The 70,442-nt window shown below is 48.5% G+C and overlaps 2 protein-coding genes across 6 annotated transcripts in view; both read right to left on the bottom strand.

Annotated features, from left to right (window-relative positions):
• Positions 1 to 3,769: 3,769 nt before the first annotated feature.
• Positions 3,770 to 32,453, bottom strand: CTSH (cathepsin H). Of its 2 annotated transcripts, XM_023193393.1 has the most exons (13): positions 32,256 to 32,453; positions 27,948 to 27,979; positions 26,106 to 26,211; positions 24,791 to 24,861; positions 23,785 to 23,889; positions 21,263 to 21,349; positions 20,342 to 20,397; positions 18,298 to 18,379; positions 16,651 to 16,719; positions 14,221 to 14,327; positions 11,902 to 12,027; positions 5,126 to 5,191; positions 3,770 to 3,905 (listed from the first exon to the last, which is right to left on the bottom strand). In XM_023193393.1, exons 1-13 carry the CDS (start codon positions 32,344 to 32,346, stop codon positions 3,854 to 3,856), a joined length of 1,050 nt encoding a protein of 349 aa, XP_023049161.1. In that variant the 5' UTR covers positions 32,347 to 32,453; the 3' UTR covers positions 3,770 to 3,853. The 2 variants fall into 2 exon arrangements, with proteins under 2 accessions (XP_023049161.1, XP_023049162.1); XM_023193394.2 differs by lacking the exons at positions 3,770 to 3,905; positions 5,126 to 5,191 and adding an exon at positions 10,671 to 11,110.
• Positions 32,454 to 51,068: 18,615 nt separating this feature from the next.
• The window catches only part of RASGRF1 (Ras protein specific guanine nucleotide releasing factor 1), a 128,726-nt gene continuing 109,352 nt past the window's right edge, over positions 51,069 to 70,442 (bottom strand). For 3 of the 4 annotated variants that reach the window (XM_023193410.2, XM_023193409.2, XM_023193413.1), the window contains 3 exons: positions 64,516 to 64,633; positions 63,089 to 63,157; positions 51,069 to 53,353 (listed from right to left, as the gene is read on the bottom strand). In XM_023193410.2, coding sequence (XP_023049178.1) covers positions 53,261 to 53,353; positions 63,089 to 63,157; positions 64,516 to 64,633 — 280 coding nt within the window. In that variant the 3' untranslated portion in view covers positions 51,069 to 53,260. Of the gene's footprint in view, positions 53,354 to 63,088; positions 63,158 to 64,515; positions 64,634 to 69,550; positions 70,356 to 70,442 lie in introns of those variants that run through there. The other variant, XM_023193412.1, reaches the window with a different exon arrangement.

Here is a 70,442-nt window from a genome sequence, read left to right on the forward strand (position 1 = left end):
GAGCCACTGCGCCCGGCCTAGACCTCTTAATTACAAAAGATGTATGTGCTTTTTTGAAAGAAAGTAAAATTATCCAGAAGTCTATTGATTCTTCTTCCTCACACTTATTCTTGGTTAAATACTGTTTAAAAATGTGGTGTAGATCCTTCCAGACTTTCCCCTGTGACCAACAGCTGAATTTTAGTAGGGCCAGGGCAGAGGTGAGAAACCCAGCCCTGGGGGACTCAGAGGAGGGAGGACAACAATCGCTAGGAATGATGGAAACATTCAGCTGTCCTCGCAATTGATAAAACCAATAGTCACACAGTGGGATGGAACTCTCTGCCCTTGGGTTTGCTGGGCTGGGTGGTCCCCATGCCCTCTGGGGAGAATCTGGTTAGGGGAAGCTGTGAAAATGAAACCCAAGGGAAAGTAGCCCCCCCCCCCCGCCTTTTTTTTTTTGAGAAGGAGTCATGCTTTTGTTTCCCAGGCTGGAGTGCAATGGCGCGATCTTGGCTCACTGCAACTTCCGCCTCCGTGGTTCAAGTGATTCTTGTGCCTCAGCCTCCCGAGTAGCTGGGATTACAGGCACTCACCACCATGCCTGGCTAATTTTTGGAATTTTAGTAGAGACAGGGTTTCACCATGTTGCCCAGGCTGGTCTCAAACTCCTGACCTCAGGTGATGCCCCTGCCCTGGCCTCCCACAGTGCTGGGTTTACAGGCATGAGCCACCATGCCTGACCAGTAGTCTTTATTTTCTAAATTAAAAAATATATATTTTTTTGAAGACAGGGTCTTGCTCTGTCTATTCAACCAGGTCTTGCAGGGTCTATTCAACCAGGTTAGAGTGCAGTGGCATGGTCATAGCTCACTGCAGCCTCAAATTCCTGGGCTTACATGATCCTCCCGAGCAGCTGGCACTACAGGTGCAAGTCACCATGCCCGTCAGGAAAGTAGTCTTTACACTTACTTATTTCTTGACATTTAGAATATTGGGAACCATTAGGAAATGACGAAGAAGAAATGTGAGATGAATGGTTGGTGTCAGAAAAGCAGAAGCATGTGTGTTTGTGATACAAACTTAGGGGAGAGAGAAAGGGCAGCCGAGCCTAGGATATGCTTCCAGTCCTGGGGAGGGGTTTGGGTGGTTGCTGGTGGTGTGTCTAGAGGTGATTAAGTTTAGACAAACCTTTGAGTGTGTGTGCGTGTGTGTGTGTGTGAAGAAGGAAGTTTGGTATGTCCTTGACCTGGTGCTCTCTGGCATGAAGTTACCATGGGCAGAGCTAATGGCAGATTGTCCTGGGCCTAGGAATGGTCTCAGCATTGCAAAGCCCCCTGGTGAACCTGAGCAATAAAGGTAGCCGGTTTCCTCTATGCTTGTGACATATGTGAGGGCTACATGGTTTCCTTCAGGAACTAAGTCAACCTGCCCTTTCTGATCCCAGAGCCGGAGACACAAGGATACTCACTGTAGGTGAACTGATCTGGGACCCTGGAGGTTCCTGGTACAACCTGTGTCAACTTGGGACACATTCTTGCACTTTTACTTTTCCAGAGGATTGTGCAAGCCTTTACTTCCATAGGCAGAGAATCTCATTCTTCCCCCTTGATCACCCTTCCCGTCATTATCCAAGAATTCCAGTCTTTCCAAAGCCATACTGGGAGACCAGAAAATTAGATGTGTGCACTATGTTACCATAGTGGCCATAAGGTGTCGCTGTTGTAAGGGTTTCCCCACAATCCATGGGCTCAGCCATTCTGCCCACCTGCACTGCCCACCTGCACAGGGCCGAGGTGGCATTCTACTCCAGTGCCCTAAAGCTGCTCCTTTCTCGGCCACCTCATGTTCAGCCATCATCCCTCACAATAGGGCACCCACCAGAGTTTCCAAGCCCGCAGTATCTTCACTCAGCCCTACCCACTGTGGGAACCTGGCCTCTGTGAAATTTTAGATCCTGAACTGGGGCCAGCCCCCTCTCTTCCCCTCCCTTCTGAGGGAGTCCCCTTAAGATCTTTTCCTGCCATGAGCCTGCTTCAGCGCATCCCAGACCACCCGAATGGCTGTCCCCAACTTCATCTCTGGGTTCCTGTGCAAATTGGTCCACCTTGCACCCTGGAATTCCAGGAGAGATCGTCTTTGCTGAACTACACACAGCAAACCAGAGATCTTATGTATAGCCTTCCCCTAGAACAACACACACTGACTTTGCATTCACATAACCACAGGAAGTTGGTCAAATGATTTTTCCCATAATAATGAAAATCTGTTCTCTGTCTCTAGCCTAGACTTACTCTATCGCTCTATATTTGCATAATTCCTTAAAATGTTTTAAAAAATGCCTAGAACTATTTTTTAAAAAGCATCCCATAATATTATCTTTCAGCTACTCCCTTGTATCAGCTAGGCTTTCTGAGAAAGAGCACAGTCTACTGGGTACTGTGAGGACAGCTTGATAAAGGACTTGTTTATCAAGGTGGACAGGAGGAGGGAACCCACCAGGCCTTAGATGGGGCAGTGCCATAGATGGAGTTATGTAGACGGACCTCAGCTATCACCCCTGGCCTGGCGGGCAGGGCCAGGTCTCCTCCGAGCATAGTCATTTTGAATCACTTTCAGACTTTTTAAGAATCCTAAGGACTCTGCATCCTCTTTGGAGAGGAAGCAGAGAGGGAAGCTGAGAACAGAGACTGGAGCTGGAGGGCTCGGGTATAAACCCTGATTCTGCCACTAACTGATTTTGTGGTTTGGGGCAAGTTACTTAACCAATCTGTGCCTTGGCTTCCTCATGTGAAAGTGGGAATCATGATAGTATCTACCTCACAGGGTTGCTGTGGAGAGTGAGTGTGCTGTGTATTTCTTAGTGCAGTGCCTGGCAAATAAAAAGTGTGTGTTAAATGAAACTAAGAAAACGCCAGTGTTTGAGCTGAGCTGATTAACCTGCTTCACTTGCAAGAAGGAAGGGCTTCTCTCTTGCCCTTTGATAGAGATCAAAAGACCAGCATGTCCGTAGGCTCTCAGAGCCCCTCAGGAGCATCGGGGAAATTACTCTGTCAGTTTTCTTTTTTGAGATGGAATCTCACTCTGTCACCCAGGCTGGAGTGCAATGGCGAAATTTCGGCTCACTGCAACCTCCACCTCCCGGGTTCAAGCAATTCTCTCCTGAGTAGCTGGGATTACAGGTACCCGTCATCATGCCTGGCTAATTTTTGTATTTCTGTAGAGATAGCCTCCTGAGTAGCTGGGATTACAGGTACCCGTCATCATGCCTGGCTAATTTTTGTATTTCTGTAGAGATAGGGTTTCACCATGTTGGCCAGGCTGGTCTTGAACTCCTGACCTCATGATCCGCCCACCTCGGCCTCCCACAGTGCTTGGATTACAGGTGTGAGTCACCGCACCCGGCCTACTCTGTCAGTTTTACCATCTTCTCCTTAGGTTTCTGGTGCAGGGGCTTTGACTTGACAGGCCAGGAGTGCCCTTGGGCAAGGTCACCACAAGGGCTGCAGCCCTGATTCAGTATTCTTAACCAGCTGGTGGGATGCTTCCTCCTCTGTCCCCCATGGTGGCTGTTTCCCAGGGGGCCCTGTGGTCCTTCATGCAAGTTGCCTCTGGCCCCGCTCTCCAAGTCAGTCCAGGCTAACACAGCTTCATGCTGAAATTCTTGTGTTTACTTAAACTCTGAGTGCTGTTTGGATGCTAAGAACAATTACTAAAGAAAATGTATATATACACAGTGGAATACTATACAATCTTTAAAAAGGAAATCCTGCCATCCTGATAACATGGATGAACCTGAAGGATTTTATGCTAAGTGAAATAAGCCAGACACAGAAAAACAAGTACCGCACGATCTTCACTTATATGTGGAATCTTAAAAAGTTGAACTCATAGAAGCAGAGAGTAGAATGTTGATTAGCAGAGGCCTGGAGGGGGAGACATAGAGAAAGGGAGATGTTGGTCAAAGATGTTGGTTTCAGTTAGACGTTTTAGAGATCTGTTGCATAGCATGGTGACCATATATTTCAAAATAGCCAGAAGACTAGATTTTTTTTTTTTTTTTTTAGACGGGGGCGACGGAGTCTCGCCCTGTCGCCCGGGCGGGGGTGCAGTGGCCGGATCTCAGCTCACTGCAAGCTCCGCCTCCCGGGTTTACGCCATTCTCCTGCCTCAGCCTCCCGAGTAGCTGGGACTACAAGCGCCCGCCACCTCGCCCGGCTAGATTTTTGTATTTTTTAGTAGAGACGGGGTTTCACCGTGTTAGCCAGGATGGTCTTGATCTCCTGACCTCGTGATCCGCCCGTCTCGGCCTCCCAAAGTGCTGGGATTACAGGTTGAGCCACCGCGCCCGGCCAGAAGACTAGATTTTAAACATTTTCACTGCAAAAAAGGGTAAGTAGGTGAGGTGTTGGATATGTAAGTTTGATCTTTCTCCAATGTGTACATGTATCAAAACATCACACTGTACCCTATAAATATATATAATGATTCTTTGTCAGTTTACAAAAGTTTATATTTCATCCTGAGTTCAAAACCCGTAACTGAAGTGACTGCTGGTGGGAACCAGGTAAACCTTCCATTCAGCTTAACTTTTGAGATGAGCTTGGCATTTCTTGATGTTGCTAGGGGAAAAAACCTCAGGAGTTTTGTTGTAATGGGAAGTTAAGAGTAAGATTGCTGATTTCATTCATTAGTTCAGTGAGTTTCTGTAATGAAGAATATATGTGTACCCATAAGAGTCAATATGCATATTTACTTTATTATCTGTAAAGAAAAAAACATCTGATAAGGAATGAATGGAATTAGGCCTCTTGGTTTTTTGTGTAATTACATGTAATGGGGACTGGGTTTATCGCTGACTGTGGGGTCTTCGTGGTTCATTGTAGTGGTACCTGTGGGCTGGGGTTTTATCCTAATGTCACTCTACCATGGGAAACGTAATGATCTGTTTATTTGGAGCCTTAGAACAATGCTACATCTCTAAAAAATACTTTGACCATGAGTTTTCAGGTCATACGTCCATTATGTCAAGTAGATGCTGTAGTCCTGTGAGGAAGGTGGTAGTCTCGCTTCCATTTTTGAGGCTCAGAGCAGGGGTTGGGAAGTAGGAAAGAAGAGCAGTAAAGATTTTAGGAGTTAGACTGACCTGGGTTTGAATTCCAGCTCTCTTGCATTAGCTGTAGGGCCTTGGGAAAGTGACTCTTTCTCCCATCTGTAAAATGACAATATTAATAAATCCTACCTTACAAGTCATTGTAAGGATTGGAAGTAATAAATGTGAAATAGCATAGTCCAGCATAATACAGCAAGGACACTGGAGTAGGTTTTTACTGATTTTTGCTCAAGGTGATAAAGTGAATGGCTGAGCTGGAATTTGAGCCCAGGCAACCAGAGGCCACCACCATGTTGTACCTTCTTTGTGTTCGGGTGATGATTAATTCCCACGAATGATGGCATGGCTCCCGCTGGAACTGTGAATGCTTTCTGCTCCTGGAAGCCAGTGAGGATTCCTGCATGGGTTTCTGGGCCTCCACCTGGCACATGTTCTGGATGAGAGGTCTGGCACAGGTGGCCACCAAGAGCAGGGCTAGTGACCCCAAGAGCAGATGAAGGCTTTATGTACACCAGAGCACTTACAAGGCAGGTGGACCCAAATAGGGTGACCACTTTCTCTTGGTACAGCTGGCTGCATCAAAGTGAAAATGCGGGGCCCCTTGTTCAAAAAGCAGGAAACCAGGCCGGGCACAGTGGCTCATGCTTGTAATCCCAGCACTTTGGGAGGCTGAGGTGGGTGGATCGCATGAGGCCAGGAGTTTGAGAACAGCCTGGCCAATGTGGCAAAACTCCATCTCTACTAAAAATACAAAAATTAGCCAGGAATGATGGTGTGCACCTGTAATCCCTGCTACTGGGGAGGCTGAAGCATAAGAATCACTTGAACCTGGGAGGTAGAGGTTGCAGTGAGCTGAGATCATGCTACTGCACTGCAGCTTGGGCAAGAGAGCGAGACTCTGGCTCAAAAAACAAAAAACAACAACAAAAACCAACAAAGCAGGAAACCAGTGCCATTAAAGGTATGAGAAAACACAAAATGTTTTCTCCTGCGGCCTCTCTCTTGACCTCTCATAGTGTTCTCCACGTGTTATTTAATGTTGCGCTCCCTTGGGCATAGGGAGAATTGCCTGGCACGTACGTACAGGCTGTCATAGGCATCTGGGGTCCTGCTGTGCGACTCCATGCACACATGGCCCATCAGCCTCTGAACAAATGCCTGGACCCAGCGGGGGCAGGAAGTCAGTCACCCCCTTCCATGGACATGCTGCTCCTAACCACGCAGACAGGTGGCCCACAGGGATTGCAGCCTCTGTGCTGGAACATGTTTTATATCTGGATCAGGGGTGGGTGAGAGGCTCACCCCCACTGAACTGCCTGCCTGGTGTGCCATAGAGCTGCCAGCCTGGGTCAGGGGTAGCCACCGCCATGCCCCATCCTGAGCTGCTATGAAGCGTGTGTGCCTCGCTCCAAATCCTCCTGATCTCTCATTCAGGCCTCTGTCATGTGTTAAGAGAAGTGAGTGGCTCAGAAACTGGCCAGGAGAGGCAGGAAGGTGGTGGGAAGTGGTAACATGTCTCAGCTGAGGCTCCACGCCCCCTGGCATGTGCTCCAGTTGTCCCCTTGGACTTCACTTACAAAACACATATTCAAAGAGAAAATAATTACGCATGTTAAGATGATGATGGCAGAGTATTAAAACCCCAGCCCTGTATGACTTCACTGCTCACATGCCCTTGGAGCCAGCCCTGCCTGGCCATTTTCCTGAGACTTTTTGCAGTTTTAATAGCACTAAAAGTTCCAGGTCCCAGAAGTACCCTCAGTCCCAAGCAAATCGGGCTGGTTGGTCACCACACACCCAAAACAAGGCTACTCCCAGCCTAAATTCTTCTTCAGTGACCTTAGCTAGAATTTGAAAACCTAGAAGGAAGCTATTAATTTTTGCATGCATGTACATTTGTGACATTTCTTTCTTTTTCTTTCTTTTTTTTCTCTTTTTGAGACGGAGGTTTGCTCTTGTTGCCCAAGCTGGAGTGCAATGGCGAGATCTTGACTCACTGCAAACTTCACCTCCCGGGTTCAAGCGATTCTCCAGCCTCAGCCTCCCAAGTAGCTGGGACTACAGGCATGCGCCATCGTGCCAGGCTAATTTTGTATGTTTAGTAGAAACGGGGTTTTTCCATGTTGCTCAGGCTGGTCTTGAACTCTCGACCTCAGGTGATCCACCCGCCTCAGCCTCCCAAAGGGCTGGGATTACAGGCACGAGCCACCATGCCCGGCCCATTTGTGACATTTCAAGCAATATACATTTATTCTACATTTTATTCACACACACACACATCTGAGTAGGAGAAGGGGCTTAATCATCCCAGATCTTAGGACTGCTGAAGGTCTTCAGCCTGGTCCCCAGCAGGGTAGCTTCTGTGCCCTCCAGTGGTGGCTGAATTCACAAAAGGGGGCGAATCAACTCACACCCAGCTCTGCAGGAGGGGACATTTTTGCACACGCCCCTGAATCACTCCCAGAGGCCAGGAGCAATTGTACCAAAGAGAAAGTTCCCGTACTGATAAATCCAGCCCTTCTCACAGGCGTCTGGTTGGGTGGAGCATGTTGGCTAGGGCTCAGGCCACCCCAGGTTCCTCTCCTATGGCTTGTAACCATGGGCAAGCCACGTCATCTCACTGAGCCTCTGCTTCCTCTTCTATAAATGGGACTATCTTGCCTCATAGGCCAGAGGGAGGACTAAAGGAAGTCAGATGACTGGAGTGCCAGGACAGAGCCTGGCCTGCACTAGGTGCTTAATGAATACGAGCTTGATCTACGCAGATGGAACTTTTACAATAGTCCCACATTAAACCTGGCTGGCAGGATGGCTCTTGGCTGTCTCCAGGGCAAAGTGAAAAGACTCACTTTGGTGAGGAAGCTCATGAGTTTGTAGGTGCAGCTAGTAGACCTGACTTGCCCCCGCTGTGTGCCTCCTCTGCCTCCTAGGGCAGGGCTGGGCATGTGTCGGGGTTTAATACACGAATGTTGGACAAATGAGTGAAAGATAACTCTCTTTTATGAGTGCTTCCTAAGAGCCAGATGTGGCGCTGAGCAGTTCCTTAAATCATCTCAGTTCTGTCCACAAAATCGTGAAGAAGGCTGGGCGCGGTGGCTCATGCCTGTGATCCCAGCACTTTGGGAGGCTGAGTCGGTATGATCACTTGAGTCCAGGAGCTTGAGACCAGCCTGGGCAACATAGTGAAACTCCAACTCTACAAAAATTAAAAAACTTTTAAAAATCGTGAAGAAAATATGATTATATCAATTTATAGACAATGAAATGGAGGCTCAGAGAGGGTAGCTAACACCCCCCTACCGCCTAGGTCACACAGAAAATTCAAGGGAGAACTGAGATTGGAATCTAGGTGTGTCTGCTTCCAAAAAGCTGTGTTCCATTAACATTCTTTCCAGTGGATATTCTGGCAGGAGCTGGGCTTCCTGTCATGGACGCTATGGTTTTGGGAGGAGATGCTTAGTTCACTCACACTAACAATGACCATGGCAGGCACATGCCCTGATCTTCCACAATTAATGTGTCTTGAAATTCTGAAGTCTTGAGTACACAGGCTTCTGCTTTGTTTTCTTCTTCTTCTTTTCCTTCTCCTTCTTCTTTCTCTTTCTTCCTCCTTCTCCTTCCTCCTTCCTCCTCCTCCTCCTCCTTCTTTTCTTCTTCTTCTTTCTTCTCCTTCTTCTCCTCCTTCTTCTTCTCATTTTTTTTTCTTTGAGACAGTATTGCTCTTTACTCAGGATGAAGTGCAGCGACACAATCATGCCTCACTGGAGCCTTGACCTCCTGGGCTCAAGTGATCCTCCCACCTCTCAGCCTTCCTGAGTAGCTGGGACTACAGGCTCTTCCACCATGCCTGGCTAATTTTTTGTTTGTCTGGTATTTTTTTTGGAGAGATGGAGTTTCGCCATGTTGCCCAGGCTGGTCTTCAACTCCTGGCCTCAACAAATTCTCCTGTCTTGGCCTCCAAAAGTGCCGTGATTACAGGCGTGAGCCCACTGTGCCTGGCTCATAGAATTATATAACGTGTAGTCTTTTGTGTCTGACTTCTTTCACTTGGCCTGGGGTTTCCAATGTTCATCCATGGTGTAGCCTGTGTCAGCACTGCTTCTTATGCTGGATATTTCTTTGTATAGATGTATCGTATTTTATCTGTCAGTTGACAGATGTCTGGGTTGTTTCCACATTTTGGCCATTATGTATAATGTTGTTAGGAATATTCATGTACAAGTTTCTGTGTGTACATGTTTTCACTTCTCTTAGAAGTGGAATTGTTGGGTCATATAGTATTGCTTTTTTTTTTTTTTTTTCATTTTGAGATGGAGTCTCGCTCTGTCACCCAGGCTGGAGTGCAGTGGCACAATCTTGGCTCACTGCAGCCTCCACCTCCTGGGTTCAAGCAATTCTCCTGCCTCAGCCTCTGGAGCAGCTGGGATTATGGGTGCACACCACCACGCCTGGCTAATTTTTGTATTTTTAGTAGAGATGGTGTATAATTCTTTTTCTATGTTGCTGGATTTGGTCTGCTAGTATTTTATTGAGGATTTTGGCATCGGTATTGATAAGGAACATTACTCTGTAGTTTTCTTTTCTTGTGATGTCTTTATTTTTAACCTTTGGACTTTAACTGTTTTTCGTTTTTTAAAAACTCTGCTATCTTTCCCCTAAGTGTGGGAGCACCTTAGTGTCAAAGACATAGTCCATGGGCCTGAGATTCCTAGAGGTCCGCACGGGGCCCATCATGGAGTAGGGGCAGGGGTGATGACTGAGACCAATTAGGCAGCACCTGCTCTTTACCAGGCTCTGTAGCATCCTCAGGGTTCAAGTGCATTTGAAATTTGTTTATCCCAGTTGGAAGTAGCCATGCCTGCCGATCTCTTTAACTCCAAACAGCACCAAGGCACAGGCCATTCTGCTTATTTCACAACAGTCTTGCCAACACTGGATGCTAGAAACATCCTTGTGTGCTCCCCAGTGCCTGGTACAGGAGAGGACTGCACACAGTGGACACTCTGTAGGTGTTTGATAAATGGCTGAAAAGGAGGGAACTGACCCCTGCAGCCCCCCTGCTCCTCTCCCCCCCACTTTCTTTTTGAGATGGAATCTTACTCTCTTGCCAGGCTGGAGTGTAGTGGCGCAATCTTGGCTCACTACAACCTCCGCCTCCCGGGTTCAAGCGATTTTCCTGCCTCAGCCTCCCAAGTAGCTGGGACTACAGGAGTGTGCCGCCATGCTAAGGTAATTTTTTGTATTTTTAGTATATACAGGGTTTCACCATGTTGGCCAGGATGGTCTCGATCTCTTGACCTTGTGATCCACCCACCTTGGCCTCCCAAAATGCTAGGATTACAGGCATGAGCCACTGCGCCTGGCTGCCCCTTTTATTTTATTCTTTTGAGACAGAGTCTCGCTGTCACCTAGGCTGGAGTGCAGTGGCGCCATCTCAGCTCACTGCAACCTCCCAATCCCGGGTTCAAACAATTCTCCTGCCTCGGTCTCTTGAGTAGCTGGGACTACAGGCACACACCACCACGCCTGGCTAATTTTTGTATTTTCAGTAGAGATGGGCAACTGATGACCAGCATGCTCCATCCAGGGAGGTGCTCACTCAATGTTTATTGAACAACGAATACAGAAAAGAGAGTCCCTGGAGCTCTATGTGTGGAAAGTAGCCCTTCTGGACAGAAAGAATGTTCGTGGTCCATGTGGTTTGAGTCTGTTAGGAAGGACACTAAGGCACATGGCTGGTGATCTTTGCGTCACAGACGTAGGTGAGCTCGTGGTGGAACTCCTCCTTCTCTGTAGATTTCTAGGCTGGGCACAGAGGTGAGGGCAGAATGCTGGGGATCCCGGCGGATCTCCCCACAACTTCCTCCAGGGCAGGATTTCCACCCAGGCCCAGCTGCTCGTTTCTCTCCTTCTCCGCCAGTCTGCACTGCGGCAGCCATGGCTCACACCAGAGGGATGGGGTAGGAGGCACAGGCAGCCAGGCCACACATGTTCTTTCCGCGCTCGATGAGGAAGTACCTGGGCAAAGAGAGGAGCTGAGGCCCAGCCGGCGGTCTCCTGACCACAGGCCTTTCTAGAATGTTTTGCTGCTCACCAAGAGCTGACTTTAGGGATGAGACCCTCTGAATTTATTCATAAAACAGTAGCATTCAGCTTATTTGATCACCAGCAAATCACTGACCTGACTTTATGAAGAATTCATTCTTCCTTCTCCTTGGCTGCCAAATGAACATTCCATATCCCACTTCTCCCGAAAATTTACCAAGGGCCCCCCCCTCTTAGCCCTGGCCAGGCCCTCACACAGCTATTTAATCAACAGGACCCTGAGGGAACATGAAAGCTCTCCTTTTCAGATGAAGACATGGAGTCTGGGAGGAGGACAGAACAAAGCCACAGCAGCACGTACAAAGGCCGCCCCATGCCAGCCTTTTCTCCCCAAAGGAGGGGCTGTCAGTGATCAGGGGTACATTTGTTGCCTTGATTTCTCAGAGACGGACCCTCCCAGACACTGATTTCGTGCCAGCAGAGTTCCGAGTTCTGAGCTGTTTTCCTAGCAGTCCTTCTGAGCCAGCTGGTCTCCTGCTCTCCCTGCAGCATCCTGAAGACCTGGGGCCCTGTGAGGGCTGCTAATGGGGGCTTGGAGATGTGGAGGCTACATTCTCATGCTCCCTTTCCCCTTGGCCTGGGCTAGGGCTTGGCTGACCAGCTCATTTGTGGAAGCCGTAACTCTGAGGTGGAAGTGATGCCCCCAGGGCCTCCAGGCCCCAGCAACATCCCCCTCCCAGCAGTGAGACCTGGGAGCTGCTTACCCGTTCATTCCCCACTGGGGACCCCAAGAGTTTTTCACGATCCAATAAGGGGTCCCATTTTCTTCTCCATACCCAACAGCCAGTACTGCATGGTTTACTTTATCTGGAGTTTTATGGCAGGAAGTACTGGAAAACAAAATTTAAAAAGAGGTGATCACATGGGAAGGATAAAAGCAATGACAGTCCCATCCAGCAACGCCTCTTTGAGTACTTTAGAGCAATGTTCCCCACAGGGGACTAGGGAGGTATGTAAGGTGGTGATTTAATCACATTTAGTCACCGCGAGAGAACTCCTTTCAGTTCTTTTTATATTTTGAGATGGAGTCTCACTCTGTTGCCCAGGCTGGAGTGCAGTGGTGCTGTCTCTGCTCACTGCAACATCCACCTCCAGGGTTCAAACAACTCTCCTGCCTCGAACTCCTGAGTAGCTGGGATTACAGGCATGCGCCACCACACCTGGCTAATTTTTGTATTTTGGGTAGAGACGGGGTTTCATCATGTTGGCTAGGTTGGTCTTGAGCTCCTGACCTTGGGTGATCCACCCGCCAAGGCCTCCCAAAGTGCTGGGATTACAGGTGTGAGCAACCACACCCGGCCCTTTTAGTTCTTTTGGTTCTTCTGCTCCTGTTGGGAGACTCTCCATATGGTGCTGGCCCATGTCTCACCCCTGACACTTTCTACTCCCTCTTTCCTAGCAAGGAGAGAGCCGCCTTCCTACTGCACCTTCTTCAGGCAACAGCGTCTGGCAGAATTTAACACAGCTTTGCCTTGTTGCCACTGCATTTATTAAATATTACTTTACACCTATGGCAAAAATACAACTTCTTCTGTTTACAAAAGTGAACTAGCTTCCATAAGGAAATTCCAAGAAATTCAAGAGAACAAACTGCAGTGGTCAGGTGTGAATTCAGCTGATGTGTAAGTGGGCCATGGGCTCGCGCCAGGCCCAGGGCCAGGTGCTGGGATCCAGGCAGCATGCATAACTGTCCCTTGGAAGCCCTGTCTGGCAGGGAGCAGGTTGGCAAAGAAGCTGCTTCTCTACAGTGGCCTGAGGGCTGTGACAGTGGGAGGGTGACAGAGCCCGCAGGAGGGGGATCAAACCTACCAGGGCGGGGGTGGGCAGGGTGGGTTAGGGAAGGCTCCCTGAGGAGGCAGGGAATGCCCATGGAACTATGAACCCTTCTGTGTGCCTGGGCTGAGGGCTGCAGGGTGGAAGAGAGGAGACAGGGGTTTGATGGCAGATCATTGTGGAAAAAGAGGGAGGACCAGATCATGAGGGTCCCCCCGAGGGTAGGACCCTGGGAAAGCAGGGACACTGGTGTATTCAAAGGTTGGTGTGTCAAGAGGAGTGTTTCAGAAGGCAGAGAGCTCCCAGTGGAGGCTGGAACAGCGTGTGGGGGGTTACGGGGTCCAAGGACAATGATGGCCAGGGCAGAGCCTCAGGGAGGGAGAGGAGAGCACAGACGTGAGTGACGTTAAAGGGCAGCAACTGATGAAGGGAGGGAAGTGAGGCTGCAAGCCAGGCAGGCGAAGAGGTGCTGATGAGAGAAACCCCGTAGTAAAGAGGCTAAAGCTTGGTTTTTCTGAAGAAGCCTGGGTGACTCCTCCAGCACAGGATCCTGGTGTGTGAGGGCAGCTACTCTCGTCTCCCTATTTTATGTCTTCAAATTTTTAAACATGGGTTTTCTTTATCTGAGACAGAGCTTCGCTCTGTCACCAAGGTTGGAGTGCAGCGGCACAATCTTGGCTCAGTGCTACCGCCACCTGCCGGGTTCAAGCAATTCTTGTGTTTCAGCCTCCCGAGTAGCAGGGATTACAGGTGCGCACCACCATGCCTGGCTCTTTTTTCATTTTTGTATTTTTACTAGAGATAGGGTTTCACCATGTTGGCCAGGCTGGTCTCTAACTCCTGGCCTCAAGTGATCCGCCCACTTTGGCCTCCCAAAGTGCTGGGAGTACAGGCGTGAGCCACCACGCCTGGCCTGAACATGGGTTTTTCAAACTGGAGGCAGCTCTTCTGTTAAGGAACACAGAACTCTCACATTTTGGCCCTAGCTCTCACTAGCCAGGTGGCCTGTGTCTGCTGTATCCTTTCTGACCTTCTCTCCTTTGCTATGAGAAGAGGCCGTGGCTCCTAGCCCTTGGGGCTGTGTGAGGATTACCTGAGGGATGTGTAAAATGCCCAGCACCTGGCAGGTGTCATGAAGGGTCTGACACACAGGAGTCTGGGCTGCGAGCCCAAGTCCCATGAGTGGGGTGTGAGGAGGCCCACCAAGGCCCTCCCCACTGTCCCTCCTGGTTCCTGGGACCCCGACTCACCTGGAGTAGATGCCCGTTTTATACATCATGAAGTCCTCAGTCACCTCGAAGGCAAAGCTCACAGGGTTGTAGAGCGCCACAGCCTCTACCATCGCTTCCTCATCATACTGTAGAAACAGGACCGAGACGGACACACATGGCCTGTCACCTCCCTACGCCTTTCACAGTACAGCCTTTTGCCTCAAGCTAGGGGCTAGAGGCCCAGAGCAGCATCATGGCCAGAACTAGCTCCCCTGTGGCCTCTCTCCTTTCCCGTCTCTGGCTGGGTCTGTCTGGCCATCTCTCATTCCTCTCCCCAACTCTGCTCCTAGGAAACCCTGCACCCTCTGGGATAGGGACCTTGGGGTACAGCGTGGACCTACTCATTCAGTCATTCACACCCATTCCCTGAGGTCCTCTCCTGGGCCAGCAGCTCTCAGGGCTGCAGAGATGGGTATGATGTCCCACTACCCCAGGACGCCCTACACCCATAAACCCAGTCCACAAAGCTTTGCTGCTAGAACACAGGGATTATAAACCATGCACGGGTAGGTCTCAGATGGCGGTGGAAACAAGAGAAGACCCAGCTGAGGGCTGTGTGCCTTCTGAGTAGAACCTGTCCCGTCCAAGGGGGAAGGCAGGTGGGGGAAGTCAGGGTGGCTTCCTGGAGGCTGCAGCTTTGGAACAGAGCTGCAGAGACCAGGTGACAGCAGCAGGTAGAACCTCATGTGGAACTTTAAAAAAACCCCAAGTCCAGGCTGTGCCCCAGACCAACTACAACAGTATCTGCAGGGTGGGGCTCAGGCATCAGCACTTTTTGGAGCTTTTGGGTTGGGGGTGGCTGGGTTCAAGTGCGCTAACGAAGAGACCTCTGGGAGTTGAAATGGGGGTGAAAGTTACCTGCGCTGAGGCCAGGGCCCTGCTGAAGGGAAGCAAGTGCAGGAGGGACGGGGCGCCCAGCCTCCCTCCATCCTGCCTCCCTGGAGGGGTGGACAGAGACCCAGCGGTGAAAAGCAAACAGCTGCCTGGCGAGGGAGTGCCTTCCTTCCTGGTATGTGGACGAGGCCTTGTGAGCCCGACAAGTCGGGGCATATCTGAGACACGGAGGCACAGAGGCCGGCCCAGCACAGGGGTGATGACTTCTGTAGGTGGCACAATTTCCACCCCATGGGCCTGCCCAAGAGGGCTGAATGCCAGTTCTGGCCTGGTCGTCAGGGCCCTGCAGGTGTCACCAATGAGGCTCTTCTGGGGACCACGCAAAGGATACCTTTGAGGCCCCAATTCACCTGTCTGTGGGATATCACGGCCCAGAGCAGCCAGCTTGAGTGACAGCAGCAACATTCTGAAGAGGGTGATATCCTGAGTACAGGGTGTGGGCTGTACGCTGTCAAGGCAATGAGCCCTGGTTCTGGAATGACATATTCTTAGTTTAAATCCAGCGTCCATTTCCTAGCTCTGTGGCCTTGGGCATGTTACTTAACCACTTGGAGCTCGTTTCCTCATCTGTCACATGAGGTAATAAGGATGCTCATCTCCTAGGGCCAGTTCGGGTCTAGAGGGGATAGTGTGTGTTGAGGGTTGGTACATCGCCTAGAAGTACTCCATCAAGTTAAGGATGTTACTGCTGAGAGCTTGGCATATGCTTCAACTAAATGGTTGTCATTACATTTAATGTAATGCTGCTGTCATTACACAGACATCACGTTTGTGAACTGTACATATATTCGTGGGCACACACACAACCTGAGGGATATTCCTCCACTCCTCACACACACCCTCCCACACTTGTACGCATGCACACTGGAGTCACGAGGGCATTCACTCACGTTCCAGTTCTCTGGGAGAAGCAGGGTAAGACCACACATCCCTATTCACTTGAGGTCAACTGTGACTGGGCGACTTGCTTTGGCTTTAGAGCTAGGGCATCATTTACCACCCTCTTTCCCTCTAGTCCTGGCATGAGGCCAATGACACCAAGCACACAGCACCCTCCCTAAGCTGTGCATGGGCGCAGGAGTGCCACATACCCTTTGACTGTTGTCAGCCATGCAGATTGGGCACAGTTGTTATTACAACAGAACCTGGCTCATCCTGAGTGACACTCACCCTCCTCAGTCTCACACACGCTGTGTCAAGCACATGCTCATACCCGCTTCTGTGGGATGTGGACAATTGCTTGCATTTTACAGGCAAGAAAATAGAACCACAAGAATGAAGGCATGGGTGGATCTGGAGTTCAGAACCAAAGAGCCTGCTTGCCAGTTTGCACTTTCCCTCCCATCTCCCACCTCGTCACTGTCACAGCAACTGAGACCCAGTGATAATCGGAACTCATCAAAGGGATGTGCTGCCAGAAAGGCTGCCCTGCTGGGCCCGTTGGCTATCGGACAGCGTGAGAGAGGTCTTCTCATCAGGACACATTCCCCATCCCAGAGGGGGATCGGCACTCACGATTGTGATGTTGGCTACATCCTTGACAAAGCCGATGGCCTTTCCAGGCTGGAACTTGCAGTCACCATCCTGTTGAGGATGCAAAGGGCATGAAATACAGGTTAGGGACCTGAAGTCTCAGCCTCCCCATCCAGTTCAATAACATTTACTAAACAAAACAAGATGTGCCAGGGCCTGGCATCCTTGTCTTCAAGGAGCTTACGGTCTGGTAGCAGATGGTCCTGTCCTGGCTTTGGCAGAGGTGGGCACACATGGTGTGTGGTGGGAGCCTGGGGAGGGGCCTGACCCAGCCTGAGGAAACTTGCTGAGAAGTGGAGGCTGAGTCAGAGCCTGTGTGGCAGGGGAGTGGGGACAGTCTCAGCCCAGGAAACAATGCTGGCAAGAGGCAGGTGCAGGGGTAAGGTCACAAGGAGGGAAGCACAGCCCTTTCAAGGCAGGAGAGAAGGCAGCAGGACAACGGACAGGACTGGAGGGAGGGCAGGACCTGGCATTTAGGAACCAGCATGGGGCTGGGCCTGGGCGTGAGGTTAAGAAGGGAGAGTTGGCCAGGTGCAGTGGCTCACGCCTGTAATCGCAGCACTTTGGGAGGCCGAGGCGGGTAGATCACGAGGCCAGGAGTTCAATACCAGTCTGGCCAAGATGGTGAAACCTTGTCTCTACTAAAAACATAAAAAACTAGCTGGGCATGGGGGCGGGTGCCTATAATCCCAGCTACTCAGGAGGCTGAGGCAGATAATTGCTTGAACTCGGGAGGTGGAGGTTGAAGTGAACCGAGATTGTGCCATTGCACTCCAGCCTGGGCAACAAAGCAAGACTCCATCTCAAAAAAAAAAAAAAAAAAAAAATGAAGGGAGAGTAAAAGAGACAGGGACAGGGAGACTGAGTTGGAGTCTGGGCTTTCTCCTGAAGGCCTCATGGAGCCTCTGCGGCTTTCTGATTCAGGCAGGCGTGGGGTCTGACCTCAGGGGTCTGGATGGAGGCCCCAGTCTGAGCGGTCAGTGACACAGATGGGCAAAGGGAGTCGTGTGAGGTCTATGGTGGTCAGCAGGCTGGCGGCAGGGCAGGGTAGGGAGGGGGACCAGCCTGACAGGACTATGGACACCCAGGAAATTCTGAGGGAGGCCAGTGCCACTCGTCACCGCGAGGGGAAATACAGGAGGAGCAACAGGTCTTGGGGAAAGACAAGTCACTTGGCTGTGGCCAGGCTGGGCGGAGGTGATGGTGGGGAGAACCAGCAGCCTTGATAGCGTGGGGGTGGGGGTGGGCCCCCAAAGGTCCTTGGCACAAGAGGCCAACTGCATGGACAGAGGCTAGAGGCGAGAGGATGGCACTCGTGGCAGGAGGGAGAGGAGCCAGGAAGATGGGGCAGGTAGGGGGAAGGAGGGGTCCTGAGAAGGCTGGCTCAGGAAGGAGAGATATGGTACTGCAGAGCGGGTATGGGGTGAGAATAAGAGGCCCCTGGACTAGTGAGAGCAGTGGGCTCAGGTGGGTGGAGGAGGGGAAGGAAGAATTTGGAGAGCACAGACAATTGTGAGAATTCCAGTGGGAGGGAGGTGGAGGGAGAAGGGATGTCTTCCAAGGCTGGGGAGGGAGTGAAACTAGGCGTGCTGTACACCAAGGAGACAGAGCGGAGGCTGTTGGAGTTACCTTGCCCTGGTAGGGGTAGGTGTCTTCACCCATGATCCCCTTGTTGTACAGGATGTACTCGAAAGCCTGGCTGGGGAGACCCCTGCAAGAAGTACACACAGGTGAGCCCACCTGGGGCTGTCCTGATAGAGGCGGGACCCTCGGGGGCTAGCGCAGCAAGATGTCTGGCCTGGCAGGCTGGGGACTTGGTTGGGCATGTCCCAGTGGCAGAGGGGGTCTCTGAGAGGCCTTGAGATAAGACTCAGCAAACTCAGGTGAGGCCACCGGAGTCCAAGGACCAGTCCAAACGTGCCTCAGTGGGACAGAGACCCTTCAAGGCCAGCCGCCCTGTCAGGAGCACACAGCCCCACACCACAGTCAACAGCATCAGCCCAGAGCAGTCATCAGCACGGTCGTGCCCCTGAGCAGGTGCTTCCCAGGCATGACTCCCTGACCCCTCGTGTCGACCCTGTGTGGTAGATGCTGTAATTTGCTGAGGCAAAGAGGCTGAATAACCTGGCCAGGGCCACACAGCTAAAGCTGGGAAGTGGTTCAAAAGTGGGTCTTTTTCTACATCACATGGCCTCCCAGAATAAACAAAAACTCAGCAGCTGCCCAGCAATCCCCATCCCTTCTCTATTTCTCTCCATAGAATTCCGTACCACCTGACCTAGTCTAGCCTTGACCATGGTCTGTCTGAGCCTGTCAGAACGCCCGCTCCTCCAGTTCTGCTGAGCGCTGTATCCCCAGGGCCTACACACAGTGGGTGCTCCATGATATTTGTTGTATGAATGAGAAAAGGAAGTACCATCCCGAACCAAAGCAAACAGACTCCTTTGAAAAACAGGCTGGATGTGGTGGCTCACGTCTATAATTCCAGTACTTTGGGAGGCCAAGGCAGGCAGATCACCTGAAGTCAGGGGTACGAGACTAGCCTGGCCAACATGGTGAAACCCCGTCTCTACTAAAAATACAAAAATTAGCTGGGTGTGGTGGCACACACCTGTAATGCCATGTACCACCGCCAGGAAGCTGAGGCAAAAGAATCGCTTGAACACAGGCAGCGGAGGTTGCAGCGAGCCGAGACTGCATCACTGCACTCCAGCCTGGGCGACAAGAGCAAGACTCTGTCTCAAAAATAAATAAATAAATAAATAAATAAAGAAAGAAAGAAAGAAAGAAATAAAAATAAAAACAGTGAGACCCCAGAGTGCCCAAATGTCAGACTCTTGTTATGGGTCAGATTTCTAAGCTGTGGAACGGAAACAGACCAGAAGTGAGGGGACACTGAGCAGGATGGTGGATCTGACAGCAGGCTGTGACTTCACCCCTGGGTCCCCAGGACTCGGCCGCAGCACGGCTCCCTGCAGGAGGAAGAGCCAGCTCAAAGGGGCTGGGGCCTGGGAGAGGGATGTGCCCCAGGGAGGTGGAGGGGAGCTGAGGCAGGGCACCCCAAGGGCCTGGCTTTATGCACACAATGTGCCAGGTGAGCAAAGGCCACCGAAATGTCTCAGAGCACTGCATGAAGGGAGGGCCACAGTCACTTTAGAAATGTCAGCAAATTCCTGGCAACCTGCTTTAGAGTGGGCCAGGAAAGCAGGTCCAGGCAAGGTACAGCCCTTACGCACGGCCACCTCACCCTCACAGGGCGCAACGAGCTTGGGAGGCTGGGACTTTAGCAAGTTCATCTAAAGGCCAACCCTGTATCTGTGTGTGGATCTCGGGTTTGGAGGATGATGTGTAATGGTGTGTTGCTCACTCTATTAAATTCTTTTAGCCACACTCCCAGAGGCCTTGGTGGCGGGTGGGGTCAACTGTGCTGTGGAGAGCCAGGTGATACAGTGGAGAGAGGACAGAGGCCTGGGCTCGGATTCTAGCTCTGCCCTGTCCTGGCTATGAGACATGGCCATGTGAGGTGACCACCCTTGTATGACAGAGACCATTTAGCCATCACCCAGGGCAGTGGTGGGATTATATCTGTGGCACAGCCAGCACACACTGGATCCTGTCAAAGCGGTCAGTGGGAAATGAGGAGGTTTTGGGCCCCTCCTGGTCAGGGACATACCCTTGGCAGCCGTGATTGTTGAAGTCCTGGGCACAGTCCACCAGCTGCTGTTCAGCCTGGAAGAAGGACACAACCCAGTAAGCTGCGAACTGAGAAGCCATCAAGGGTTTGGCACGAGGCGCTGAGCCTCCCTGGCTGGGCCACATCTGGGGCCCCATCAGTGCTGTGTCCAGGTGACCAAATTATAAACTCCCCAAGGGCAGGAACAGTTGCTGTATGTCCTGCAGTGCCAGTTCAGCAGCTGGCATATGTCGGGAGGGACTCAGTAAGCAGGGGCAGCCAGGGAAGGTGAAAGGCGGCGAGGGCTGCTGGGTCCAAGCCCTTACCCTGTAGGTGTGCCCATACGATGCAGAGCATGGGGTCCCACAGCGGTGTATAGGATGGGGGAAACAGGCCTAGCCAGAAACCCTACCCCCACCTGTCTTCAACCTAGGGCCCTCATGGCCTCACCAGGCCTGCTGTGTACACTCCCTCCTTCCTACACAGAGGCAGGGGCTAGGACAGTTCCTGCAGGGGCATCATCCTTCTCATGTGGGCGAGGGGATGGAGGCATAGGTCCCAGCTCTTCCCTCATGAAGACAACTAAGGCTGCTGGGAAGGGCGTAGCTCCTAGTTGGTTACCCACCAGGCAGGCTCCGCCTTTCTGAACCCCTCCACGGGGAAGGCTCCAGGCTGTCAAGCTAAGGACCACCCAGATCCACCTGGGAATGAACCCTTGGGCCAGTTCCTTAATAAACTCAGATCCTTCCCAGGAAAAGCATCAGTTAAGATTCTCATGCTACATGTCCACAAGGCTGGGGCATCTGGGTCCACCTGAAACAGCACCCTTAGCCAGTGCTCCAGGGAGACCAAAGGCTCAGGCCTGGCCCACATCAGGCTGGGGTGTCCTCTGCAGGGGGTGGCCTGTGGCTGATTTCTTACCAAGGACAGCATCTTCCCGGTTGCGATGGCGATCGCAGACTCCAGGGCCCCTGTGGTGGAGAAAGTCCAACAACTGCCACAGCCACCCTGGAAAGGCCAGCGGAGGGCAGAGGACATCAGTGATGGGGACACCGTGAGACAGCCCTGCCTTCTGCCTTCCTCTGCTGATCCTGCCAGAGCTCCCGAGTCCTCAAGTGCCTTGACAGTTTACAAAGCCCTATTCCAGATCCATTCATTGTGAGCCTCACAAGTCCTGAGAGGCTTGCAAAGGAGCAGGAGCAGCAGGTGGCCCATCCCAATCCCCACCTCTTGGTGGCCAATCCCCACCATCCTGCCAGGGCCTAGAGTCCCCCACCCCATTCTACAGTCTTCTGGCTCTCTTCCTTCTCGATCTTCAGCTGGCTCCTCTTTTCCCCACTGGTTCCCTGTAGAAGGATGCCCCAAAGTTCTGTTTTTAGAACCTTCTCTCACCTTTCCACCTCCAGTCTCATTCTGCCCACAGTCCTGTTAAACTAACAGCTCCCCAAACCCTAGCCCAGTGCTGACCTCCACTCAGGCTCAGACATCCAACTAACTGCCAGACAACCCCACCCAGACACCCCTGACACCCCAGACTCTGGGGGACCCGCCCCATCCACCCATCTCCCCACCTTCTGACAGTTCATTGCTGCGGCCTGGCCCCCTTATTCACAACACCTCCAGAGTAACATGAGGGTTAGGTGTGGGGGGCTGCAGCCTGCCTGCCTGGTTCACATCCCAGCTCTGCCACACACCAGGTGGGTGACCTGGGCAAGTCACTTCCCCTCTCGAAGCCTTGGCTTCATTGCTTGTAAAGTGGGAATGGCGAGGGTTCCTGCTTGCAGGGCACTAGCAGGGTTAGGTCAGATCCTGCTGGTCAGGCGTCGCCCCCATGGGCACAATGCTGGTGGCTGCTGTAAGGATTTCTCTTGGGCTCATCCTTGTTTCTTTGCCTCACTGGTTCAGTCTTTCATCTTCGGCTTCTGAAATATCTCTAAGTCCCCTTCCTGCCTTCCATGTCATCATCCCAGGTTCACACTGGCCTCCCCCAATCTCTTCCCTTTACATATCTCTCTCAGCTGGGGGAGGGAGGGACGGCCTGGTGAGACAGTCCCTGAGACAGTCAATGAGGCAGGCGTGGCCACTTCCGGGGAGACTATGCTCACTGCTGAAGGAGGCGGAGCTGGGCTGAGCCTTGGGTGCTAGACTTGGGGCAGGGGCCCGGTTTTGAGTCCCCTCTGTCACTTACTTACCTTGGACCTCAGGCAAACCACCCTCCCTCTCAGGCTCCCCCCCGTAAAGTGAGAAACTCTCAAAGGGGGTGCTGAGCTGATGGACGCTGGGGCTGCTGTCCATCTCTATCCCCACACAGCGGCCACAGTAAGAGATAGCACGCATTTATGACAGGAAGTACTTCATTCTGCTCCCTTAGCCCAGCTGGCTGCGTTCTGCCTGATAGCCCAGGATCAGTTAACAGGAGGACTTGGAAAATTCTTGGTGGGCCTCCCTTTCCTACCTGTCCAAGTGGTGAGCAGGTTTAGGTTTCCACACTTACTATGTGTTGCCCTGAATTGTCATGTAATTCTCAGAGGGTCTAAAAAGGTCACAGGGGCAAAGGTAGGCTTCTGCTCCACTCCCTGCAGCAAGGAGAGGTTTGCTTTGGCTCCTGGGTGCTAGTTAAACATCCAACACTTGGCAGGCTCCATGAACACTGTGAGCCCGGGAGGATTTAAAGCTGTGCTGCATGGCTTTTTGGAAAGTGAAAAAACATTTCTCATGAAGAATTTTGATGGAAAGCCAGGAGTTTCCAGGAAGGAAACCTTCACTTGATATTTCTTAGAGACCAGAGGTCAGCGTCTTTCTGAAGAAGGCCACAGCAGGTTCACTGCTAGGGGAGGGGCCACAGCAGGCTGGGAGAACAGCGGGGGCTGGGTCCAGACTCTGGGACAGGGTCTGTGTTGAGACCCCCCCACTGCTCCCCCATGGAGGAAGGCGGGGCCTCTCACCTTGCCAAGCCCTCTGTGCCCCACAACGAGGGCCACAGAGGCCAGCCCCCGCCATGAGAAGCTTGCTGATGCATGACACATGGACTAACCAGAGGGATGCGGCCAGCCAGGGCAGGGGCTGGACCCTGGTGGCTTGGAGAGGAAGGAGCGGGGAAGAGGAGATGCATGGCATTCTGGTGTCCAGATGGGCACAGGGAACATAATGTTTTGGATGGCTCTGTAGGAGAGATCTGGGACCATTGGGAAAATGTGAGGCGTGGAGAAGGAAGGCAGTGAACTTTAGCCCAATAAAGAGGAACTTTGGATCCTCCAGAGCAGCCTAGAAAAGTGCTGACCTCCCCGGCCCCTCAAAGGAAGAGGGCTGGAGAGATGCTGAGAGGAAACAGAGGCAGGGATGTGCTTAAGGTGGTTTTGTGGACCTTTTGAGTTGTTCTTCCTGGTGTATTGTCTGGGAGTGTGGCTGTTTTGCAGGGAGAGGATGGAGATTGCCAAGCATACCTGATTTTTCACAGGTGAGACAAAATTTCCTTTTTTCCGCCAGTCCATGGAAGGTGGGTAGGGACCAGTACCTCGAAGGTAGTTACTTTTGGTGGCTGAGCAATTCTGGAACAACCAAATACATTATTTTCAGGAAAATAAACAAAACCAAACACCTTTCTGACAACAAGAAGAAGACAGGTATAAAAATGGAATCACCAAGAGAGAATGAGAAAGACTGCAGCTGTCAGAACCTTCCCTCTCCTGTCTACTGCTCCCAAATGCTAAATTACATGTCCCCTTGAGAGTCCAGAGCATTAGGATAGCGCAGACAGATGTAGCAAATAAAAATACAGCTCAGGCCGGGCGCCGTGGCTCAAGCCTGTAATCCCAGCACTTTGGGAGGCCGAGACGGGCGGATCACGAGGTCAGGAGATCGAGATCATCCTGGCGAACACGGTGAAACCCCGTCTCTACTAAAAAATACAAAAAACTAGCCGGGCGAGGTGGCGGGCGCCTGTAGTTCCAGCTACTCGGGAGGCTGAGGCAGGAGAATGGCGTAAACCCAGGAGGCGGAGCTTGCAGTGAGCTAAGATCCGGCCACTGCACTCCAGCCTGGGCGACAGAGCGAGACTCCGTCTCAAAAAAAAAAAAAAAAAAAAATACAGCTCACCTAGTTAAATTTGAATTTCAGGTAAACAACAAATAACTTTGTAGTGTAAGTATATCCTGTGCAATATTTAGAATATACTTATGCTAAAGAATTACTTGTTGTTGATCTGAAATTCATTTTTAACTGAGCATCTATATTTTAATCTGGGAGCCCGAAGTTAAGGGTCCACATTGCTAAGGCCATGGGCCTGGACTGCTGAGAGCTGACTACTCTGGTTCCCCCAAAGAATCTGGGGACACCCTCAGCTGCATCTGGGGATGGGACTGAATCTGCCTAGAAGCAGAGCAGGCTCCAAATTTATTCCAAAGGTTTCACTAAAAGGATTCAGGTTTGGTTGCAATGAATTATACCTACCTGAGGCTCTGACCAAAGATACTTGTGCTTTATTTCAGCAAAGCTCATGTCTGAAAATTGGTTCAGTGCCACTACAAAGAGGAAGGAAAAAACCAAAATAAAACAGGTGGCTAGTGAATCATTAATGAAGAGACAAGAAAAAATGATAAAACCTCCTGTTTACCTGTATCCTGTTTAGAACGACTGCAACTCATCTCCTTTAAGTTTCTGTATTTAATATAATTCAGTATGCTAAGGTCAGCCCTTATAGTGCTGCCAAAATACCTGGGGAACTTTTTCAATGGTATAGATATCCGGGCCACACTCCAGAGATGCTAATGCAGTTGGTCTGGGGTGGAGCCTGGGCACTTACTTTTTTAGATACTCCCCTCATCAATCTGATGGATGGCTAGGTAAAGAACCACTCCACTGGTGCCAGGGGCCTTCCCACCTGCTGCCTAATTTGGTCTCTACACAGCCCCAGGAGGGATGCGTGATCATTTCCGCTTTTTCTTTCTTTTTTTTTTTTTTGAGATGGGGTCTCGCTCTGTTGCCCAGGCTGGAGGCAGTGGCACAATCTCGGCTCACTGCAACCTCCGCCTCCCAGGTTCAAGCGATTCTCCTGCCTCAGCTTCCCTAGTCGCTGGGACTACAGGCGCCTGCCACCATGCCTGGCTAATGTTTGTATTTTTAGTAGAGATGGGGTTTCGCCATGTTGGCCAGGCTGGTCTCGAATTCCTGACCTCATCTTCAGGGATTACAGGCGTGGGCCACTACACCTGGCCTCATTTCCTCTTTACTGCCCATGTTAGCATCCCTGAAGGTCACAGGCTAGGACTGGGCAGAAATGAGTTTCAAGCCCAAGTTTCCTTCCAGTTCATGCTTGATGCCTTTATTACCAATTTAGTCAACTACCAATATTTCTCAGAGTCCTTAGCAAATATGCTGGACGTGTGTGTGAGTTTCTAGTGAAATTAATCTGGAGTGAAGGCAGATGTTCCCAGGGGCTGCTCTGAGCCCTTGAGCAACCCCTACCCCCCACAACAATCCAAAGACAGAGCTTGGCTTCTAGGCTAGACCCTCAGACGGCAGGAATGGGGCAGGGGCTTCTACAGTCTCTTGTAAACTTCACAACCACCCAGAGGGGTACCGGCTTTGTCCCAAATTTACGATCCCACATTACACAGAGAGTAACAGCGGAGCCACAATCTGAGGTCAGCCAAACACAACTTCAGAGCCCGGGCTTCTGCTCCCCCCACCCACCAGCACCCAGTGGGCCCTTTCATGGGCTGGTTCACTAACTGACTGCCTTCCAGGAAGGAAAGTGTCCACATACTTTTAAATGTGTGGTTCCCATTGTTGTGGGCATTTATCTTCCTCCAGTTGCTGGCAAACGTCTGCATCCTGTGGTGGTACTCCTCCGTGCTGTATGTCTTATGGTGCTAAAACAAAACACGCCAACAGCAAGTCATGGAAACAGGATACAGCTCCCCAGAGGGAGACTTTTTTGTTTTCGTAAGAGGAAAGATGAAGGTTTTCTTTCTGCTATCATTCACAGGCCAAATCTGTGTTAATGGGCGGGGCACTGCCCTTAGTCTCTGTTGAGAAATTTGGGAAATTACAAAACAACCCCATCTTCAGGGTCCTGTGGCCAGAATGAAAACCATGCAGCTGCTTAAAAGTCAGCTTGCGGTCCAAGAGGCACTGGTGAACAGACCTGCCACATGCGGGGCACTCCTGGACGCCACTGCTGGTGCTGGGTCAAGTTTAGGGCAAAAATCACCATTTTTCAAAAGCACAAGCACTGGTGTTCCTCAACTGATTTTACAACCAGTACACAGTGTGCTTTGGTTTTCTAAAAACAAATGTGTATAATTTTTTATTGATATATAGCTGATGTACTTTTTTTGATACATGTAATATTTTGATATAGTCATATCATCTGTAATAATTCAAGGTAACTGGGATATCCATTACTTTAAACATTTATTTATGCTGGGAACATTCAACTTATTCTCTTATAGCTATTTGGAAATTCACAATAAATTATTGCTTACTACAGTCCAATCTACTTATTTGCTAAACACTTGGTTTCATTTCTTCTATCTAATTATTTTTGGGCCAGGTGTGGTGGCTCACGCCTGTAATCCCAGCACTTTGGGAGGCTGAGGCGGGTGGATCACCTGAGGTCAGGAGTTCAAGACCCACCCGGCCAACATAGCAAAACCCCATCTCTACTAAAAATAAAAAAATTAGTTGGGCGTGGTGGCAGGCACCTGTAATCGCAGCTACTCAGGAGGTTGAAGCATGAGAATCGCTTGAACCCTGGAGCTGGAGGTTGCAGTGAGCCAAGAGTGCCCTACTGCACTCCAGCCTGGGTGACAAAATGAGACTCTGTCTCAAAAAAAAAATTTCTTTGTATTCATGAATCAATTTATCTTCATCCCTGCTTCCCTACCCTTCCTAGCCTCTGGTAGTCACCATTCTACTGTCTTTCCTCATGAGATCCACCTTTTTATCTCTCACATATGAGTGAGAACGTGCAATATTTGCCTTTCTATGCCTGGTTTATTTCACTCAACATATTGGCCTCCAGTTCCATCCACGTTGCTGCAGATGACAGAATCTCATATTTTTACGGCTGAATAATATTCCATTGTGTATATACACCATGTTTGCTTTCCCCATTGATAGGCACTTAGGTTGATTCCGTATCTTGGCTATTGTGACTAGTTCTGCAATAAATATGAGGGTGCAGTTATCTCCCTATTATACAATTTTCCTTTCTTTTGGATATATACTCAGTAGTAGGCTTGCTGGATCATATGGTAGTTTTGTTTTGAGTTTTTGGTGGAACCCCTATACTGTTTTTTTGTTTTTTTTTTTTACAATGGTTGTACTAATTTACATTCTCCACAATATGCTTTGAATACAAAATACAGAAACGAATCCCAGGGCTTGGAAGGCTGTCAGCCAAGTTCATCACTTGGGACCACTATTTGGAAGGAATTTACTTAACTGCATCTTTCCCAGTGTTTGGCCAATTCAACGTCTGGAAAGACCCCATTAGGCAAAGTTGGAAATTCCCTCTTTCATTGTCTCAAATCTGGGACAGTTTGGTTTGATAACAGGAAACTGTGAAATGAAAAACTTCAGAAAGAAGAAGTTGGGCACTGACCTTAGACATCCATGACTTGAAGTGAAACTTCTCTGTAAAAAGAAAAAAAAAAATTAGGTCTGGGCACATCACACTAATGTTGAGTCTATAGTAAAGTAGGGCACTTTAGAACTGATTTGCATTTTAGAAAACTGGGCTAAATTTAAAACATCAAAAATGGTGTGATATAATGCAGAATGCAAAAAGAAACTCTGACTCTTCCTGGTTTTATACCCCAAATTAACGTGAAAAAGTATGTACTGTTAATCAATGGTGTTAAAAGTCAGGATAGTGGTTATGCCTACTGGGTGGGGGCACAGAAAGCGCTTCTGGGGTGCTGCTCATGTCCTGTTTCTTCATCTGAGCACTGGTCACCCGAGTGTGTATAGACGGCGAAAATGCGTGGAAATGCATACTTAATGAATTGTGCTCCTTTCTGTATGATGTTGTATTTCAGTAAGAAGTTAATTTAAAAATCTGTCTACTCCAGCTGGGTGCGGTGGCTCATGCCTGGAATCCCAACACGTTGGGAGGCCAAGGTGGGTGGATCGCTTGAGTTCAGGAGTTCAAGACCAGCTTGGCCAACATGGTGAAACTCCATCTCCACAAAAATACAAAAATTAGCTGGGTATGGTGGTGTGTGCCTGTAATCCCAGCTACTCAAGAGGCTGAGGCAGGGGAATCGCTTGAACCTGGGAGGCAGAGCTTGCAGTGAGCTGTGATCGTGCTGTTGCACTCCAGCCTGGGTGACAGAGCAAGACTCCATCTCAAAAAAAAAAAAATTTTTTTCTGAATTGAGTAATCATAATTATTATTAGTGTCCCAAATGATTAAAACATTTCAAATGTATTATGCATTATGAAAAGTAATTGTTAAACATCAAAAGTAAAATTGTATCAGAAATGCATCTCTTAATGAAATAAACAGGACTCTACTACCCATCCCCCACAACGGATTTATATTTTCATGAGTGAATACTGTTTAATTGAGAAAAGGTTCAGCATTAATTCTGGTCTTATTTTTGTTTCTTATAGGTCAAAGGGCTGGGAAACCCTGCTCAAATAAGCAGCTGGGAATGCAGGCAGTTTTTAAGAGCAATGCCATTTGATTCTTTGCACTCCTTTCTGTGCATCCAATCCCATGGTACTCTATCACTCAACTTTCTTTCTTTCTTTTTCTTTCTTTCTTTCTCTTTCTCTCTCTTTCTTTCCTTCCTTCCCTTTCTTTTTCTTCTTTCCTTTCTTTCCTTCCTTCTTTTCCTTTTCTCCTTTTCTTTTCTTTTCCCTCCCTCCCTCCCTCCCTCCCTCCCTCCTTCCTTCCTTCCTTCCTTCCTTCCTTCCTTCTCTTCTTTTTTTTTTGAGATGGAGTCTGGCTCTGTTGCCCAGGCTGGAGGGCAGTGGCATGATACCCGCTCACTGCAACCTCCACCTCCCCAGTTCAAGCAATTCTCCTATCTCAGCCTCCCAAGTAGCTGGGTTTACAGGTGCCCACCACCACGCCCAGCTAATTTTTATATTGTTAGTAGAGATGGGGTTTCACCATGTTAGCCAATCTAGTCTGAAACTTCTGACTTCAGGTGATCCACCCACCTTGGCCTCCCAAAGTGTTGGGATTACAGGCATGAGTCCCCATGCCTGGCCTCACTCAACATTATCTTTAAGACTCTATCAGTTGATACCCCCATGAGGTCCTCTCCTCTTCAATTCAGTTTCCTTGAGGAATTGAGAATGCCAGATATGAAGGATTTATTACCGTTTTGTCTTTTTGTTTGCCGTCTCTGTTGTTTTTATACCCATGGGTTCAGGTTCAGATTGAATGAGAGGAAAGAGGTACCCCCTTGCATTCAGGGGCTCTCTCCCAGTTTTAGCAAAGAGGACATTTGGAAATAAAAGGTCTATAAATGGATTTCCAGAACACTCTCTGCCGGCATCACTTGGAATATCTTTGTATTCCCCCAAGGATTCATACCTCCAGTGTGAAGATCACTACCACACAGCATTCAGATCTCTGTTTTTGGGTCTCGAACCTGTTCCAGAGACCAATCTATGGCCATTTTCCCTGGGTGAAAATGCACATTTCCCCAACATGGGTCCCTTTAGGGTTTCAGGGGATTCCAAATCTTGATTAAGTGCCCTGCTGCAGCTGAGGGCTTTAGAGGAAGACAGACCTCAACTCAGGACAAAAGTTGGAGGCAGGGTTTGAGTTTAGGACAACTGACTACCAGTTTGCCTCTGGGGAGATTATTCTGGGGCCAGAATAATCTGCTGGTGAACCATACTCTACCCTCAAATAGATCCATTCCAATCTAGTCAGGACTTTTAAAAGTGCCATAATGTGTGCTGCCTTGCCTGGATTTAGAGCAGGTTTCAGGAAACTACAGTATTCCCCTGTTTGTTTGTCTGTTTTTTTTTTTTTTTTTTTTTTTGAGGCGGAGTCTTGCTCTATAGCCCGGACTGGAGTGCAGTGGCCGGATCTCAGCTCACTGCAAGCTCCGCCTTCCGGGTTCACGCCATTCTCCTGCCTCAGCCTCCCGAGTAGCTGAGACTACAGGTGCCCGCCACCTCGCCCAGCTAGTTTTTGTATTTTTAGTAGAGATGGGGTTTCACCGTGTTAGCCAGGATGGTCTCGATCTCCTGACCTCGTGATCCGCCCGTCTCGGCCTCCCAAAGTGCTGGGATTACAGGCTTGAGCCACCGTGCCCGGCCTGTTTGTCTGTTTTAGATGGAGTCTTACGCTGTCCCCAGGCCGGAGTAATCGTCACCTCTCGGTTTCAAGTGAGTCTCGTGCCCCAGCCTCCTGAGTAGCTGGGATTACAGGCGCCTGGCTACCACACCCAGCTAATTTTCGTATTTTCAGTAGAGACAGGATTTCACCATATTGGCCAGGCTGGTCTCGAACTTCTGACCTAAAGTGATCCGACTGCCCTGGTCTCCCAAAGTGCTGAGATTACAGGTGTGAGCCACTGCACCCGGTCCTTGGCCCCTGTTTTTGTACAGCTCCTGAGCTACAAACAGTTTCTTACACTTTTGAATGGTTAGAAGAAATATTTTATAGCATCCAAAAATCATTTGAAACTGAAATTTCAGTGGCCATAAAAATCATTTATTAGAACCCAGTCACACTCACTCACTTACATACAATCTATGGTTGCTATCACACTACCATGGCAGAGTTAGTAGTTGCTACAGGACCACCATAAAGCCTAAGTTATTTACCATCTGGTCTTTTACAGAAAAAGTTTGCCAAGCCCTGCTCTGGAATTCAGACAGTCTCTCAGTGCCAGCCTCCTCCAAGCAGCCCTCGCTTGGGGCAGCTGGGTTTTCCTTAGGCGGGAACTGACCTGGAGCTGGCCACCCACTGAGGTCTGCAAGACTTGGGGGCTTTTTAAATAAATAGGTGGAAAGGAATGAGGCAACTCTCCGGCCCAGATTCAGCCTCGGTGATCTTTCTCCCATCCCCTGAGCCTCTAGCTGGGGGAAAGCCCTGTTCCGTTCCTCCAGAGCTCAGAGCACCCCCCTCCCTAGGTTCCTGGCTCCTCGGGTTGTTTCTTGGCTACTTTTCTCTGTGAAAGGGGCAGGTGGTCTTTAAGTTCAGAGCCTGTGGGCTGAGGCTGGGACCAGGGGCAGTAGGAAAGGAGAGAGGCAGTAAGGAAGAGCAGGCTCCTTGCCTTCAGCCAGGGCGGTGCCTGAGCCCGGGCAGTAGACAGGGTGCAAGGGCAGCACGAAGCTGGACCAGTCACAGCCTGGCCAACAAGAGGAGTCCTGGGGCTCCACCTGACACCATGGGCCCTGGGGTGCGGTTAAAAGCGCTGCTGGTCTGAGTGCTTTCCCTGCTGCCGTTGCACACTCTTTCAAACAGCCCGTCCAACCTACTCTACAGATGGGACTCCCAGGACACTATGGGGATCCCTTGTGTGCCAAGTCCCGGGGGAAGCTGCTATAGAAGGCTGGAAAGTCCTTGCCCGCCTCTGGCAGGGACAGATCAGAGTCCTCTGTGTGACACTCTGTGTCCTCAGTTGGGGAAGGCGGAAGGAGCTGCGGGCTCCTTTGGTATTCTAGGCTGGAGAGCCGCCTGGCTAAGCTGGACCCTGGACACTCAGCCCATCTGCTCTTCTGGTCCTACAAGCCGCCTACCCTCCGAGACGTCCCCCCAACCCCCCACCTATAATGCAGTTCACCCCTCCCCGTGCCAGCACGCAGAGTCCCTGGCCTCTCACCGGGGAAAGCTCTGCCCCGTTCCTCCGGAGCCCAGTGCGTCCCCCGCCAAGTTCTCCCGGCGTCCACTGTAGGACCTGCCAGCACCCCCTCGGGCGGCGCCCCCTCTGCGTACCTAAGGAGTTCACGGACAGTTTCGCGGCGCCGCAGACGGGGGCTCCCAGGAGCCAGGCTCCGGCGCAGAGCAGCGGCAGCGTGACCCACATCGTGGCCGTGGCGGCTGGGCTCTGACGCTCAGGGTCCACAGAGGTGGCAGCCCACAACTGCGACTGCGAGTGCGGAGGGGCTGCACAACCGCGGAGGGGCGGTGCGAGCGCGGGGCGGTGCGAGCGCAGGGCGGAGCGAGCGCAGGGCGGGGTGGGCGGGACTCCCCCGGGGCCAGGCTTGCGGGAGGGGGCGGCGCCGACTAACCCTCCCGCTGTAGTTCACGTATCGCCCCGCCGCGTCGCTCCCTTATCTCCTCTGGGAGGAAGGGCTTGTCTGGCTATCAGGCCTGGCTGAGTCCTCGATCTGCCTGGACTGGCTGGCACAGCGCGGGGAGGTCTCAGCCTGGCCTCTGCCTCTCCCAGCGTGTCGCCATCCCCACGTCCCCCCTGTCCCTGCGTATCCCCACCTCACACCCCCCCCTCCCTGCGTATCCCCACCTCGCACCCCCATCTTCCTGCCTGTCCCCACCTCACACCCCCCCAATCTCTCTGCATTTCCCCACCTCACACCACTATGTCCCTTCCTGTCCCAGCCTTGCACCTCCCATCTTCGTGCCAGTCCCCACCTCGCACCTCCTTATGTCCCTGCGTGTCTCCACCTTGCACCCCCATCTCCCTGCCTGTCACCACCTCACACCCCCCCATGTCCCTGTGTGTCTCCACCTCAGACTTTCCCCCACACTCCCCACGTGTCCCTGCCCTGGTTAACCACATTCCCCTGGCTTCCCTTTTGCTTGGAGTGGACTTACAACTGGAGAAGCTAGACACCCTCCTTGTGAATTGCTTTGCCCATCAATAAACATTTTAGTCTTTCTGCTGAGGAAGTTACATTAAGAACTGTAGGGCCATTCTCTGAAGCTCGCAAAGCTGAAAAAGATGGTATGTAAGGGTGTGGGTGTGAGACAGACAGAAGAACGTGCATTCCAGGCTGAGAAGGCTGGCGCTGTCACTGCTTTGGGTGAGGAAAGGGTGATTTAGAACTGCCTGTGCTGTAGCCTCGAGTGCCCAGTGGCACCCTGTTCTTCACTTACATCATCACCTTGCAAAGTGGCATGTTGTTGACCCCCCATTTTACAGAAGAGGAAACTGAGGCCCCAAGAGTAGATTGTAACTTTCCCAGTCTGCATGCAGAGAGTGTCTGAACCCAGCCTTGACCTACTGCAGTGTTCTCTGCTCTGGGCTTTCTCTTCCTCTGTCTCTTCATTTTTAAATTTTTATTTATTTATTTTGAGACAGGGCCTGGCTTTCTTGCCACCCAGGTTGGAGTGCAGTGGCATCATCACAGCTCACTGCAGCCTTGGCCTCCCAGGCTCAGGAGATCCTCCCACTTCAGCCTTTTGAGTAGCTAGGACCACAGGCTCAAGTCCAGCTAATTTTTTTTGTATTTTTAGTAGAGATGGGGTCTCAAACTCCTGGGCTCAAGTGATCCTCCTGCCTCAGCCTCCCAGAGTGCTGGGATTAAAGGTGTGAGCCTCTATGCCCTGCCCGCTCTTTTTAAAAATGTGTCTTTCCAACCTGTGAGTGGAGCTAGATCTGAGCTCTCTCACGGCCTCCCTCCTACTGGTGTTTTATCCCCTGATGTTCTAGCCAGACTCTGCCTCACTCACCTGGGGAAGCAGATTCCTGGACTTATTTCCTGGGATTTGACCTACTGGGTCTCGGTAGGGCTCAGAAATCTGCATTTAAAGAGCCTCCCCCACAGTCTCTCTCCTCTCCTGCGGCCGGTGTGGCACGTGGACATGGAATCTCCATGGGACCAGGGGTCAGCTCCAGCAGGCACTTTTTTTCAGATAAAGCAGATCTTCGTTAGGTTGTGACTCCATCCCTGTCTGGATGCCCCTATGGGTGAGACCAACCTCTCTGTACTTTGAGGCAAATGTCTCAGAAAAGACCCTGCTGGGTTACTCTTTGGAACGTGAGTCGCTGGCCTTGGGATAAAGGTGTCCTCCCTAGGCAGATGTCCTGCCCTTCAAGTGTGCCTGGAATGCTTCACCCCTCTGCCCATCCCAGCCACTTGGAGAATGTCAGAATTAAAAGCTCTGCATACTAGACCTCCGACCCCAGAGCTGCCCACTGCACTAGGTCCCTGGTGACCCTCCTTTGTGGATCGTTCCAGCAGGCCAGGGCCCCTGGGTGCTGAGATGTAGAGGGCACTGACCTGGTTAATTGGAAACCGATGTTTGGTTTTAGCCATACTACAGATTCACTGTGTGACCTAAGCAAGTGGTTCCCCCCTCCCCCTGGGCCTCAGTTTCCTCATCTGTAAAATGGAGCAAGTGTCCCTGCTTTCCAGGGTAGTTAGATACAGTCATGCAGTTTAAATATAGTTATAGGTAAAATGCCTGGCCCTGAGCATGGCACCAGAATAGTGACTCCCTGCCATGCATGGGCTTTTCTGATGCTCTGTTGTGTGCTTTTTGTCCTTTGCTACCTGCACACACTTTCATAGTGAGTTTGTCTGACTCTCTGTCTCCAACTAGCTGTCGCCTCTGAGAGGGTTTCTCCTGGTTCCAGTTCTCTGCACCTCTACAGAAATGAGGCTGAGGACTGGAGCTTCTGGCACCGTCTTGGCTGGACAGGGCTGGTAGGCAGAACTCGAAAGCTTCCTGTTTCCTGGTTATTCACTCAAGCACAATCTAGTGACTGCCATGAAGGACTTTGCAGATGGAATTAACATTTGAATCAGCTGACTTTAAATAGGATTATCCTGGGTTATCCGAGGTGCCCTATGGAATCATGTGGGCCTTTAGAAGCAGAAGAGCATAGGAGAAGAGTCAGAGAGATGGGACAGAAGGAGAGGTCGGAGAAGTTAGAGGAGGGATGAGGCAGGTGGGGTCAGAGAGCTCTGAATCATGAGAAGGACTCTATCTGCCACTGCTGGCTTTGAAGGGGGCCAAAAACCAAGGTACACAGGCAACCTCTAGAAGCTGGAAATAACCCTAGTGACAGCCAGCAAGGAAACCAGGACCTCAGCCCTTCACCAGCATGGAGCTGCACTGCCAGCACTCTGAATGAGCTTGGAAGCAGATTCTCCCCGAGACCCTCCAGGGAACCAACCAAGTTCACATGGACTTCTGACTTAAAGAACTTCCATAGAATACATTTGTGCTGTTGTAAGCCTCTAAGTTTGTGGTAATTAGCACACAACAATAGGAGAAAACCAATATACCAGATGAAACGCCCAAGCTGGCAGGTGCCTCATTGGTCTGAAGGTCTGGTGCATATGGAAGCTGGGAGGCCAAGGGCAGAGAGCAGGCCTATCCATGGTCAGAGTCATGACCTCTTGTGGGGATGTGTTGGACCCTGCTCCAAGTGCTTCACACAAATAAACTTTGTGAATCAGCCGGGTGCGGTAGCTCACGCCTGTAATCCCAGCACTTTGGGAGGCCGAGGTGGGCGGATCACCAGGTCAGGATATCAAGACCATCCTGGCTAACACAGTGAAACCCTGTCTCTACTAAAAAATGTAAAAAATTAGCTGGGCGTAGTGGCTGGCACCTGTAGTCCCAGCTACTTGGGAGGCTGAGGCAGGAGAATGGCGTGAACCCGGGAGGCAGAGCTTGCAGTGAGCCGAGATTGTGCCACTGCACTGCAGCCTGGGTGACAGAGCGAGACTCCATCTCAAAAAAGGAAAAACAACAACAACAACAACTTTGTGAATCTTTTTATTTTATTTTTATTTATTTAGTTTTTTGGAGACAGCGTCTCACTCTGTCACCCAGGCTGGAGTGCAATGGTGCGATCTCGGCTCACTGCAACGTCTGCTTCCCCAGTTCAAGCAATTCTCCTGCTTCAGCCTCCTGAGTAGCTGGGATTACAGGTGCCTGCCACCACGCCCAGCTAATTTTTTGTATTTTAGTAGAAACAGGGTTTGCTCCATGTTGCCCAGGCAGGTCTTGAACTCCTGAGCTCAGGCAACCCACCTGTCAAGGCCTCCCAAAGTGCTAGGATTTCAGGCCTGAGCCACCACAACCTCACCCAGCAGAATCTTCACTTTTTAAATCCCCATTGTATGGATAAGGTAATTGAGGCACTTACGTACATTGTCTAAGGCCATACAAGTAAGTAAGAGTGGGATTTGAATTCCTGGCTACCTGAGTCCAGAGTTCTACTCCACTAAAGCATTTGCCCCATGGGAACAAGTGATGACAGTGAGTCCTGAGGCTTGCCTATCTTCCTGAACTTCCAGGTCTAGAATTCCCAGAAACATCAGTAGGAGTCCACTAACCACAGGTCCTGGAATCTGCAATCAATGCCTGCATGCAGAATGCCTCCTGCATGAATGTTCTAGTCATTGTTACCTGCCCCGCAGCCATTTATTCTTTTTCTTAAGCTGAATCTGGGGATAACAAAAAGGATAACACAACTTTATCACTCCCCTCCCCCACCACTGCAACTGTTAACCACAGGTTTGACTGGTTTTCCAGATTATCTGTTAGAGCCAACGTCGTAGCAGACAAGTTGGGCCTTTAGCCATGTTCATTTTTGTACAATAGCAATATAATAGCCACCATTCACATGGGTTTTGTTATTTACTGTTCATATCAATCCTGTGAAGGCCCTTATGAGCATACACATACTCAATTTTCAGACGAAGAGATTGAGACTTGGAGAAGTTAAGTAGGCCTGCTGGTAACAGGTGGGACTCCTTCCACATCCACAGGCTGATTTTATATGGTAGGTGGGTGGAGCATTGGCTCAGTGGTTGGGTGCCTGGCTGTGTGTTTGGATGCATGTATGGATGAATGGATAGAAGAAGGGATGGCTGGATAGACAGCTCTGTCCACGGCAAGATGGACAAACAGCTTTATTGTTGGATGGATGGGTGGAAGGAGCGATGGATGGATGCAGGGTTGAGTGACCAAAGTTTGTAGAGTGGAAAAGGTAACGAATACAGTAGGGGTATAAGTCTGCATCAAGGAGGTTCAGTCACCAAAGCAGCTTCAGTTGGGTTGTAATGTGAATTTGAACTTCTTGTTAGTTCTGTTGGCCAGGAGACACCCTGCCTAGCCACCTTGGTTACTTCCCTTGGCTGTGGGTCAGAGGAGGCCAGCCTGAAAAATGTCCATTGACTGAATGAGAAGGCACTATTTGTCCCCTGGAAAGTCAGAGAACATGGAGAACACCACCTCTTTGGCCAAACACTGGAGATGCTGCACCCACAGCCAAGAAAAGTGTGAAGAGCTGCAGAAAGGTCCAGAAGCTGGTGTTTCATCACAGCCAGGATCAGGGTGAAGCAGCGAGGTTATGCTGTGCAAGTGCAAAGGTCGATCATGTATTTATTTATTTATTTATTTTTGAGATGGAGTTTCACTCTTGTTGCCCAGGCTGTAGTACAATGGCATGATCTCGGCTCACTGCAACCTCTGCCTCCCAGTTCAAGCAATTCTCCCGCCTCAGCCTCCTGATTAGCTGGGATTACAGGCACACGCCACCACGCCTGGCTAATTTTTGCATTTTTAGTAGAGATGGGGTTTCACCATGTTGGCCAGGCTGGTCATGAACTCCTGACCTCAGGTGATCTGCCCACCTCGGCCTCCCAAAGTGCTGGTATGAGAGACTGTGCCCGGCCTGATCCCATATTTATTTTAAAATGTGACATTTTGCTCACCATGTGTTTTTTTTTTTTGCATTAACTTTTCATTTTAAAACATATTGCATTCGAGCATTATTTATCTTGATTACTGCATTTTTGGGCACCCCCTTACATTTTGCACCTCAATAATATGCCTCGCTGCTCTCACCCTAGTCCTGGCCCTGTGATAGAGTACTCGTTTCTGGACTCTTCTGCAAGCTGCAAACTCCTGTGCAGTGTGAGCTTATCCCAGCTTAGTTGTCATAATTCCTGCCTCTGGGGGAGGTAGGAGTTCAGAGGCAGGAGTTCTGAATCACACAGTTATAGCCTCCAGCTGTTTCTTCTCCAGGGACTCCTTCAGCCTCTCTTTGTTCACAAATTTTCACAGCCTATACTCCTTTGCTTTGCACTTAAGACCCTCTGTGATATATCCTTATCCTGTTTGTAATGCCCACCACCTCTGCGCTCAGTATCAGTTCACAGATCTGCTTCCTGTCCTGGACACAGACCCATCTCAATCCTTCTCCCCACCTCTCCTCCTTCTCAGCCACACCCTTGTCAGGCCTCTGAGCCCAGCTAAGCCATCTAAGTGATCTGCATGTATACATCCAGATGGCCTGAAGCAACTGAAGATCCACAAAAGAAGTGAAAGTTCCCTTGACTGATGATATTCCACCATTGTGATTTGTTCCTGCTCGTGTACCTGATACGATATATTCTCCCCTGCCCTTAAGAATGTACTTTGTACACTTATCCCAGACCTTTAAGAACTAATGATAATCCCACTACCATTTGCTGACTCTCTTTTTGGACTTAGCCCCTCTGCACCCAGGTGAAATAAACAGCCTTGTTGCTCACACAATGCCTGTTTGGCGGTCTCTTCACATGGACACATGTGACAACCCTCCTCAACCTATTCTAAATTTCACCCCAGTTGAATTGCCCCTTTATGGAAACTTCCTTTTCCTGAGCTCCTGAATTAATGATCTGCACCACACACTCATGTTTAATCCTTCATGACTTTTCAGGGTGTCCTGCAGCTGACTGATCTTTAGCCAGTGTGCACCTGTTTGGCCGCTAGTCTGAGTGGTTCAGTACCCACTCCACACTGGTGGTTACATATTTTGAAAATCACTCCCCTGGTTTCCTGTGTCTTCAGTGAAATGGAACATACTCATGCATTAGTGCTCAAACACAGAGCCTGGCTCTCTGCAGACACAACACAAACAGTAGCAGTAGCAGTAACAGTAGTTGTTATTGTTTATTCTGAGTTCAGATGGTAAAAGGCTTGTGGCATTGAAGGTGATGTTTGAAGGGCTTAGGGTCCTGGAATAGAGACATTTGGAGGTGCTGTACTCACCTCCTGAATAGGCTTGTGAGTGCCTTGATAAGTCTCTCCTGAGAAGCAAAAATGGGTGGATGGTGTTTGCAGGTGGGTGCAAGATTTAGAGGGAACAAAGAAATACAAAGACACAGTTGGGACCATGGAGAGACCCAGAAGAGGCAGTGACCAGAGAGGATTGCAAGTTTGCCTGGACCTGCCCGACATGAGCAGAACATTCCTAACTCCCCTTCCTGGCCATGAGAAGGGCCTTGGCTATTTCTGGGTCATGAGTCACTTGGTCTGATTTGGATAATAATTGCATAGTAAACAAGGAAACAAGGGCTTGATAAGGTCTTGACTGAATGAAAATGGAATCAGGCCAGGTAAGAAGAGAGCCTACAAGATTTCACCACCAAGCCCTATTGTGGTGCCTCTCCACACTTCTGGGACCAGCCACCCACCCAGCCCCATACCCAGGCCCAACCACCCGCCACTTGCCTCTACCTCCCCACCGGCTACAGGGGCCCCACCTTCCCTGAACTCCTCACCCTATTGCAACTCAACCCATCACTTAGAGTCTACCTTATCTGGGTCGCCCTAGCCCCTCTTCTCTCCAGAAACCCTGGGTTTCTTCTATTCCTTCAAGAACAAGTTTAAGACCCTTCCTCTGAGAAGCTCTCCCTTGCCAATCCCTTTTCTTTCTTTTTTTTTTTAAACTTAAAAAAAAAGTGAAATTCATATAGCATATACTCAACCATTTTAAGGTATGTAATTCAGTTATCCCATCAATCTAAATAATCTGATCACATCTGAAGTGCTTTGTGAATGAGCACTTACAGCCAGTTTTCCTCTTGTTTTGTTGAGGCAGAATTCACACAACATGAAATTGGCCATTTTAAAGTGTGTAATTCAGTGGTGTTTAGTGCATTTATAATGTTGTGCAACTATCACCTCTCTCTAGTTTCCGAACTTTTTCGTCACCTGCAAAGAACACCCCATACCCATGAACTAATTATTTCTCATTCCCCTCTCCCCACCGCAGTCCCCTGGCACCTACTAATCTGCTTTCTGTCCCTATGGATTCACCTATTCCGGACACTTCACCTAAGAGGAATCATATGATGAGAGACCTTTTATGTCTCTCTTCTTTCACTCAGCGTAATGTTTTCTAGGTTCTTCCAAGTTATAGCATGCATTAGTACCTATTTTTTTTTTTTTTTTTTTTTTCTTTCTGAGATGGAGTCTTGCTCTGTCACCCAGGTTGGAGTGCAGTGGCCAGATTTCGGCTCACTGCAAGCTCCACCTCCTGGGTTTACGCCATTCTCCTGCCTCAGCCTCCCGAGTAGCCGGGACTACAGGCGCTCACCATCTGGCCGGGCTAGTTTTTTGTATTTTTTTTTTTGGTAGAGACGGGGTTTCACCGTGTTAGCCAGGATGGTCTCGATCTCCTGACCTCGTGATCCGCCCGTCTTTGCCTCCCAAAGTGCTGGGATTACAGGCTTGAGCCACCGCGCCCGGCCAGTACTTATTTCTTTTTAAAGCTGAGTAATATTTTGTTGTATGGCTACACTACATTGTGTGTGTGTGTGTGTGTGTGTGTGTGTGTGTGTGTGTTTTGAGACAGAGTCTTGCTCTGTCACCCAGGCTGGAGTGCAGTGATGCAATCTCAGTTCACTGCAACCTCTGCCTCTGGGTTCAAGTGATTCTCCTGCCTCAACCACCCCGAGTAGCTGGGATTACAGGTGCATGCCCCCACGTCCAGCTACTTTTTGTATTTTTAGTAGAGATGGGGCCTGTTTTTGTATTTGAGACAGGGTTTTGAGACAGGGTCTCCCTCTGTTGCTCAGGCTGGAGTGCAGTGGTGTGATGATAGCTCACTGAATCCTCTATCTCCCAGGCTCAGGCCATCCTCCCACCTCAGTCTCCTGAGTAGCTGGGACCACAGGCACTCCCCACCATGCCCAGCTAAGTTTTGTATTTTTTTTTTTTGTAAAGAAAATATTTCACTATGTTGCCCAGGCTGGTCTGGAACTCTGAGCTCAAGCAATTCGTCCTAGCCTCAGCCTCCCAAAGTGCTAGGATTGCAGGTGTGAACCACCCACACCTGGCCTGTACTATGTTTTTTAAATCCACTCATCTGTTGGTGGACATTTGGCCTGTTTTCACCTTTTGGCTATTATGAATAATGCTGTTATGAACATTTAGGTACAAGCCTCTGTGTAGACACATTTTCATTTCTCTTGGATATAAACCTAGGAGTGGAATTGCTGGGTCATATGGTGACTGTTTATTTTTTGAGCAACTGTCAGACTATTTTTTCACAGCAGCCAAACCATTTAACATTTCTACCAGCAATGTATGAGGGTTCTTATTTTTCCATTTTCTTACACTTATTATTTTCCCTTTTTTTTTTTTTTAGATCATAACTCTTCTAGTGGGCATGAAGTGGTATCTCATTGTGGTTTTGATGTGTATTTCCCTAATGACCAGTGGTATTGAATATCTTTTCATATGCTTGTTGGCCATTTGTGCATTTTCTCTGGAGAAATATCTATTCAAATCTTTTGTCTATTTTTTTTTTAGACAAAGTTTTTGCTCTATTGCCCAGGCCGGAGTGCGATGGCCCGATATTGGCTCACTGAATCCTCCACCCCTTGGGTTCAAGCCATTCTCCTGCCTCAGCTTCCCGAGTATCTGGGATTACAGGTGCCCTCCACCACGCCTGGCTAATTGATTTTTAATTGGGTTGTCTGGTTTTTGTTGTTGAGTTATAGGGGTTCTCTGTGTATTCTGAATACTAAACCATTGTGAGATATTTGATTTGCAAATATTTTCTGCCACTCTATAGGTTGTCCTTTCATTTTCATAATGATATCCTTTGATGCACAGAAGTTATAATTTTGATGAAGTCCACTTTATCTCCTTTTTCCTGGAAACCCGCTTTGAATCAGACCTGATTCCTGAGCATCTCCCATGGGTCAGACATGGATCAGGGAGCTGCATGAGACACCAGCTAAGTCAGACTTCCCTGTCCCATGTGGAATCTCATGTAAGGGAAGTGACATGGGTCTGTGCCATCAGGTAGAGCCTGTTGACCTGAGATGGGTACAGATGAAGCCCTTGCCTGGGAGAAAATCAGGAAAGGCTTCTTGGAGGAAAGGACATTTGAAGAAGGATGGGATTGGAAAGGCAGAAAAGACAGAGCAAAAACAGTGCTCAGGGTGGAGGGAACAGCTTTGACGAAGGCAGGGAAGTGGGAAGGGACAGGAGATCCTTGCTCTGACTTTTATTATTAACTTTGGGCTGGACACTTGCTGTGCAACAGTCTCGGTTTTCTCATCTGCAAAATGGGGATGATGGTGCCCACCATGCTGAGAGTGATATAAACAGTCAGGTGTGGTAGGTGCTTTTGTTAGTGGCAACCTGGGTATTATAATCTCTCAGGATAGAAATCAAGAGAGATCACCAGACGCGATAGCAAAGAAAGTTTATTTTAGCTTGTGAACAAGGGAACCAGAACCAAGAAAGGAAAAGGAACAGCTGCTCCTCAAGGGTAGTGTGTGGGTTAGTTTTATAGGGTCTTTCTATAGGGAAGGGTTATGTCGGGCCATGTGTAGGAGGGTTTTCCCTTTTCTTTTTTTTTTGAGACAGAGTTATCGCTGTTTTACAATATTATACTAGTGCTTCTAAAATGGTCAAGTGTATACAAATCACCTGGGGATGTTGTTAAAATGCAGATTCTGGGCCGGTCACAGTGGCTCACGCCTGTAATCCCAGTACTTTGGGATACCAAGGCGAGCAGATTGCCTGAGGTCAGGAGTTCGTGACCAGTCTGGCCAACATGGTGCATGCACCCCGTCTCTAATAAAAATACGAAAAAATTAGCTGCGCATGGTGGCAATGGCATGCACCTGTAATCCCAGCTACTCAGGAGGCTGAGGCAGGGGAATTGCTTGAACCAGGGAGGTGGAGGTTGCAGTGAGCCAAGATTACGCCACTGCACTCCAGCCTGAGCGACAAAGTGAGACTCTGTCTAAAAAAAAAAAAAAGAAAAAAAGGAAAAAGAAAAAAATGCAGATTCTGATTCAGGAAGTCTAGTTGTGACTTGAGATTCTGCATTTCTAATAAATTCCTAGGCTGTCCAGATGTTGCTGGTTTAGGAGTCACATTTTGAATAGAAAAGACCTGGTTCATTTGTTCAATAAACCTTCACTGTAGAATTTCATAATACACCAGGCAGTGATGAATAAAGCAGCCATGTTTTTGCTCTTGTGGAGTTTATATAGTGAGGAACATAGGAATTAAGTAACAAATTATGTAAGGAAAATAAATAGGAGGCATGAGAATGCATGACAAAGGTATGGTGTCTTGAAAGACCATCTGATAAATATTGAGGAAAAGCGGGAATAGGATGTGCAAAGGCCTGGAGTTGGAAAGAAGCTTGGTTGGAAACACAAGAGTGAAGGCTTGTGTGGCTGGAGCCCAGGAAGCAAGGAGAGAGGAGGTAGACAAGGAAACCACAGGTCTCCTCGTTGGAGACCACATTAAGGATTTTGAACTTTATCCTGAGAGTAATGGGATGGCCTTAGAGAATTTAAAGGACAAGAGTAATATGATCAGATTGGTGTTTGGAAAGATCACTTCGACTGTAGCTGAAAAAAAGATTGGAAGGAGGATTAATGCCCAAGAAAGGACATAGAAAGCCTAGGAGTTTGAGAGGGCAAGATTATACAGGTCTAGAGGGCATGGTGGCTCCCACCTGTAATCCTAGCACTTTGGGAGGCCAAGGTGGGTGGATCACCTGAGGTCTGGAGTTGGAGACCAGCCTAGCCAACGTGGTGAAACCTGGTCTCTACTAAAAGTAAAAAAAAAAAAAAATAGCCGGCACGGTGGTGTGCGCCTGTACTCTCAGCTACTCGGGAAGCTGAGGCAGGAGAATCGCTTCAGCCCAGAAGGCGGAGGTTGCAGTGAGCTGAGATGGCGCCACTGCACTCTAGCCTGGGGGATAGAGTGAGACTCTGTCTCCAAAAAAAAAAAAAAAAGAAAAAAAAGTCCAGTCAAGGCTTGGTGCAGAGTGGTGGCTTTCAAAAGGCGTTTGTGAGGTAGAGACAATTTCTACACCAATATTAAGATATTATCCTTTTCCTTCTTATTCTCTCATGAGCATACAGTAGTTTTCCAAAGTCTGCGTGGCCTGTGATATCATAGCTGATTGAATTCAGAAGCAGCTGCTTCTGTTAAGTCACACATTAAAGAGATTTGCAAAAATGTAAAATGATGCCAGTCTTCTCACTAAACTATTCATTTTGGAAAATGGTTATTTTTTATTTTGAAAAGTTAGTGCATAATGCATTATGCATTATGGGTTTGTTGTTATTTAAAATTTTTTATTGTGGCAAAATACATATAACATAAAATATACCATCTTACCCTTATTTTTTCTGAGACAGAGTCTTGCTCTGTTGCCCAGGCTGGAATGCACTGGCATGATATCCATTCACTGCAACCTCCGCCTCCTGGGTTCAAGCAATTCTCCTGCCTCAAATCTCCCGAGTAGCTGGGACTACAGGTGCATGCCACCACGCTTGGCTAATTTTTGTATTTTTAGTAGAGATGCAGTTTCACCATGTTAGCCAGGCTGGTCTTGAACTCCTGACCTCATGATCCGCCTGCCTCAGCCTCTCAAAGTGCTGGGATTATAGGCGTGAGCCACTGTGCCTAACCAATTTTTGTATTTTTAGTAGAAACGGGGTTTCACCATGATGGCCAGGTTGGTTTCGAACTCCTGACCTCAAGTGATCGACCCACCTTGGCCTCCCAAAGTGCTGGCATTACCGGCATAAGCCACTGTGCCGGGCCTTAACCACTTTTAAATGTATGTTTCAGTAGCATTAGGGAATTTTACATTATTGTGCAGCTGCCACTACTGTCCATCTCCAGAATTCTTTTCACCTTGCAAAACTGAAACTCTATATTTATAAAACAATAACTTCCTTCTGCCCCTGCCAGCCACGATTTTACTTTCTGTCTCTATGAATTTGACTACTTTAGGTACTTCATATGAGTGGGTGTCATACGAATTTGTTCTTTTGTGACTGGCTTATTTCACTTAGCATAATGGCTCCATGCAGGCCCCATGAGCAGATCAGGCATGGGTGAACAAGCGTGAGATCTGGTTGGCTGCTTTGAGCACTAGCAGGAGCAGGCTCTGTGCAGGCGCTGCAGCGGCACCCAGGTGGGGGTGCTTGTGACCCCTGAAACCGCACAGGGCGTGTTACAATGCTCTCTTAGCTCCACTGTCCATGGACAGTGGTGTGTTATCAGCTCAGTGAGTCCCTTGCCTCATCGTGTGGGGGTTTGCCCTCCACCAGCGAGGGCAAAGGGCCAGTGTCATAGCCTTTTTTGGGTACCCACACTTGGTGTGTCCCAAGCCCTTGTCCAGTGTCCAAGAAGAATGAGGTCGCACAGACACTTGAAGAATGGTGGAGGCAGATAATTTTATTTAGTGGTGGAAATGGCTCTCAGCAGAGAGGGGAGCTGGAGAGGGGGTGGGACGGGCAGGTAATCTTCCCTGAAGTCCAGCTGTCCCCAGCCAGCTCTTCTCTGAAGTTAAGTGGTCTGTTCTTTGAAGTCCAGTCAGTCCTCTGAAGTCAAGTTGCCTCTCTCCAGTCAAGCCGCTTCTTCCCCTCTACCAACTGAATCTGGGGTCTTTATAGGCACAGGATACGGGGTGGGGCAGGCCATAGGTAGTTTTGGAAAAGGCAACATTTGATTGGTAAAAAAAAAAAAAAAAAAAAATTCAGAAAGAACCAACTGGGAGAGGGCAAACAGGGATATAAGTTCTCACTTTGGACTGTGGGTTACAGGGTTTTTAGCTGGAAGGTGGGGTTTTGCTGGGGACCTGCCCTTGTCTGCCTAGAATTTCTCTGCCTCCTGTCTCTATTAGAAAGATAATTAGGAGGTTAATATTGACTGGATGTGGTGACCCTTTGTGGGAAGGAAGAGAAAGATGAGGGGTTAGGGGTGACTTCTGGGTTTCTGGCTTGCACAACTGAGTGGGGAGTTGAGGGAGCTGAGATGTGATGGAGAAGATGAGATCAGTTTGGTCCAGGTGAGTTGGAGGTGGAAATAGGGCCCTCAAATTGAGACAGCTTCTAGGTGGTTGGCTATAAGGATCTGGAGTCTGGAGCGATGTGTGGGCTGGGAGCTAAACACATGTTATTTGACCTGTGATTTTCCACTCTCCAGCTGGGTCATGGGCTCGGGGAAGTCAGGAGCTGGTTACATGCTTGTTACCTAGGTATGCACACACAGGCACTTCATGAATGCTTAAAGGGTGGGTGGTTCTGGGTGGCACCTTCATACTCCCCTGACAATAACAACCTGCCTCTTCAGCTTGTTATTGGCCTGGCAGCCAGGGAGGCCTCCACAGGGCCACTGTTTGGAAAGAGACTATAATCTTTAAACACCAGGCAAGAGCAGGAAGCCTGCTGAGGGGCAGTCATACATCAACAGGTGACACCATCTGCCATTGTGAAACCCACTTACACCAAAAAATGCTAATAGGCCAGGTGCAAACTTTCGTCTGTGCTGACCTTAAAAAACTCCTTCATAGAGTTGGGAGGGAAGATCCTGAAAAACCAACCAACCACATACATCCACCAGTAAACAGAGAAGCTAACCAAACCCACTGCCTCTCTCCCCAGGAACTAGCCTAGAGCCTAGAGTGCTATTTCCTTCTGTGAACTAGAAGTATTTTATTATTCATTGACCAAGGGCCAAGAAGCCCAGTGTCTAACATTTTGAAGCCTGAGGCAAAAGAAGAACACCAGAAATATTGATCCTGTCTTTGATTGTTTTGGTGTCTTGGTCATTGTGGATTTTATTGTAAATTTTGACTTTTTAAAATATTGCCGTAAAATGTTATTCATTTCCATAATAATACTTTTTTTTTTTTTTTGGCAGCCCCTTAAACGTTATACCTGAGTGGGTACTTCTCTTGCCTCATCCTAGTGTAGGTCCTGAAAAAGTCCCTGAGAATCGCCCAGTGCCTCCCGCCAGATCAGAACACTGACCATCTGCAGCAGGTTGTTACCAAACAGAACTTGGGTCTGCCCACCTGGTACAGCAAAGCCAAACACTGGCATTGGGATTGCAGTGAGAGAAAGGGAGGCAATGATTGCAGGGCACCCAGCAAGGAGAATCGGGCAGCTCATGATTAAGACCTGAATTCCCTCATGGCTTACAGCAAGGGCTTTTAAAGGTGGAGAGGCAGAGGTTACAGGCAATATCATAAATCAATACATGGAGGCAGGATGGGCAAGGTGGCACACACCTGTGGGCCCAGCTATTCGGGAGGCGGAGGTGAGAGGATCACCTGAGCCTAGCAGGTTGAGGCTGCAATGAGCTATTATCATGCCACTGCACTCCAGCCTGGGCAACAGAGTGAGACCTGTCTCAAATAAACACCACTACCACCACAAACAACAGCAACAAACCCCCAAGATGTGGAGGCTATGTATTGATTGGACCTAAAAATTCTGGACATCTTGGGGGGGGGGGCATGGGTCATAGGTGGATTTGAAGATTTTCTGATTTGTAATTGTTAAGGAAGAGAAGCTCTGTCTAAACATTTGGGATCAGCAGAGAAAAATGTTAGCTCTGGCTCGTGGGCATGACCTCCTCCAGGTCCCTCAGGAAGAGCAAAGAGTGATGGACAGAGGTTAGTCCCGGTTCCCCCTTACCTGCTATGTGCCAGGGTCATCTGGGTTTCTGAAAAATAATATATATTAAGAGGTTATCTTTGGTTTTCATAGGGAACATCCCATCACTCTAACTTCCTTGGCTATTGTTTCAGGCTACTGTTACCTTCCTGCTTATCAAGTTTCTCATTTGCTTCTCAGGGAGAGGAGGTGCCTGGAATTTCCCTTGAAGGAACTCAAGATTTTCCTTTATTTCCATCCCTGGGGGGTGCCCAGCAGGCCTATAAGAGGAGTCCCGGGCTCACTCTCAAGGCGAGTGAGTGAGTGATGACCTCACAGCTTCCTTAACGATAGGTATCTGGCTTTGCATTATCCAAGTTTCAGGCTAGACGTCCCAGCCTCAGTGTTCCCCTGTTGATTGTCCTCGTGGTCTTTATCACCCTACCTTGGGTATTTCATTTTATTTATTTATTTATTTATTTAATTTTTTTGAGATGGAGTTTTGCCCTTGTTGCCCAGGCTGGAGTGCAATGGTGTGATCTCGGCTCACCACAACCTCCACCTCCTGGGTTCAAGCAATTCTCCTGCCTCAGCCTCCCAAGTAGCTGGGATTACAGGCACACACCACCATGCCCAGCTAATTTTGTATTTTTAGTAGAGACGGGGTTTCGCTGTATCAATCAGGCTGGTCTCGAACTCCTGACCTCAGGTGATCCACCCACCTCTGGCCTCCCAAAGTGCTGGGATTACCAGCATGAGCCACCATGCCCAGCCTCCTTTGGGTATTTTTTAAAATTGCTCACTCTCCACCGCCCACTAGAACATAGGCCTTGTGTGGGCAGGGATCTTGTTTGCTTTGTTCACTAGGTCAGCAATGCCTGGAATAGGGCCTGATACAAAGTAAGTGCTCTGGAAATATTTCATGAATGAACAACAGCTGATGGTTCTCAAGCACTTGCCACGTGCTGATCACCTCACCTGTAGCAGCTTATTTAATACTCACAACAACCTGGCAAGGCAGGTACTATTCTTGTCTCCATTGTACAGGTGGGAAAACTGAGGCATAAAGTGGTCTCATAACTTGCCTAAGGTCATATGGTTAGTAAGCAGTGAAGCCGAGATTCGAACCTGAGCAGTCTGGCTCTAGAGCAGGGATTCTCAAACTCAGCATGATTGACATTTTGGGCTGCATAATTCTTTGTGGTAGGGGCTGTCCTGGGCATTGTAGGCTATTTAGCAAAATCTCTGGTCTCTACCTAGTAGAGGTATCACCTGGCCTCCCCAACTGTGACCACCAAAAATGTCTCCAGACTTTGAGGTGAGGAGTAAAATCGCCCCGTTGGTAATTGCTGCTCTAGAGCTCGTTTTTGTTTTAAGACAGTCTTGCTCTGTTGCCCAGGCTGGAGTGCAGTGGTGTGATCCTGGCTCACTGAAACCTCCACCTCTGGGGTTCAAGCGATTCTCCTGCCTCAGCCTCCGGAGCAGCTGGGATTACAAGCACCTCACAACGCCCAGCTAATTGTTGTATTTTTAGTAGAGACAGGGTTCCACCATGTTGGCCAGGCTGGTCTTGAACTCCTGACCTCAAGTGGTCCTCCCGCCTCAGCTGGGATCACAGGTGTGAGCCACCACACCTGGCCTGCTCTAGAATTTGTAATCACTCCACCACACTGCCTTCCTATTTTGAATAAATGAAGAAATGCTTGAGTTCCAATCTGATGCATCCATTGGCCCAATGTCTGCTTGTGGGGGTGGAGGCGGAAGCCTCCCTCCTGAGGCTGGAAGGCCAAACTGCCCAACTGTGCTTTTCACCTTCAGTGAAGAGGAAGGGACCCCACTGAATGGACCCACTGGCACATAGAACTGAACTCTGACTGCAGTTTTGTTCTAAATTTCTTCCTGAGGGGCCTGGAGGAGGTCATATCCACAAGCCAGAGCTAACATTTTTTTTCTGCTGATCCCAAATTTTTAGACAAAGCTTCTCTTCCTTAATCAATTACAGATCAGAAAATCTTTAAAAAATTTATTATTATTATTTATTTATTTATTTTGAGGCAGAGTCTTGCACTGTCGCCCAGGCTGGAAGACAGTTGTGCTATCTCGGCTCACTGCAACCTCTGCCTCCTGGGTTCAAGCAATTCTTTTGCTTCAGCCTCCTGAGTAGCTGGAATTACAGGTGTGCACCACCACGCCCAGATAATTTTTTTTTTTTTGAAATGGAGTCTCACTCTGTCACCAGGCTGGAGTGTAGTGTTGCGATCTTGGCTCACTGCAGTCTCCGCCTTCTGGGTTCAAGCGATTCTCCTGCCTCAGCCTCCCGAGTAGCTGGGATTACAGGCGTGGATTACAGGTGCGCACCACCATATCCAACTAATTTTTTGTATTTTTATTAGAGACAGGGTTTCACCATGTTGGCCAGGATGATTTCCATCTCCTGACCTTGTGATCTGCCTGCCTCGGCGTCTCAAAGTGCTGGGATTACAGGCGTGAGCCACTGAGCCTGGCCAATTTTTTGTATTTTTAGTAGAGACAGGGTTTCATTATGTTTCCCAGGCTGGTCTTGAACTCCTGAGCTCAGGCAATCCTCCCGCCTCAGCCTCCCAAAGTGATGGCATTATAGGTGTGAGCCACTGCGCCTGGCCCAGAAAATTTTTGACTCTACCTGTGACCAGTGCACAGCACTCGCCTCAAGATGCAACCGCCTTTATACGTTAACCAAAGTATAGCCTCCGTGTGTGGATTTATGACCTTGCCTGTAACCCCTGCCATCCCAACTTTAAAAATTCTTACCTGTAAGCCATCAGGTAGGGTAAAGACTTAAGTTCAGGTGTTAAGCATGAGTGGCGTGATTCATCTTGCTTGGTGCCCTTGCAATAAACGCCTCACTTTCTCTCGCTGCAATCCCAGTGTCAGTGCTTGGCTTTGCTGTGCCAGGCAGGTGCACCCAAGTTTGTTTTGGTATCAAAGCCATTGACCCATGGAACCCCAGGATGGCTTTTGGTGTCAGGAGTAACAGCTGATGTCTTGCTTAACAAAGCAGCTTGTATTATACTACTTCATTGGCACCTCAAAACACACTCTTCCTTCTCTACCACTAACTGTTTAATGGTATTTAATACCATTAATTATAATAATTCATTTAATTCTACTCTGTCATGAGATATCATTTTCCTCCCCATTTTTCAGATGAGAACACTGAAGCTCTGAGAGGTTAAGTGACTTGGCTGAGCTCATGAAGCAGGTAATGCTGGCAGTCAAAACCAGGTGGCAGTCAAAAGAAGGATCTAGAACCTTCTCCCTCTAGATCCCCTCTTTCTCCACTTGCTATCCCCCTCAGATCCGAGCACAACGTAGGGGATGGAAATGTCTGGAGGAAACGGAAAAGCAGTTATGGAGCCAGGTGGCTGCAGGTCCCAGGGGAGGCGGCCTTGGGATCTCTGGAAGGGGTTGTGCCTTACAGTGGGCCCCATGCCTGTGACTGAGGGTGGTGTTCTGGGGCTTCTCTTCCTGGGTGACAGTGAGGACACAGCTGGGCAGGATGCCATCTGGGCAGCCTTGCAGCTTCTGCCTGAGGCTGCTGGAACAGTCACTCTTGGAACGCAGGTGCCAGACTGTGAGGAGCCCAAGCCACATAGAGAGGCCATGTGTGGATGCTCCCATGAACAGCCCCAGTGCAGCCCAGCAGACATCAACACCCAGTCATGTGACAGTGCCATCTTGGTGCAACTAGATGCACCGCCCGGCCCAGTTGAGCCTTCGGATGACTCCAGCCCCAGTTGCTGTGTGACTGAAACTTCATGAGAGACTCCAAATAAGAACAGACAGCTGGACCCAGTCAACCCACAGAACTGTGAAAGGTAACAAAAAATGGTTTTAAGCCATTATGTTTTGGAGTGGCTTGTTCTTGGTGCAGTAGGCAACTGAAACAGTCTTCCCCATCAAACTGTTGGTGCCTAAAAAGCAGTGTCCTTGACACTCTGGATCTCTGGTCCCAGCCTGGGCTGGGTAAGGAGCAAGTGCTCATCAAATATTCTTTGACTGAACAAATGAAACCCATCAAAACTCGCTGTTCACCCTGAGATAGAATAGATTTATTAGCAAGAGGTAATCAGGAAACATATATTTTTACAAAAATGGAAATTGTTTTCCAAACGAGCTGTAAGTTGAAATATTTTAGGACTTGAAATAGAATTCTCATACCACTAGGTATTGCTTACAGCAAAAGTTGTCTGTCTGTTGTAGTGGAGCATGCCTGCCACTTCGGAGTTAACCTGTGTTTTCTATACTGTACAATGTAAAAAATACATGGTAATATTCACAGAATAAGCACTACATTACTATATTCCTGCTAGAAGGCATTTAGACAGGACTACAGTATATGCAATAAAAACACTTGGTTATTGATTTCCTAATTCTACAGTGTGGTACTAATTATCACAAGGTATACAGACTTAGAGCATCTCAATGTAAGCTTGTAGTAACCATTAGGCGGCTTAAAGAGGAAAAGTGATATTTTTGTGTTCCCGACTTTCAGTGAATGCTGGGCCGGTGGTCGGCAAGAGTCGACGTGGCTTGGTATTTGTGACTCCGTATCCTCGGGAAGTCTAGGGCCTCATCCAGTTGTATTGAGACTGCTATTCATGCTATCTGGTGTTAATCCTAGAGCAAGGAGCAACATGGGGCCTGAACGAGATGGCAGCATTTGTAAGAGGGGTGTGGTTCTGAGCAGAAAGGACTCCCTTCCGTCCAGGGTACTGGGAGACAGATGGGGAGTTTTGAGACCTGCGATTTTGGCTGGAGAAGCTGCTTTGGAAATTGACATCACCATCAGCGGGAAGATTTGTCAATGACGGGACTTCAGGGTATGGTTCCCCCTCCCGCCGCCCCCCACCCCCCACCCCCCACCCAGTTATAACAACTACATGGAACATGCTGGGAGGATGCCTGGGTGGCCACCTCAACCCAGGAGCCTGGGCTGGGGAGGGACGGAAGCAGGACTGGAGTCCGAGATTCTTGTATGCAAGGGTGCTGTTTCCCCTCTGAGAAGAGTGAGGAGTCTAGGGAAGAGGGACCAAGAGTACAGCTGTTTAAAAGAAACAGGCACTGCAGGAGACGAGGGGAGGGACAGGTGGGCAAAGTCTGAAACGGTGCAGAAACTCATATTCCGGTTCTACAAGAATCTAAGAACAAGGACGATTTGTATTCTTGGAGAAGCACATACTGAAGAAGAAAATCCAGTGAAACCAAACGAATATGTACAGTATTATCTAGCACGTGTCCCCGGGAACAGCTGGGTCTGGGCTGGGCACAGCTTCAGGTGGGGAGTTTTGGTTCTATTCGGAGAGAAGATTCGTAGAGGCTTTCTTCATCCATTACAAAAGATTGGTCCAGTAAATATTGCGTTACCTGAGAAAAGAAAAGAGAAAAGGGAATGGGAGGGTTGTGGGACCTCCATAGTACTGATTGTGGACGCCCTTTATCTCCTAGGGCCCAAGTCTCTTCCTGGGGAGAGTCAGGTTGGCACACGAGGCAAAAATGCATTCAGTAGTGTTCCATCTGGACATAAGTTTTAAGTAGTTGATGTAAGTATTGCCTTAGGATTATTATTTAATATTGTCATAATATTAAGGTTGGTACAAAAGTAAAAAAAAGTCAATTGTAGAAACTAGGTGGCAGATGTATGTGTTCACAATTCTGTCACTGTTTATGTTTGATCTGTCTGTCACAATTCTGTCAGTGTTTCCGTATGTTTGAAAAGTTTCATAAGGCTGGGCATGGTGGCTCATGCGTCTAATCCCAGCACTTCGGGAGGCTGAGGCAGGAGGATCACTTGAACTCAGGAGTTTGAAACCAGCTTGGGCAACAAAGTGAGACCCTGTTTCTACAAAAAATCAAAAAAGTAGCTGGGTATTGTGGTGTGCATCTGTGGTTCCAGTTACATGGGAGGCTGAGGCAGCAGGATCACTTGAGCCCACGAGGTCAAGGCAGCAGTGAGCTGTGTTCACACCACTGTACCCCAGCTTGGGTACAGACCTTGTCTTAAAATAAAATAAAAATAAAATGTTTTATAATAAAATGTTGGGATAAAATATATTTAAACACTAGGATTACATGGTACTGTGAGAGATTCACTCCAAGAGAGGCAAGTAGAAATAGAGGCTGTGTGAGAGAAGAGCCTCCCTTTTTCTTACCCTGGGGAGAAATCTTAAGAGTGGAAAATCAGAAAGATGCATCATATGAGTTAGGTTATCCTGTCTTCTCCTCTCTCCCCACCCCACTCCTGCTCTGAAGCATTTTGCTGAATGCCTGTGCATTAAATGTGCAATGACAGATCTGAGCTCTAACCTCACAGGCAGCCCCCTGCTCCAAAAAGTGTCTTTCCAAGACTTATTTATTTGTCAGTTGTTTGGAACTAAAGGCACATTTCTCCCCCCTACATAAATCCAGAGCAGAAAGAAAAAAATTTTTTTTTGAGACAGCATCTTGCTCTGTCACCCAGTCTGGAGTGCAGTGGTACGGTCTGGGCTCATGGCAACCTCTGCCTCCCGGGTTCAAGTGATTCTCCTGTCTCAGTCTCCTGGGTAGCTGGGATCCCAGGCATACACCACCATGCCTGGCTAATTTTTGTATTTTTAGTTGAGACAGGGTTTTGCCATGTTGGCCAGGCTGGTCTTGAATTCCTGACCTCAAGTGATTCACCTGCCTCGGCCTCCTGAAGTGCTGGGATTACAGGTGCGAGCCACTGTGCCTAGCCAAATTTTCTTATTCTATGTTTGGGAATCTTTTGATAGCTGCTTGAGAAAAATAAAGTCTGCTGCTTTTGTCTTGGCTAATTGACTCTGCTACTATAAAGGATGGAACCAGCTGTCTGCTATGCTGATAGCAGATAAAGTGATTACTATGTCCGATAGTACATAGTAATCATACCCAGCAGCTCACACCCAACACTTCTAGGAAGATGACTTTAGATATCACAGTCTGGTTTAACCTACACCCACTGATAAAGACATGGTGATTTTATGACTGTGTGAAATAGTCTTTTATGTCTAGATAGTAGCGTCATGTGAACAGTCCTTTCTAGAACACATGAATCTCTACCTCCCAAGCCCCCTGGGGATCAGCAAACTGATTAGTTTCCTCCATAGTGAGCATGTGCAGGATCAATTTTAGTAGAGACAGGGTTTTGTCATGTTGGCCAGGCTGGTGTCGAACTCTTGACCTGACTTGGCTAAGTCAGGCTAATTTTCCTAAGACATCGTACTTTCGAGGGAGACTGGCAGCATATTACCACCATTGCAAAGCTGTTAATGAAAGAAGACTGAAGAGCAGTCATATTTATTTATTTATTTTTTGAGGGGGAGTTTCACTCTTGTCACCCAGGCTGGAGTACAGTGGTGCAATGTGATGTTGGCTCATTGCAACCTCAACCTTCAGAGTTCAAGCGATTTTTCTGCCTCAGCCTCCCGAGTAGTTGGGATTACAGGCATGTGTCACCATGCCTGGCTAATTTTTGTATTATTAGTAGAGACAGGGTTCCACCATGTTGGCAAGGCTGGTCTCGAACTCCTGACCTCAGGAGTTTGCCTTGGCCTCCCAAAGTGCTGGGATTACAGGCATGAGCCACTGGCCCTGGCCAGTAATATTTATTTGTATTGCACATCACAGCTTGAGGGAAAGTTTAAGGAGACAAAAGCAGGAGATGGAAGAAAACCCTGGAATTTTGTTGGTAACTTCTGAGACTTTTCCAGGGCCCACTGTGACCATGGTGCCTTCTGGATGAGCCCTGTGTGATCCACATGGCAACTCTGTGGTTCCCAGGCTGGATGAACACACAAACACAGACCCTCAAATACTGCTGAGTTATGTTGATACTTTTGTCTTAATATTTTTTATTGTAGAAGAAAGGATGTAACAATATAAAATACATTTCTGGAGAAAAACAGAAGCCCGTAATCTCACCACTCTAAAATAACTGTTTTCATTTTTTGTGTGTGTGATCGTCTAGTTCTTAAAATACAAAAGTACTTTTCCATAGTTGTACCTACGGAATGGCTAGCACTTGGTATGCTTTCACTTATACTATTAGGAAAAATGTCCATGTTTCCATAACAAAATCTCCAAAGTTACACTTTTTAGTGGCTGTAGGACTGCATCATCTTGCACTATATTTACTAACCTCTTTCCCTATTATTGGGTATGTAAGATATGTTGGATATGTTGGATATGTTTTCAGGTTTTTTTTTTTTTTTTTGAGATGAGGTCTCGCTCTGTCACCTAAGCTGGAGGGCAGTGGCACGACCTCGGCTCACTGCAACCTCTGCGTCTTGGGTTCATGCAATTCTCCCACCTCAGCCTCCCGAGTCACTGGGATTACAGGTGTGCACCACCACGCCTGGCATTTTTAGTAGAGATGGGTGTCACCATGTTGGCCAGGCTGGTCGAGAACTCCTGACCAGTTGTTTTCAGGTTTTTTTTGCTATTTTATATATAAAATAAATGTTGCGATGAAGATCTTCTAGAATATAGCCTTTTGCCTCAACTAAGTTTTTAAAGTGTAAATCCCTAGGAGAAGGATCATGGGTTCCTTACTGCATTTTTCATATTTCTTTCAAGACAGTGTTTATCAATGGCCAACACTGTCAGCAGAGTAGGCTTGTCAAGCATTGAATATTGTTTCACTTTAAAAAAGGTACATACAGTACAACTCACTCTTTTTGGTGGGCGTGACTCTGATGCACATGGACACTGGAGACTCACTGCCTTTAAACACCTCTGCTCTTTCCCTGAAGTTCTTGCCTCCAAAGCAGGGGCTCTAGCCACGCAGTTGCCAACAACCTCCCTCTTTAGCCACATTAGACCCCCTCACCAGGCCCTCAAAATCCCCTCACCCATCCACGGAGACCAGAAACCAACTGTTACTCATGTATGCACGAGTTCTTGCATCAGACAGCAATGTTTTTTATAAAGTCCTTTCACAAAGGTTGTCATATTTAATCATCAATAACAACCCATCCCAGGCTGGTATAAGAATGTCACGTTACCAGGCGTAGTGGCTCTATAATCCCAGCACTTTGGGAGGCCAAAACACATGGATCACTTGAGGTCAGGAGTTTGAGACCAGCCGGGCCAATGTGGTGAAACCCCGTCTCTACTAAAAATACAAAAATTAGTCAGGCATGGTGGCGGGCACCTGTAATCACAGCTAGTTGGGAGGCTGAGGCAGGAGAATCACTTGAACCCAGGAGGCAGAAGTTGCAGTGAGCCGTGATCGTGCCACTGCACTCCAGCCTGGGTGACAGAGTGAAACTCTGTCTCAAAAATAAAAGAATCTCATGTTACAGTTGAGGCAGAAGGTAACACAGCTGGTGAGTGGCTTTGTCAGGATTTGAACCCAGGTGTTCCCTGGTCGACTGAGAGAAGCTCATGGGATGTGGGAGTGGGCTGAGTGGGGGCTGGTTGGTGTTGAATAAGGCAGAGGGAGGAGCCCCGGAGATGCTGAGCAGGCTCTGGCTTGCTGCTGTTAATTGGCCGAGGAGCCATTCTGAACCCTGGCGGCTTGGGCCTGATTCCCTTAGTGCTTTAAGCTGATGGATTCAATGTTTGATCTTGTTATTCAAATCACTGTGTGTTTATCATCTAAGAGCCATGTCCCCAAACTCAAAGCTTCCCTACCAGACCATGAGCACTTATTTATTTATTTTTTTAAATAGAGTCAGGCTCTCACTCTGTTGCCCAGGCTGCAGTGCAGTGGCACGATCACGGCTTACTGTAGCCTCGACCTCCTGGGCTCAAGTGATCTTTCTGCCTTAGCCTCCTGAGTAGCTGGGACTACAGGCATGAGACACCACGCCTGGCTAAGGTTTTTTTTTTTTTGTAGAGTTGGGAGCCTTTACTGTGTTGCCTAGGCTGGTCTCAAACTCCTGGCGTCAAGCAATTCTCCTGCCTTGGCCTCCCAAAGTGTGGGATTTCGGTTAGGAGCTACCATGCCAGGCCCGGGACTATTTGTTTTTAAATTGTATTTTTATTTCTTTTTATTTTAAAGTTGATTTATATCTTATTTTATGTAATTAAAAAAGCCAAGTAGCATTAAACAGTTCATAATGAAAACCAGCAATTCTCTGTTGCCCCTTCTCAGCCGCCAGGCCTGGCTCTCTAGAGATAGCCATTTTCAGTTCTTAGCTCCCAAATCCAGTGCAGCAGCCACATGTAGCTACTGAGCACTTAATTCAGGGCTCATCTGAATTAAGATGTGACATGTAAAATACACACTGGATTTTTGAAAATTTAGTATGAATAAAATAAAGTAAAATATTTCAGTCAATTTTTATATTGATTACATGCTGAACTGACAATTTTTTGGATATATTGTATTAAATAAAATATATTATTGTTAATTTTACCTATTTCTTTTTGCTTTTAAAAAAATGAAGCTGGGAATGGTGGCTCACACCTGTAATCCCAGCTCTTTGGGAGGCCAAGACGAGAGGATCACCTGAGCCCAGGAGTTCAACATTGGCAGACCCTGTCTACAAAAAAATAAATTAGCTGGGTGTGGTCATACCTTAAGCTGGAGAAGTCAAGGTTGCAGTGAGCTATGATTGTGTCACTGCATTCCAGCCCGGGCGACAGAGTGAGACCCTGTCTCAAACAAACAAACAAAAAACAGGCCAGGTGCAGTGGCTCATATCTATAATCCCAGCACTTTGGGAGTCTGAGGCAGGCAGATCACTTGAGGCAGGAGTTGGAGACCAGCCTGGACAACACGGAAAAACCCTGTTTCTACAAAAAATATGAAAGAATTAGTTGGGTGTAATGGTGAACGCCTGTAGTCCCAGCTAGTCAGGAGAGGTCGAGGCTACAGTGAGCCAAGATCACACCACAGCACTCCAGCCTGGGTGACAGGGTGAGATCCCGTCTCAAAAAACTAAAATAAATAAATAAATAAATAAATAAAGTTTAAAAAATGTGGCCCTGTAGGATACTTAAAGTTACATATGTAGCTTACATTATATTTCTAGTGGATAGTCCTGTTTTACATATTCCTTCCAGTATTTTTATCTGTTTTTCCACGGTAAATGCTTTTACTGTTGTCTGTTTTCCTGCTAACTTTTTATTTAAAAAATATAAAAACTATGCATACGACATATATGTATAATCCTTTTTCTGAGGGCTGAACCATTTGAAGGTAAATAGTGTAATGCTTCCCCCACTAAATACTTCAGTCATGCATCTCCTAAGAACACGGACATTCTCTTACATAACCGTAACATCATTACACCTAGGACATTTAACATCAATAAAATAAAATTAGCTGATGCACAGATCATATTCAAATTTCTTCAAGTTTTAATTAATAAAATAATCTTTACAGCTGTGTTTTTTTAAATCCCAGATCCAATCAACATTCACACATTGCATTTAGATGTCATATGATTTAGTGTTTTTTTTTTTTGAAAAGAAATTTTTTTTCATTATAGAGACAGGGTCTCACTATGTTGTTGATCTTGAACCCCTGAACTCAAGTAGCCTCCTGCCTCTGCTTCTCACAGTGCTAGGATTGAACGCTCACCATGAGCCCAGCCTGTGTGTTTTAGTCTTTTTTATTTTATTTTTCATGACATTGATATATGTGTGTGTGTGTGTGTGTGTGTGTGTGTGTGTGTATTTTGTTTTTAGACACAAAGCCTCACACTGTTGCCCAGGCTAGTGTGCAGTGGTACAATTATAGCTTACTACAGCCTTAAACTCCGGGGCTCAAGTGATCCTCCTACCTCAGACTCCTGAGTAGATGGGACTATAGGCACGCACCACCATGCCCAGCTAATTATTATTATGATTTTTGCTAGAGACAGGATCTCTGATCTCCCTATGTTGCCTAGGCTCGCTTCAAACTCCTAGGCTCAAGTGATCCTCCTGCCTCAGACTCCTGAAGTGCTGGGATTATAGGTGTGAGCCACTACTCCCAGCTGATATATATATTTTTAATTGAAAATATTTTATTGCTAAAAGAGATTGATATTTTTGAAGAGTATATGCAGTAGTGTGTTGGAGCTGGCTCATGCCAGCCTGCATGTGCCAATTGTTAGCCTCTGTTCCCAACTCCGCTTTCAGTGATGTCCAGGTGGTGGTTTGAAAGTGGCCCTGCCAGCATCACCTACCAGGCTCCTCTGAGACCTCTTCATACGTAGGCTTCAAATTTGGCTTGCCTTTAGCAAGAATTCCCCCCACCTTGATATCTGATCGAATTCTTCATTCTCCAACCCTGATATCTGAAGTCCTTGGCCTGACTTTAATAAAAACCTCGTTAGGCCAGTTTAGCAAGAATTCCCCTACTCTTGATATCTCCTCTTAGTAATTTTCCATCCACTGACCCCCTTCCTCGACCCATTGATTACAAATCCCCACTTGTCCCTGTTGTATTTGCAGCTGAGTTCAATCTCTCTCCCCCAAGAAACAGTCTTGGCCTCTATTGCATTAGATTTGAATAAACCTACTATTTTAAACAAGTGTTCCAATTTTACCATTTTTAACAAGTATTCCAATCGTTTTTCTCTTCAACAGCAAATGCTACACATCAGGACTCAATCCCCCACCCCCAAAACCAGTTTAACATTTACTAGCATACCACTGAGTTACAGACCAGTTGTCTCACAGAACGTCCCATATTCTGAAATTGTCTGTTGGTTCCTCCTGATTAGATTCAAGCACTTTGATGCATAACATAGGTGATGTTGTGGCTCATGATGCCCTTTATTTCTGTTTTGTCCAACACTGAAAATCCTAGGTCACACCTGTAATCCCAGCACTTTGGGAGGTTGAGGCGGGTGGATCACAAGGTCAGGAGTTCGAGACCAGCCTGACCAACATGGTGAAAGCCTGTCTCTACTAAAAGTACAAAAACTAGCTGGGATCACGCCACGGCACTCCAGCCTGGGTGACAGAGGAAGACCTCCGTCTCAAAAAGAAAGAAAGAGAGAGAGAGAAAGAGAGAAAAGAAAAGAAAACAAAATTCTAGGACCGCATGGCCCCCTATTCCTTTCCCAACCTCCCATTCCTTTCCCCTGCTTCATTTCTTCCATGGTTGTAATAATCATCTGTCATATTATATTTTTTGCCTTTTAGTCTGTCTCCCTCTAGAAGGCAAGCTTGTGACGGCCAAGAGTTTATCTTGGCTGCTGAGCCAAGAGCCTACTAGAGTGCTTGGCATGTAGGACTTGCTCAGTGAATATTTGTGGAGTGAGAGAATTAATGGAAAGCAAAGCAAAAGTGGCCAGTTTAACTAATTGTAGTTGCTCCACCGATTTTTCTCCTTCGATATGGCTATCGGTTATAAAGCAGATCATGAGTTTTCAGAACATGGCAAAAAATAGACACATTCTCAAACAATACATTGATCACAAAGGACATTAGAAGGGAAAAACAATAAAAGCTTGATTTTCTGGTGTGCTTGAGGATGTGTCTGGAGTTGGATGTTTTTGTGAACTGCACACTAGGAGGTTAAGATGCTATATCTCTGGGCAGAGAAGAAAGGTCATAGGATTGGAGGCTGGGTGCGGTGGCTCATGCCTGTAATCCCAACACTTTGGGAGGCTGAGGTGAGTGAATCACCTGAGGTCAGGAGTTTGAGACCAGCCTGATCAATATGGTGAAACTCCGTCTCTACTAAAAACACAAAAATTACTGGGGCATAGTGGCGTGCCAGACCAGTCATTCTCTTACATGGCCTTGCAATCTTTCAAAAATGCAAACTAGTCCAATTATACAACCTCCTTTCAGGGCTTCCCGTGGTCCTAAGGACAAAGTCCCAGATCCCCGCTACTTGGGAGGCTGAGACAGAAGAATTGCTTGAACCCGGGAGGTGGAGGTTGCAGTGACCCAAGATTGTACCACTGCACTCCAGCCTGGCAACAGAGTGAGACTCCGTCTCAAAACAAACAAACAAACAAACAATAATAATAATAATGAAAGAAAAGAAAAGTCATAGTATTGGGAGCCTAAGAGTCTGGGTTAGCAAATCTCAGTTATTTTATCTGTAAAATGGGGCTAACAGCACAGGCTTTGAATAATAAAATGAGACTAAAATGACAACCATTCTTTTTTATTAAACAATATTTTTTTTTCTTTTTGGCGAGCTGAGAGTTTTTTGTTTTTTTTTTTCAGACCAACCATTCTCTTACATGGCCTTGCAATCTTTTAAAAATGCAAACTAGTCCAATTATATAACCTCCTTTCAGGGCTTCCTATGGTCCTAAGGACAAAGTCCCAGGTCTGATGCTGCTCCCTGAAGCCAGCCATTTGGTGGTGGTGGTGGGTCACTGTACTTAGCCTTATACAAGCTTGTCTCTCTGCAAGGAAGACATGTCCACCCCAACCAGGAAAACTCTTCCAAGATTCTCCTCCTTCACTAAGGCTCTCTAGGCCCTCAGAGCAGCACAGACCCTGGGATCCATACCCTATGGCCCTCCCTGCCTGTTTCTGGATGTACAAAGTATTTCTTTGTGCCTTGTCTGTAGCAGCAAAATATCAAAACAACCTAAATGACCATCAGTACAGAGGACTGGCTAAATAAATACATTCCTCTGCAGCTGTAAGCAAGAATGAGGATGCTTCTGTTTTAATAGAGAATGATCTCCAAGACATATTATGAAGGAGAAAAAAGAATGATACTGAGCAGTATATAGTATGCTGGAGAAGAGTATGCAAAGTCTGCTTGTGTTTATGGACTGCCTGTGGACCTAGACACAAGAAATGGGTGGAAATGTTGCCTTTGGAAGGGGAACTAGGTGGCTGGGGAACATTTCACTGTGCACTCCTTGTATCTGCGGATTTTGTAACTTGTGAGCATGGTACCTTTCAGAAACAGATGTTATCAACCCTGCCTCTCTTGCCCTGGGGGAGATTAGACATGAAAATAAACCATCCTATGGTAGGTAAAACCAGACAAGAGTCACAAGATGAACACAGACCCAATTTGAAGAAATAGGGACTTGGGAAGACTTCCTTACAGGGATAGTGTTTGAGCTGGGCCCAGGAGAATTCTGGAAGGGAAAGTGGATGGGTATGGAGGGGAGAGGGTGGAAGGTGGCCTAGACAGAGCCACTGTGAAAGCATGCAAGTGACCAGGAAAAGGCACCAGCTTACCTTTGCTTGGTGCTCTATTTTGTAGGCAGTTTGTTGAAACTGGCGAATCTCTCGGATAATATGGGATATCTGTGGGAAGGAAGGAGAGTTTCAGAACACAGTTTGCTCTCCTAGTTCTACCCCCCATGTTGCAGAACTGAAGGGGCATCAACAGCAAAATCTGAAGTCAGCCTCTTAATTCCATACGTGTTGCCTCCTGGAAGGTCCCACGGAGGCATCATGTGTGTGTGTTTTTAGTTTTATTTTTTGAGATGGAGTCTTGCTCTGTCACCCAGGCTGGAGTGCAGTGGCATGATCTCGCCTCAGTGCAACCTCTGTCTCCTGGGTTCAAGCGATCCTCCTGCCTCACCCTCCTGAGTAGCTGGGATTACAGGTGCATGCCACCACACCCAGCTAATTTTTGTATTTTTAGTAGAGATGGGGTTTCACCATATTGGCCAGGCTGGTCTTGAACTACTGACCTCAAGTGATCCACCCGCCTCAGCTCCCAAAGTGCTGGGATTATAGGTGTGAGTGACCACACCCGGCCTCATGTTTTTTCTTTTTTCTTAAATCAGAAATCTGCTTCCAAGACTTGTCAAGATTCTGTAGGCAAATTACACTATGTGACTGAGAGAAGAAAAAAATCTCCTTTAATTAGTGGCATAAGCTACCAAACATCACTAAAACAAAACCCTACGACTCCAGCAAAAGTTAAAGGCATCTGCCACTTCCTTAGTGCCTGCTGTGCACAAAACATGATGAAAAGGGGCTTTCGCTCTTCAGGATGGTGCCTGAAGAAACCCTTTCCATCCAACAAAAATCGAATGTAGAGGCCCATTATATAAAACTGGTTCAAGTAGAGGCCTTCCAGTTGAGGTGGGAGGGGAGAAGGGGACGGTTAGAATCCTGTTTCTGATGGGAGAAGTCTCCTCATCCCTTATCCCAGGTTCTTGATTTTTCTGGGAAAATTGGAAACTTATTCCCATTTTAGGAGGTGCTGTGTAAGTGGTTTTACTTAGTCCACATCAAGCATCAATATGAACAATACAGATGGATGTGAATAACAGTGTGGGGCTCTGGAGTCACCTGGACCTGGGCTCCAGACCTAGCTCTGCCTTTTACTTGTGGGGTGACCTTGGGCTGCTCACTTGACCTCACCCAGGCTCAGTCTGCTCATCTGAAAGGTGCAGAATAAGAGCAGCTACCTCTCAGACTGTCAGGACTAGAGGAGGAAATGCCTGTGAAAGCATGGCTCAGGGCTTGCCAGATTCTAACTGCTCATCAATGATAGTGATGGCTCTCACTGGGAAGCTGGACCCAGGCTCCCAAATGGGGGCACCCTATGCGGCGGGTTGAGCCTTGGGGGGCAGAGTGTGGGTGGGCCCCAGGTCGAGTCATCTGGGCTTCGACACCCCCCTTCCCCTGCCTGGCTGGGGGGAACGCACCATCCTCATCTTGGAGAAGTTGACCAGGCCGTCTTCCGTGTAATTGGGCGTCCCCTCCTCAATGAAGGCCAGGTCGGTGAGGTACATCCCCAGGTAAGGGACACAGGGTGGGTCACAACTTGGAAGCAAACGGAATTAACAAAAGTTTTTCATTTAAAAAAAGGCAACGTCTACCAAGAACAGAACATCCCACATGCACCTTTTGCTTTGCTAGAGGCAAAGGGACGTGCAGTCACCAAGAATCCACATTATACTCTAGGACTGACTATTCTACAAGCCTAGGACTGTCAGCTGGGTCTCAGGGCCAGTCCCCTGGGGTGGTGAGGGCAACATGGTACTGACTGGGGCCTTTTATACCCACTGCGGCATCTCAAATTGTCTCTTTCCTGCCCGAGCCAGAAGGTCCTCCCCTACCTCCCTGCCTTCTGTCCCAGTCAGTCCTTGGGCTCTGTCACCAGCCCCTCTAGACTCACCTTTCCTATCTCTCCTTGAGCCTTTCCCATCCAGATCTGCCCCCTGAATCATCTCCCGGAGGGCTCTGCAGCCCCAGCCACCTCACTCCTGCCAGTACCCTATCTGACTCCCTTGTCTCTGCTCCCTGGGACCTCTGTCTCCACTGGCATCTCCCACCCACCTAAGCACTGGGCTTGGGTGCCAAGGCAGGGAACCCTTGCTTTCTGAGATCACTTTCCTGAAAGTGATCTTAGCTTTGGGGCAGGAGGTTGGGTGATAGTTTCCGTAGTTGGTGACTCTTGGGGGACTGCATCTTTGGGAGCGGGGCCCCTGGAGTGATGGGCCATGCCTCTCTGATTTTTGGTCCAAAGCAGGGGCTCCTGTTACTGCTCCTTCCCAGCATGTTCTGGTGCCCCTGGCTGGATGCTGGGTAAGGGTTGATGGAGGCTGTGATGGAGCCTGGCAGCTGTTATGTGCCGGCAGGGCTCCCTTTAGCTCCTTCTGGGGCCCCCTCCTCAGTGCTCTACCACCTCCTCTCAGCTCAGCACACAGATGCGGTGGCATCATCGAGCACAGTGCAGTGACCCTCATTCCCAGTCCATCTCACCTTTGTCTCCTTATGGCCGCCTGGTAACCCTGCTAACCTGGAGGAAGGGGAGGCCAGGAGGATGATAGAGCAAGAGCAGAAACCTGGGCGTTGTCCCTCACCTGCCTACTGTGTGGCCCCGTGCCAGGCCTTTCCCTCTCTGGTCCTCAGGCTCCTCATGTATAAAGCAATGACGCCAGCTAAGACAATTTTAGGTGGTCTGATAGCTGATTTTAGGTGACTTACAGGCACAATATTAAATAACATGAATTCACGTGGTAAGAAACATTGGATTTTTACTTTTCCCCCTTCTGCTCAGGGAGAGTGCCTCATTTGGTGATAGTGTGACTTTGACACTTTTGATACTTGCCATTCTCCTTTCACATTTTATCTTTTTAAACAAATAGCGACAGGTGTCAGAATCAGAGTGTTGGCAAGCACCAGTATTTGGTCAGAATTCAATAACATTATTTTGTTTTTACCATATTTTTAAAATGGCATTCTTGTATTTACAGCAAGTATGCTGGTTTTCCATTTGTCATGATATAAAAATTTCCTTCTTATATATTTTTGGGAAAAAGTGAATTAATTTAAAGAGGCTGTTAGGTAAATACAAGTACAGTTGGCACAGTATGGCAAAGTCGTGTAGGAGGCAGATGCCTGGCGTTAGGGACACAGCAGGCAAAAGTGTTTTTCCAAATGTAGGGCTGACCCTGTCATGGGTGTTGAAATCAATTTAGAGGGTGTAGACCAGAATTTTTAAAAAGTGAAAAAGGGCCGGGTGTGGTGGCTCACTCCTGTAATCCCAGGGAGTGGGATTTGAGAGGTTGAGGTGGGAGGATCACTTGTGTCCAAGAGTTCAAGACCAGCCTGAGCAATATAGTGAGACCCCATCTCTATTTAATTGAAAACAAATAAAAATAACAAGTGAAAAAGAAAATATCTGACTTCATAAAATGGAATAAAGGTATATATTGTTTTGTGGAATTTTTGCTCCTGTAATTATATATGCATTTGTATACAGACTTGTAATTTCAAATATATATATTTACTGTGGTTTGTGATAAAAAAAAGAGTAAGAATCATCCAGCCACTGGAGGGGCTGCTCTGCGTCCTTCCATTCCTTCTAGTCCATGATTATTACGTGCTCAGGTCTTCATTTCCTTTTTTTTTTTGGCAGGGTCTCACTGTTACCTAGACCGGAGTGCAGTGGCACAATCACAGCTCACTGCTGCCTTGACTTCTTGGGCTCCAATAGTCCTCCTTCCTCAGCCTCCTAAGTAGCTGGACTACATGCACGCACCACCATACCCAGCTAATTTTTGTATTTTTGGTAGGGACAGGGTTTTGCCATGTTGCCAGGCTGGTCTAGAACCCCTGAGCTCAAGTGATCTGCCTGCCTCAGCCTCCCAAAGTGCTCAGATTACAGATGTGAGCCACTGTGACTAGCCAGCTCTTCCTTTCCTTTCCATCATTCTCCAAGTCTGAAGCCCAGGATTGTGAGTCTGATGGAGAAATAATCCAAAGATCTGAGAAGTAACTCTGGGGTTGTAAGGCTGTGGCAGTGCAGACTAGTGGGTTCTGAGAGGTGCTCTCCCCCTTCACCCTGCCACCTGCACATGTGACAGTAGCCAGGTAGCCGTGGAGTGCTCTAAGGATGGAAGGGAGAATGGGAGGCCTGGTGACTGCGAGCTGACTGCAAATGATCAAAGGACTCAGAGTGTTTCTCAAGGCTTTTGGGGGTTTCTGAACACCCAGACTGGTGAAAAGGATCCGAGGTCCTCTGATCACTGAGGGTCGACTTCCCCTGGTATTTATGGGGAGTCATAGTCCAGTTGTGGGAAGGTGGTGGATTTGCAATTGAATCGCTTGCAAGTAGCATGCCCAGCCCCAGTACTAACCTCTGTCCCTATTTACTACCTCTATGGCAGGGGTGTCCAATCTTTTCGCTTCCCTGGGCCACACTGGAAGAATTGCCTTGGGCCACATATAAAATACACTAACACACTAACGATAGCTAATGAGCTGGAAAAAAAAAGAATCACAAAAAAATCTCTTAATGTTTTAAGAAAGTTTACCAATTTGTGTTGGGCTGCATTTAAAACCATCCTGGGCCACATGTGGCCCTTAGGCCACAGGTTGGACAAGCTTGCTCTGTAGTGAGGGGCCATGAAAGAGGGGATGAGAGCACACTGAATCAAACACACACACACACCCGCATCCGAAATCCACAGCCATGTGGGCAAATGTATGGAGTTGCCAGAGTGGGACAGAGGACTGCTGGAGGGCCCCACAGGGACACATGGCATGGGGACTGAGCCACACCGAGCCTCTGAATGAACAGGGAAGCATGTTGGGGCTTCCTGTAGGCAAGATACCCAACAACAGGCCAGTCCTGAACCTTCCATATGGGCCTTTTGGCCTCTCTCGGGTGAGGTCCAGCTCTTGCCTATTGAGCAGAGCTGATACAGGGGTGGCTTCCTCTGCTGGCAGAGCCCTCACAGGTCTGCAGCTAGCATTTTAGGGAGCAGAGAGGAAAGTGTCCCACCCCTAGCCTGAAAGCTGTTTCTGGTTTCTGGGCAAGGCCTTGTTGTGGCACTCCCATGCCTGGTGACACCTGACCTTGCCTGTGATTGTTTGGAGCCCCCAAACTGGATGTTTCTTTCCACCAAGATGCTCCTGATGATGTTAAATAGAATAAGGGAGATTATGGGGGACAAGCTACTGCTGGCAAGAGGCAGCTGCCCACGCTCTACACCAAACTCCAGGAAACCGACCCGTGACAAGCACTGAGTCCATCTCTCCTTCCTCCTTCTCTCCAACTTTTCTCTTCCCTGTACTGCCCTGGCTGTGGGACGGGCCACTCTCTAAGTTTCTGCCGACTGTAGTTGGGGATCTCTTCTCTTCTATCTTAAGGCCTGGGATGGGCATTCAGGGAGGGCATGAGGGCCCTTGGGGCTGGGCTGTGTGGGCTGAATCCCCTGGGGCCAGGGTCCAAGGTTCTGGCACAAGGTACAGGGTGATTAGGTAGGTAGTCTTCGAAAAAAAAAGTGCGATGGGGTGGGGGTGGAAAGTCCCATTTTACCACTGGGTTGCTACTCTGCTCTGTGGCCACAGGCAGAGAATAAAGATAGAGATAGATATTTGGCTTTGCTGGAACCCCTGAAATTCTAGAGCTCAGCCTTTGGGCTCATCATATCCATATAGATAAATTGATTCTCACCCTGATTAAAGGGCATAGGGGATGACCTGGCAGTCAGCTAGCTGACACACTCCTCCATGGCTGTTCCCATCCTTAATTCAGGGGAACAAAGGGGAAAAACTGTCACTGCAGCAGCCTGCAATAACAGTCTGTGCCACATGTTCCTCTAAATCAAGGACTTCCTATTCAAATTAAACACAAAATGTGCAGATATGCAAGGGTGTGCTCAGTTGAGATTAGACAGGGTAGTCAAAACTGGAATTGGCCCCCAAAGAGCTGGTGACCACATTTTACTGCTAAATTCAGTTCTCAACCAAATTCTTGTTGCCTGGAGCTGTGGAAAGGTTCTGATGGCTGGGAGGTTGGGAGGAGGGAACAGTCATGGGACTTCGCCAGGATGTAGGCTCGGGGAATGAAAAGGGGAGATGAGGCCACTCTCAGGGCACCCGGCAGGGACTGAAGGGGCACACACAGGGCTGTTGTAGGTGCGGCAAGGGACATTTAAGAGAATGGCTGGCGGGGTGTTGATTTAGGGTTTGGTGGTGAAGTCTTGGCTGGGAAAGGCAATAAGGCCATTTTCCAGCCTGGATGCTGGTAGAAATTGGATATTTTTTCTTTTTTCCTTTTTCTTTTTCTTTCTTTTTTTTTTTTTTTTTTTGAGACAGAGTCTTGCTGTGTCACCCAGGCTGGAGTGCAGTGGCGCGATCTCAGCTCACTGCAACTTATGCCTCCCGGGCTCAAGCGATTCTCTGCCTCAGCCTCCCAAGTAGCTGGGATTATAGGCATGCGCCACCACGCCTGGCTAATTTTTGTAGTTTTAGTAGAGACAGCGTTTTGCCATGTTGGCCAGGTTGGTTTCTAGCTCCTGACCTTAAGTGATCTGCCCGCCTCGGCCTCCTAAAGTGCATGAGCCACTGTGCCTAGCCTGATATTGGATATTTTAATGAAAAGCTGAAAAAGATGCCTGGGACATATGAATGGGTTGCAGACCAACTTGGTGAGGCCTATAGCATGGCTGCTTGTCTGGGGAGGTCATTGGCTATGCCCATGGACTACCACCTTGCTACTCTTGCCCCTGTCCCCTGCCTGGTGAAACAGACGCTCAATATTCATGCAACATTGCTCTTTGTCAAAACCTTACAGCCTCAGGAGAGGGGGTGCGGGAAGCATTTTCCCCAGGTTTCCCCAGTCCCTCCCTCCTCTGCGTGCCTTGCCTATGTCTCTGTAAGTCCAGAACCTGGTTTGCATAAAGCTCTTAGCTCCCAGAGGCCCGCAGGCCACCTCTGCCCTGTGCTGCAGGGACTAGGAGAATGTGGGAGAGACACTTACACGGGCCCGCAGGCCACCTGAAAGAGGGAAGACGGTCAGGATGGGGACTCAGACAGAATGGGGGGCCCCAGAGGCAGTGGAGGCAGCAGTGGTGGCGGCAGCAGACCAGGAAGCCAGCCATGTGAGGAGGTGGATGGAGTGGTGCCCCGGGGGCGGACGGACAAGTTGGTGAATGCACGGAGGGGCAGCTCCCCACAAGCACAGTCCACAGGGGCTCTGGGGAGCCCAGGCAGAAGAGAGACGGCCGGACAGCACAGATGGGTGCAACATCTGTCTGAGAACACAAATAAAGTGGAGATGGTCAAGGCGATGGCACACAGAGCTGGTGAAGGACAGACCAAGTACGGCAGGAAGAAA

This window comes from Piliocolobus tephrosceles, chromosome 6 (genome assembly GCF_002776525.5).
Source record: "Piliocolobus tephrosceles isolate RC106 chromosome 6, ASM277652v3, whole genome shotgun sequence".
NCBI classification, from domain to species: domain Eukaryota; kingdom Metazoa; phylum Chordata; class Mammalia; order Primates; family Cercopithecidae; genus Piliocolobus; species Piliocolobus tephrosceles.

What these genes read in the sequence shown, in the direction of transcription:
- CTSH (XM_023193393.1), bottom strand. Translation starts at nt 32,346, where the DNA reads ATGTGGGTCACGCTGCCGCTGCTCTGCGCCGGAGCCTGGCTCCTGGGA. An exon ending in TCTCACCTGTGAAAAATCAG is followed by an intron (nt 21,350 to 23,784) that starts GTATGCTTGGCA and finishes TGGCCTTTCCAG; the next exon opens with GGTGGCTGTGGCAGTTGTTG. An exon ending in AAAACGGGCATCTACTCCAG is followed by an intron (nt 12,028 to 14,220) that starts GTGAGTCGGGGT and finishes TTTGTTTTCCAG; the next exon opens with TACTTCCTGCCATAAAACTC.